Genomic DNA, 72,089 nt, shown 5'->3' on the forward strand with positions numbered 1-72,089 from the left:
TCGATTCGTTCTTTGGCCGGAATGTCCATTTGGATTGAGTCGCTGGGGGTCAGCGGGCAGAAGTGTGTCTTTGTCTTGTTTCGCCCGGCCCCATGAGAAGAATGTGCTGCAGCTCTGCTGGAGGTGGCATTTTCCGTATAGCTCTCTTGCAGGAGGATCAGCCAGGCAAGGCAGGAGCCGTGGACGGAGAAGGGTGAAGGGATGAATGGTATTGAATGTCCAGTGGCATGGGGTAGCAACCCACAGATCCAGCAGTTGGTGGCGTTGGTGGCAAGATTGTGCTGGTGAAGTAGCTGCACGAAAGAGTTGTTCCAAAACTCCTTTCGCCTCTCTCTTAGTTGAGGAGAGAGCGAAATTAGATAATGTTCCTTCGTGGTGGTAGGCTGAGCAGTGGTTAGGAATGTTTCGTGAGCAGGTGCGTGTTCTTCCATAATCCAGAGCGTAGTCATGAGGAGAAAACAGAGGAGGATTACGATGAAGAGTGCAATTGTCTTTGAGCTATGGAGTCTGTCTGTTCTCGGATTTCTGTAGTGGGTATTTCCAGTTGTCTCAGTCGGCTTCTTGTTTGGCGCTTCCATCATCTTCTTATCTGGCGCTTCCATCATCTTCGTCTTCAAGGTGCTCGGTAGTGGGCAGGACCACAGACTCAGTTTTAGCTTCTCTCCAGGTAACCCTTGGTAGTTTGGGTCACCGTTCTGAGATTCTTAAGCTTAGTCCGTGGCCTACTTAGCCGAAGCTCCCTCCTTTCGACGCAGGAAATACCCTTCTCGAGATGGCACAGTGGGGTCAGGATGTTTTGAAAGTTCAAGTGTCTCTGTATCAGGGTAGCAGCTCAACGATGGTCGGTCCCGGTTCAGGAGCTCTTCTTGGGTGTTGACGGTGTCTGTCGTGGCCAGGGCTGGAGAGACCTTTTTGCAGTGATGAGCGTGCAGCCAGTGTTTCTTCCCCTCCACTCGAAGTGCGGTCCGAGTGGTGATCAGCACTTGCCAGGGGCCCGTCCACCGGGGTTCCAAACTCTTTGATCGCTGAAAGTTTCGGATCAGCACGAAGTCCCCCGGCTGGATGGCGTGACCCGGACCCCTGGAAGCATCGGGGATGGCCTGCCGCACCTGCTGATGAAGGACAGACAAAGTTTCAGTCAATTTGTACAGATAATCAGACATTAGGACATCCGGAACGTCATGAATGGACGTTGGTTTCGGGGCAGACCAGACGCTCATGGGTCGACCGAAGACAACTTCATACGGGGTTAAGTGATGTCGGGTGGGGGTAGAGCGCATCGATAGCAATGCCAATGGGAGGGCGTCTGGCCATTTCAGGCCCGTCGTAGCCACTATTTTGGCCAGTTTAAGCTTTAGTGTGGCGTTGTCGTTCGACAAGCCCAGCAGATTGAGGGTGGAAGACTGCGTGGAATTTCTGTCTGATACCCAGCCCATTTAGGATGAGCTGGATAACGTTGGCTACGAAGTGGGGGCCATTATCACTCCATAAAACACGACAGAGGCCATAACGGGGGAAAAACTCCTTTAACAGGACCTTTGCTGTGGCCATAGCGGTGTTGTCGCGGGTTGGATATGCTTCCACCCATTTGCTAAATGCGCATACCACGACAAGTACATATTTCAGGCCTTGGCATCTGTCTAGCTGGATGTAGTCCATCTGCAGGACTTCAAATGGGTGGTTTGGGACCCCAAATCCCCCCCGGGGTACTACAGTTCCCTTCCCGGGGTTGTGTTGCAGGCATATTAAACATTGTTGGACCAGGCGTTTGGCGGAATCTGGGATCTTGTCATTGTGCCAAACCCTGGAGACAAGTTCGATCATGGGGGATGATCCTATGTGGGCTGGGGAGTGTGCCATGGTTAATATGGGAATCAAGTATGAATCAGGTAGCAACCATCTGTTCGTGTCTTTTGTCCGCCAGCAGCCTTCATCGTCTTTCAATCCCACCCGTGCCCATTCAGTCAATTCGTGTTGTGTGCTAGCCATTTGTATGTCTCTAATTGTGTCCTTGGCGTCAGTCCAGTTTTCTGCTTGTGACCTGGTCACGTACATACGTGTTGTCGTTCTATTTTCTGCTGTCGTTCGGGCGGTGATGTCGGCTAGTGCATTTCCCTGTCCAATAATGTCTGTCACCTTCTTGTGTGCCTGGCATTTGATAACGGCAAGTTTGTTGGGGAGGAGGACAGCTTCGATCAAGGCGGAGACTAAATCCCCGTGCAGAATGGGTGTGCCGTGTGAGGTCAAGTATCCTCTCTCCCTCCAGAGGAGCCCAAAATGGTGAACCACCCCGAAGGCATACTGGCTGTCGGTGTAAACGTTCGCCGTGGTTCCTGTTGCCAGGATGCAGGCTCTCGTCAAAGCAATCAGTTCCGCTGCCTGGGCAGATCGCTGGGTGATGCGGGCTGTTTCTACTACAGTTCGAGCCGTGGTGACTGCATAGGCAGCGGAAGTGGTACCATCGGAGAGTTTGATGCAAGAACCGTCCACCCACAACTCCCCGTCGGGGTCAGGGAAAGCTGTGTCTCTGAGATCGACCCTACTCCTGGTCTGTTCGTCCGTAAGAGTCACGCAGTCATGTACGGGGTGCACATTGGGGTCGTTCTCTGGCAGGGGTAACAGAGTTGCTGGGTTCAGTGTGGTGCATCTTTTCAGGGTGATATGGGGGGCAAGCAAGGTTAGTTCGTATCCAGTCAGTCGTGCACTCGTCAGATGTTGCGTCTTGGTTTGGTTCAGGAGGGTGTCGACTGCATGGGGTACCAGTACCGTGAGGGAATTCGAGAGTACAATCCCCTCACTCTGTCGGATAGAGACTGCAGCAGCAGCTACAGCTCGCAGGCAGGCAAGGCTCTGGCGACAGGGTCAAGAGTGGCAGAGAAGTAAGCGCACGGTCGTTGCTTAGGACCGATGGCCTGGGTCAGGACAGATAAAGCGCACCCCTCCCTTTCGTGAGTGTAAAGGGAGAAGGGCTTCCTGTAATCAGGGGTACCCAGGACAGGGGCTGAGCAAAGGGCATCTCGTAGTTCTGTGAAGGAGGTTTGACACTCGGGAGTCCAAGGGAGTGGGAAAGGGACGTCTTTGTTTAGGAGAGAGAGCAGTGGTTTTACAACGAGGCTGAAGTTTGGCAACCATTGTCGGCAGAAGGAGGTGAGGCCTAATAGGGAGCGAACCTGCTTCTGGGTTTTAGGGACAGGGGTGTCTAGAATGGTCTGGATTCGATCAGGGGTGAGTTTCCTTCCATCTTTGGACAGAAGGTGGCCTAGGTAAGTGACCTGGGGTAGGCAGAATTGCAACTTCTTCTTGGAGACCTTGTGGCCATTTTCCGCAAGGAAGTGCAAGAGTTGAATGGTGGCGGTAACCGCTAGAGGGGTGGTGTCGGCTGCCAAAAGGATGTCATCGACATATTGTACCAACACCACCCCGTCGGGTAACCGGACTTGGTCTAGTTGCCTTTTGAGGGCCTGGCTGTAGATGCTAGGGCTCTCCGTGTAGCCTTGAGGGGCTCGGCAAAACCTATATGAGCGGGATTTTAGGGTAAAGCCGAAGAGATATCGGCTGTCTGGGTGGATGGGGATGGAGAAGAATGCGTTCTTGAGGTCGATGACGGAAAAGGTGGTTGCAGTGGATGGAATCAAGGTCAGGATGGTGGTGATGTCTGAGACCACAGGGTACTGGGGTACTACCACTTTGTTGATCTCTCGGAGGTCGATGATGAAACGGTATGCTTTCTCATCTCCCTCTCCCTGCTTCTTGATAATGGGCAAGATAGGGCTGTTGCAAACGTTGCTAACCACTTCCTCTACCACTCCTGCGTCTATCAGTGACTGGATAATCATTACCAATGCCTTCTCGCCTTCTGGCGATATCCGATATTGGGGGAGTTTTGGGAGTGTTGCGTCTGGTCGGACAGTAATGTGCACTGGGTCAATTAACATACGCCCTACGTCCGAATCCGCTTTGGCCCACAGATACGGAGGTAGGGTGTCAAGCAGGGACGCGTCGACGTCGGTGATGGAAAACATGTGTCGGGGGGAACAATGTTTAAGCAGAACGGGGTTGTCGTAAAGAAACACTCGAACTCCATCTTGAGAACACCTAATCGTCGCTCGGAAGTGTTTCAGTAAGTCAAGTCCCATAATGGCGTCAGGGCTATTGGAGGAAAGCAAGAACGTGGTGTCGGTGGTGTTGTTTTCTACGTCAAAGAGAATCGGGGCAGACAAAGGGTTGGTGGAGGGCGTTCCATCGAAACCTGTCGATGTTATGAGTGAGCCAGACAAGGGTGCCCTTGGAATCAGTCGTTTAGATAACGCACTACGTGTTGCGCCAGTGTCTACCAGAAATGGAGACTTGGTACCCAGGACCTTAGCAGTGACATAAGGGCCCTGCTGGTCAACATAGAGCTCGACTGGATCCCTCCCTCGCCCTTGGCTGTCCTATGCAAAGGTGTGAGTGTCGTCATAGTCAGATTGTTGATATTGGTTCTGTCTGGGTCGATCGAACGTATTCGGTCTGCTTGATCTGTCATTAGTCGCGTCATTTGGGGGCCCTCGTTGTGTTCCCTTAGGTCTCGGTCCGTTTGCTACATCCCTGGGGTCTCTGTTCCTGATCATTTCCAGGAGAACTGGGCACTGGGATTTCCAATGGCCAGTCCCTTTGCAGAAAGCGCACTGGTCATCTCTAAGGTCTGTGCGTCCACTGTAGGGAGTCAGAGTGCGGTCCTGGGGAAATGCAGTCTTAGGGGCGTTTGTCTGGTAGTTTCCCCGGTATTGGTCTCGTCCTATAGTCACCCCTTGCAGTTTGGCAATCATCACCCTCTCTTTTAAGTCTTTCTTCTTTTTCTCTGTCGCCCTATCGTTTTCATTTTTCTGATGCTCATAATATTGGGCCATTTGAAGAATCGCGGTAGGTTTGGAGGCTGCCCAACTACTCTCGCTGGCCTGTAGTTTCTGGGAGATGTCCAATGATAGGCCCTTAACATAATTCTGGACAAACAGATGGTGTCCGGTTGCAGTGGTCATGTCCTGGCCGCTGTAATCGGAGAACACCGTTTCAAACCGGGAGAAGTATTCCGATACATCCTCCTGGGGTTTTTGGCGACAGGCTGTTACTATCGACCAGTCCACTTTCTTTTCTGGGATCAGGGTTTTTAATTTCTCTACAATTTTATCTGGGAGGTCTAGAATGGATTTCAATGGCTTTTGTCCTGGTCCCCGTTGTTTATCCAAGTCATCGAGTTGTGGCCAGGTATGTCCGAACAGCTCAAGGTGGTCGACTTTCCGGATTTGCTTCCACACATCAGCTGGTAGACATAACCCGAAGAACAAGTCGATGTCAGCCAGGGTCATGATAGTTGAACCCAGGGCTGTACCCAATTCAGTATAGAAGGCAGTGGGGTTTTTACGTAGGTCGGGTAGAGATTTCCGGAATGTCAGTATCTCTTGCCGGTCCCATGGCTGGTAGACCCAGTTGTATACTACCCTTCCCTTCGCATCTTGGTTGTTTGCGTCATCGTGAGTCCCTGTACCTCGAGGGGGAACCCAGTAAGGGGCAGCCTCACGTATCGGCATCATGGTGTTAGATTGCTCGGTTGGTGGTTCGGTCACTACGGGGGCCGTGGATTTAGCTCCCGGCTTTCGTTCAGTGAGGTGGCGGAAAACCTCAAGCGTACGCGTAAGGAGGTCCGACACATCACACTCGCCCTCATCCCCGATATCGACCTTCCGGTACAGAGTCCTTAGGATCTCGGGACCTTTGTCTCGATATCGGTCCTCGTATGCATTCAAGACATGATAACACAGTCGTACGGTAAAATGTCGTCTGTGACTCCCTGTGTACGAGCTGAACATATCTGTGATGTACTCTTCATCATCCTTCCTTTCTACCAGTGTCCTTGCTATTTTGTCGATCCCCGCTCGCTCATCTTTGTCTAGTCTGTTTGTTCTTGCAAGGCCGGCCCCTCGAGTCTCATGCTCGTCTAACGTTGCCGTTGATGCGGGTTTTAATACCAGGGGTTCGGCTGGCACAGAGGCCATTGGGGCCGACGCTGCGGCGGTACCTTCGCTTGTACCTGGGGGTGGCGCGTGCTGCGCCAAGGGTCGAGAAGGGGCATATGGAGGGGGCATGTAGATGATAGGGGGACCTAACAGCAGGTCCTCATTGGCTTGTCGTTTCGAGGGTAAATCAGGGTAGAGCATGGAGGGGGTTCTAACCGGACACTGGCTTGGCGTTTCCCTTTCTAGTTTCTGTTTAGCTTTCTCTCTTTCCTCTATCTCCTTTTTTAGCTTCTGAGCAGCTAGGTGGGCTGCTTTTTGCAGCTCTTTTTCCAACCTACTCTGTTTTCTTTTTACGCTGTTCAGTTTCTTTTCGCCACATGCCGAAGCTATCAAGCATAGTAGGTGTTGTCTTGTTTTTACCTAGGGCAGTTTCTAGCGTTTTTATTTTGTCATCATCGAAGGATCCTATCAGGGGCCATTGACTTTCTTGACCTTGTTTTGTATATTTATGCCATAGTTTACTATAGGCAATAGCGGTCAATCCATGCTTCATGAACATGTCCTTATTAGGGGTGCCTTCCAGTGGGGCTGGATGGTCCATCTCTAATAAGCGGTCCGGGCTAAACAGGCTACCAATCAATGGGGAGAAGACAGACATGACGGCTCGTAACGAGGGACTAAAAAGTCAGCACTGCCTATCTTATCACTAGGTGCAAAGACTAGACAGAATATTTCTATTCTACGTTGTTTGCAGGCAGTGAATACCTCATGGATCACAATAACCAAAGACCAACAAATAACAATGGGGAGAATGAGTAGGTCCGCAAAGATCTGCGTTACCTACCTTTTTCACTATCTGCAAAAAGGGTGGTCTCTTCCCTGTTTGCAGACAGGGAATCTCCAGGAAACAATAATTTTGCGAACAACAGTTCAGTTTCAAGCAATTATAGGGTGAGGGAGAAAAAAATAAGCACGGCTGCTACCCTACCTATCCTCCACTGCTTGCAAAGAGAGAGACCTTTGTTTCTCCGTTTGCAGACAGTGAATCCCTCATGGATCAAGATAACAAAAGACCGACAAATAGCAATGGGGAGAGTGAGTAGGTCCGCAAAGATTTGCGTTACCTACCTTTTTCACTATCTGCAAAAAGGGTGGTCTCTTCCCTGTTTGCAGACAGGGAATCTCCAGGAAACAATAGTTTGTGAACAACAGCTCAGTTTCAGGTGACTATTGAGTGGGGGAGAAAAATAAGCACGGTTGTCTGCCCTACCTATCCTCCACTGCTTGCAAAGAGAGAGCCTGTTGTTTCTCCGTTTGCAGACAGTGAATCTCCAATTAAACAAAAAAGAGCAATACTAGTATTTAACAATCAAGCAATTTTTTCGCAATTTGTCGTGGTAACACGACCTTACCCGGACCGCATGGACAGTTTCCTGACTTCCGAATCCAGCGCCCGATCGTCCTCTCTTCTTCGTTATCCTCGCGGCACTCCTGATGGTTCCCAGTCAGGACCGTAGATCACTCGAGAGAGGTCTGTTCGGAACCAGTGAAGTTCGGATGATCGGCTGTCAGACGAGGGTCTATCGGACAGACGCGTTCCCGATCGTTGCAGTCGTTCACTTTGTCGTCAGGACCTCTCCCACTGGATCCATGGGTCGCTGATGGGCCCCACGCTTGGGACGCCAATTGTGGAAAAATACAAACTGGGGGGGCACTACCAACCAGAATATAAGATCCTTAATTATTGCCCGGCGATGTCGCCTCTTGAACCCACAAAGAAGTTAAACTATTGAAGAGGCAGGCGCTGGAGACTGGAAGGCAGGAAACAAGGTTTTTATTCGCTCCGGAGGAGAACACAACGAAAACGGACAGAAGGTATCGTTCTGAGGTGCTCTAACTGCATCCCGGAGGCCTGGCCTCTTATACACGAGTTTATCTCTTTATTACATGTAACACATTCTCGTTGATACTTTGATGTACGGAAAGACATCCTCAGAATCCCCCCTTCCCAGCCCGTTCCCATGCAAGGCTACAGTGGAAGTCCCCGCCCCGTTCACAACAGGTGATGATCATTGCGCAGCTGGGTATTCCGCCGATTCACGGAGTGTGCGGGTTTCGATCGGATCTCGTGGGATGGGGGGGGGGCTTTGATCATCTCGGGGGTCCTTTGAGGAAGGAAGCTTCCTATTGTATGGGGAGGGGCAAGAGAATGGTATCGGCAGAGCTAGGTGTCGGCCTGGGAACGGGGAAGACAGACGGGCACACGGGGAAAAGGGGTTTGCATCAAAAGGGCCGGAGGTCATGACGGGGAAGCAGGGAGGTGTCGCGCTGGGAGCGGGAGGAAGGCCTGGGGCAGAGCAGCGCCGAAGAGGGGTTTATGACTCAAGGCAGGTGCAAGCAAGGGGGGGTTGCCAGCGAAGTTAGGAGAGAGAGAGAGAGAGACGCGCTGGCTCTCGGCGAGAGCCGGGAAGCCATGGTGTCCAAAATGGCGGCTGTTTTACGCGCACAAAAGGTTTAAGGAGAGCAAGAGGGCGCCGATAATGTTGACGGTTTTCAGCCTAACTTTTAACACAACTAGAGTGATAACATTCAGAATGTATGGCAAATGTGTGACTCATCTTAATGCCTTCTTGATGGAATCAAAGTAAACAAGCATTGAAAATGCAATAGATCTCGCCCTCGTTTAAGTTAAAGCCATTCTGTTTGTAATGAGGTGGCTTTTTAGTTTTGCTTTTATTAGTGTTTCAAACTTTCATGTAAATAACATGCATATGTATGCATATATGTATGCATGCATTTATATTTGTATTTATATAGATATGCAGATTATATAGGTTTATATATGTATGTATACATATATATATATATATATATATATGCATATATGTGCGTGTAGAGAGGTAGAGACTAGTAGAGGTAGAGAAGTAGAGTGAGTAATGGAGAGTAGAAAGTGAGTAGTAGAAAGCAGTAGAGAGTAGCAGAATGAGTAGTAGAGAGCAGTAGGGAGAGAGAGTATTAAAGAGTAGTGGAGAATATTCCAAAGTTTGGCACAGCATCACTTGCACAAGTCCAATCATATCACTTAGAGTCCTTGAAGCGCTGAATCTTGGTGTATATTCAAATGCTTTTATTTTCCTTAAGTTTATGTACCACAGCCAGCTGACGCGTTTCGTTCTGTACAAAAGAACTTCTTCAGGGCGTTCTTATTTCCTTCAAGCTATGTCTGTATCCTGTTGTCATATAACTAGATATTTCTTCCAAATGTTAGACGAGACGCAAGTACATTCTTATTCAAAGTGACTAGGTATCAATTTTACCCACACAATTCGGGCAGACTTGAGTAATTCATAGCATCCTCAAAGTCAGTCTTTCAAAAATTCCAAAGTATAGGACATGATCCACATCCAAATGTTTCTCAAGAAAAGTCATTTTCAATCGTTCGGAATATTGGCATTTGGGCAGATATGACCCACGGACACGGTTTATGACTTTTCTTGAGAAACATTTGGATTATCGTGTTCTATACTTTGGAATTTTTGAAAGTGACTTTGAGGATGCTATAAATTACTCAAGTCCATGGATGCTGCTGGGAACGCCCCCAGCAACACCCATTGCACATCCCTTTAACGCAGGACACTGCGTTAAAGGGACTGATATTAATCAGCCAGGATTACGCCACAAAAAGTGGCTTAGTCCTGCCTGATAAATATCACTCAGTCTTCTGCGCCACCGGAACGTCACAAAAAGTGCATCATTCATGACGGTCAGTGACATCACTGACCTCTCAAATGACATCACTGATGACATCATCCATGTGACAATCAAATACAGCTCATCACACACTAGTATAATCTTTCATCACTCACTGTAAAATAGAAAGTGCCATATTTGAAACCATTGACACACCAATAGAAATTTCTAAACACCCACTCAGTTATTCATAGAACTATACACACATCTAAACTCTTACCTATAGATTCAGTGTTATATGCAGTGAATAATCAACAGAACACTATCAAATATACTTATACGCCTATTTCAACATTACACACCAGCACACATTGTATTCACTTATAAAGACATTCTTTTGACTTATGCAAACAATTGATTATACTTACATTTACTCACCTACACTTCTACAAACACCACTTCATCTATTTATATAGATAGTAACTCGCACTTAGTGTGTTATAAAATCACTATTACAAGTATACAGCTATCCATATAGTGACTCATACAATCATTAAGTCTTAGACACACTTAATTAGATATAACTCACATACACTGCCTTTTTTTCCAAGTTTAATGGAGATGTACCATTGAGAAATATTTCATCACCACCACACCCATAAACATACACTCACTGAAACAACTGTTATAACATGTAGTCTTAACCTCGTATACCTACTGAATGAACTATTCACACATTTTTTGGCAATCACATACCCCCCACCAAACCACGTAGACCTTCATGTACCCATACAAATACTCAGTTAAGAAACCAATAACAAATATAGTTTTAACATAGCAATTAAGACCAAGCAATAAAGACTTTCACACAGTTTAGTAACTACACATTATATATAGTGAGACTCTACAAATTAGTCAAGGAAACAATCAATGACACTTACTAAATCCACCATCCACACATTTATATTTATATATCCACTAATTCTTCAATGCAAAGTAGTGAAGTTATAATACATATTTAAATATCAAAGCAAACCACATTCACTGGATGATGTCATCAGTGATGTCATTTGAGATGTCATCAGTCCGACCCTGTTCAATATCTATGTGGCCCCCCTTGCAAGGCTAGTAAGATCTCAGGGGATGGAGGTAGTGTCGTATGCCGACGACACGCAGATTATGGTGTCCCTGACCCACTCCGTAAACGTCACCTCGTCCAGCTTTAAAGCCTGTATGCAACTTGTTGCAGAATGGATGGTCTTCAACTCACTAAAGTTGAACGGTGACAAAACGGAGGTCCTGGTCTTCGGCAAAGACCAGGGTATGTGGTCAGGTGAGTGGTGGCCCTCATCGTTAGGCATCTGCCCCACACCCACCGAATCTGCTAGGAACCTAGGCGTCATTTTTGACACTCGGCTCTCCATGGAGCTTCAGGTCAATAGGACAGTGGCCACCTGTTGGGGGGTCATTGGAATTCTGAAAAGAATTGCTCACTATCTGTCCCCACAGGCACGCAAACAGGTTGTGGTTGCCCTTGTTGGCTCAAGGCTTGATTATTGCAACTCTCTCTATGCCGGGGCCAACAAGGGTATTCTACAACGCCTGCAGGTGATTCAAAACGCCGCGGCACGTTTTGTTTTGGCCCTCCCATGGCGGACCTCTGCAACCTTGGCAAGGAAGAGTCTCCACTGGTTGCCCATCCCTTCCAGAGTGTCGTTTAAGCTTCTTTGCCTTACCTACAGCGCCCTGAGGGCAGGCCCGAATGATGCTTTGGGGTCTTTGTTAACTAGGTATGTCCCAAATAGATGCCTCCGCTCTCTCGAGCTTAACCAACTGGTAGTCCCGCGCGCCAGGATGGCGAGATGGGGGAGCAAAGCCTTCTCCATTCTTGCACCACAACTGTGGAATGCTCTCCCCTTAGAGATAAAATCACAGCCTTCACTGGATCTCTTCAGGAAGGCATTGAAAACTTGGTGCTTCATTAAAGCCTACCAGTGAGCTCCTGGTTTCTGTTTGCCGTCAGCTAGTTTTGGAGTTAGGCGCCTTGACGCCCATTGGGCATAGTTGCGCGGAGATAAATAACATTTCATTCATTCATTCATCAGTGATGTCACTGACCATGTCATGAATGATGTAATATGTGACATCAGCAGTGGATTGCTGGCGCGCGAGTTATAGTGAGTACAACTAGCTATAACGGGGGAAGTTCAATGGTGTTGTATGAGTGAAAGGTCCAGCTAACTATTATATATATATATTTATATATACGTGCGCGGACCTTCGCGGGCGTGAGCTGATTGGCTGCCAATGTCTGTCAACACTCCAAAACAGAAATTGTTGGCAGCCATCTTGTGCCTCGGTAGACTGAGGCACAAGAAAGCAGAAAAACAAACGTGTAGAACTCAAAGGGGGCAGGGTATAAGCACCCTGACCCCCTAGGCCTGCTCAGGGGGTCCCACTAGGACCCCCAAAGGCAAAAAAATAAATGCTTTTTTCGAAAAATCGTGGGGTGCGCGCACGGGTTCGCGTATGGTATGCGGACGGTGCGCGTACCTTTCCGAGAAAGCTGCATGCGTATTGGCTGTCAACACTCCAAACCAGGAAGTGTTGGCAGCCATCATGTGCTCATTAGACTGAGGCAAAAGAAAGCAGAAAAACAAATGTGTAGAACACAAAAAGGGGGCAGGGTAGAAACACCCTGACACCCTAGGCCTGCTACGGTGGTCCCACAAGGACCCCCAAGGCCAAATCTTTTTTTTTTTTTATTTTTTTTAACCCGGTATGTATTTTTAAAAATTACCCCATAGCATAGTGATAAAGAAGTGTGGGGGGTGCCCAATCCCCCCGCCCCCATACTGCCCCGGGGACTGCCGCCCTCCGGGGCAAAGCAACACAGCCCCCTGGCACATACTGGAGGCTCCTGGTGGGCTAGTTGACCCCCAGTATGCAAGGGGAATTAGTTCCCCATCTGCAAACGCGCCAGTGGGCTGCGTTGCAGAGAGGTGTAAAAAGGGGCATAGCCTCATTACTCCTCTGCAATGCAGCCCCCTGGCGCATACTGGAGGTTCCAGGTGGGCTAGTTGGCCCCAGGGACCCCCAATATGCAAGGGTAATTAGTTCCCCCTCTTCAAACATGCACGGGGCTGTGTTGCAGAGAGGTGTAAAAAAGGGTGTGGCCTCATTACACCTCTCTGCAATGCAGCCCCCTGGCGCATACTGGAGGATCCTGGTGGGCTAGTTGGCCCCCAGTATGCAAGGGGAATTAGTTCCCCCTCTGCAAACGCGCCAGGGGGCTGCGTTGCAGAGAGGTGTAACAAGGGGCATAGCCTCATTACACCTCTGTGCAATGCATCCCCCTGGCGCATACTGCAGGTTCACAGTGGGCTAGTTTTGCAGCGTGAATCTTTCTGGATTCACTATGCTGTGCATTATTCCGCGGTCTTGTGGTTGGGTCCGGATTCGTAGTCTTTTCTTTTTTTTTTTTTTTTTGTTTTTTTTGTAGCCCAGGTGGGCGTCGGCGTCACACCCCTTGGGTATATTTCCGGTGACGTCGGCATGCTTCCTGCGAAAGCTCCCACTCTTGGGCGCCATCTTCAGATTCTTTTTTTCCGCGGTCGGGTCTGGATCGTTCCCGTTTGGGCTCCAGACATTTTTGGAGAAAGAAGAAAGAAAATACAGAAAAGACGAGAAGTCATCTGAAGACTCCATCGACGAACAGTCAGCAAGGAGAAAGCGTTTTTCATCGATTGCTGTTTGGATTCATATTGTAAACTAAACCTCTGTTGGGAGTAGGGCTGGTTTCTATATTGTGAAGATAATCTCTGCATAAATTGGCCTCTTCCACTGCCACCTCGAAAATACTCAAAGGGGCGTTGGTGCAACGAACCCATAGAACGTGCGATATCCGTCTTGATAGATTGAAGGACATCAACAAAATGTTTATCCCCATCAAAGTGTATATCTAATATCTTTTGCCTGTACGTCTGTTTGAAAGGCTGTGGCTTATTGCCTACCTTGACAATGTTGGACCGCCGCACCAGACATCTATCGGAAAGCTGTTAAAGAGTCATCCATCGCTGTCTATAATTTAAGGAGAAGCTCTCACCTTCCTGAAGAATTTCCTTAGTTTCTTTCCCTATGATGATCAGAGCATTGGATGCCCTGGTAGAAGTGGACACCATAGCTGAAAAGCGCTTGTCAATATTATCTGTCAATGCTCCTTATCTGGAGGAGCTGACCATGGGACTGAAGGGTTTCTGGACTGCCTTTGGGCTGTCTGCATGACAGTCAGGACGTGGATGACCTGTGAAACATGCAAGTGAATTTTCTGGCGCCTTATACTTTATTTCCAGCCGAAACTAGGGTCTTCATGAGATTCAATCCTTTCTCAAAAGTAATCCACAAAATGGAATTGAGTTTCGTGCTTAATCTTTAAAGTTGAACAGGACACATTAATTCTGTTTCACTGGTAAAGGCAAGTCAAAGGATATTTTACGCTCTTAGCAGAAAAAGGTCTGCAATGCTTGCACTCCTTAGATTTATGGTGAGGGTGTAAGCAATAAAGGCAATCCTTATGGGGATCCTCAGAGAATAACCTTGGTTTCCCACAAGATTTGCAAGGCCTGAAAAGCCTGTTCTTAGAGCCCTCTGACATAGTGTTATCCAGGAAACCGAACCCAAAAGTTGTTACCTTTTGAGTTGCCTGAAGATTAAAATATCACTCCTGAGCGAAAGCAAAGGTCAGAAGTTGATACAAACACTGAGACTGAGCAGAGATCAGGAAGTCTCCTTCACACACGATGTGCGGTTAGAAATCTGAGGTGTGCTCTGCAGGGGAAGAGTGCTTCAGGGTCTGGGTTCTGATGTGAATTGGTACCCAATGTCAATTGGTTTCTCTATAGTTTTCTTTTTTGAATGCTTAGACATAGCACTGCTTGTTATTGTTATTATTACCGTGAGACTCCCACTGTGACGATGGGAAAGATTCAGGCAATTGAATCTGTGAAAGATTCAATACTGAAGAACCACAATTATGCGATTGATGTTAACGTATAAGGGAAAGCGCACAATACAAGGGCCAACAGGTTATTTGAAGCAGCTTTTTTGACTGTGGTGTTGGACATCTGATGCTAAGCAATAGTGACTGGTACTGGTGTAGCCACTTCACTCATTTTACCCAGGAGGACATTTCCTATCCTTGCATCCGTAGCGGTTTGTCCTTTCATTTTGCCTGGCAAGTGCTTGTTGGTTGGTAAATAGAATTGTAAACAATCCATCTAGACCACAGCGCTTTAGAAGCTAGAAAATGTGTGCGAATATGCCTGCAAAACATGGAGGCCATATGCTTGCAATAACAAAACTTAGTAGTGGTCATGTAGATAGTCTGTTTTCTTTTTTAATTTCAAGTAAGGCTGCCAAGTTCAGAACCAACTTCGCTTTCCATAATGGTCCTCTAATTTAGAGGAAGTTGCTCTGCAGAATGTGTTTCATTGCAGATAAAACAAGTGGCATGTAAGTGGCCCTTTAGCACTGCATGTATTGACTTAAGAGAAAATTAAAATAGGGTTGCGGAAAGAAATGAAAAGGGAACGCTACAAGAAAAAAAAATTAATCTTTTAGGACTGGCCATCCAGCCATGATAATGACGTACACTCGTTTTCAGGTGGACGTGCTCATGTGATCAGAAAATGTGATTCACAGGGCAAGAGCCCAGTCGACAGGACTGTACATTTGTCATGGATGGAAGCGGAGTGTAACTGATATCCCTGATGCAAATCGGCTCTTAGGGTTTGTCAAGGGGAAGGGGGGGGGGGAGGGTTATCGAACATCAACGTAACAAAATACCTGAATGCAGACTTTAAGACAGTGCAAAAGCAATCCACCCTAAAGGACTATTTGCCTTTACATTTGTTACTTAGTTATCAATTCAGACCTTCTGCCTTTGTTGTACCTTTTAATAATAAACCAATTATTTTAAACTGAGTCGTGAGCCAATTTTTGGTGAGTCTGGAATGTCCAAGCAATAAATAAAAAAAAGATGCTTTTAAGTTCTGTGTTTCTCATCCCATTTGCCAGGCTTCAAAGACCGAGGTCAAATGTGAGGCAATACCTTCTGACAAATTGCTGCTAATTGATTTACCATTAAACACACAAAAAGTGCTGGGAGGATGTTTGCTTTTCATCGAACCACTGGCAATTGCTCTGGGTAGCATTCCAACCCATTGTTCTTTTGCCCACCACGCCACCTCAGTTTGGACCCAGCTACATGCAAATCAGTCTTGACCCTTGTTGGACTTGGCCCTTTTTGCAGGGTCATCCCTGAACTTTTTGCTGCCTTCCTCCTAGTCTTTTTTCTGACATGGTGTTGATGGTTCTAGGACTCTGGGCACTTTAGCACTGCTGTCCAGTCTAAGGTGTGCTCTCTGTGATAAACTTGGTAAGATTGGTCCACACCTGTTGGGCATGCTTAATTTACCTGTGAGTTTCTTTTGAAGTGGTATCTCAGATACCCGGGGCCGGTAAATTAAATGCTACTGGTGGACTTGCAGCGCTGATTGCGCCACCCACCACAGTAGACTATCAAACCTGTCTCAGGCCTCTGCCATTGCAGGGCCTGTGCGCGCAGTGCTACTGCTGCTGTGACGTGGCACCTAAAGTGTGTGCCATGCGTGTGCGCCCCTCTTACTGCATGTCAGTCACCCCCAAGGTAGGTCCTAGCTAACCCTATGGGCAGAGTGCATTGTAGGTAAAAGGTAGGGCATGTACCTTAAGTATGTGACATGTCCTGGTAGTGACAAACAGCCATTTTGTTTTCTCACTACTGTGAGGCTGCCCTCTCATAGGAATGCATTTGGGATTCACTGATAAGTGTTTCAGTGGTAATTCCTGATATGACAGGAGCAGCGTGGTCAAGTTTGGTATGGTTGGAATAGTCATAATAAGTGCTGCGCAATGGTGTGCGCGGATTTATTATCACTATTTTAGAAATGCCACTTTTAGAAGTTGGCATTTCTGTGTGCTACGTGTCTGCCTGATGTGGATTGCATGTCTGGCTCTGGAGTGACAGGGGCTGGTGAGGTGTGTGGCTCAAGGGAGGGCAGGGTGAGTCAGCACTCAGCTGAATAGGGGATCTGCATTTGAAGGAGTAGTCCCCTGACCCTGAATAGGTCTGTGCCTGCCTAGGTGAATGCTGGCTCCGCCCCCTGTGGAGTGTCTGAGGACAGAGCCCAATCTGACAAAGGGGAAGAGGAGCCCTGTAAACAAAGTGCTCCAATTACCCCCCCCCCCCCCGAACCAGTTCAGGCTGGTTCCCCCAGCCCTGTGCCAGGGCAAAATGTTATATATATATATATATATATATATATATGTGAAAAGAACTCCGTTTTAGTCCAAAGAAACCTCGGAACAGAAAAACGAATCCGGACCCAAATGGAAAATTGCTAAATTTATTTATTCATCCAAGTGCAGAAAAACACACACGCCGCCATGACGCGTTTCGGGACCTCGGCCCCTTGATCACATGACATGGTCTGGCAACCCACCAATCAATTTAAAGTGCAAATGCATCGTCTGCTGACCCATCAGCCTGTGGAAATAAAAAACAGACTTCAGCCTGGTTCAAGGAAAAAATACTACAGTATATCGTAAGTTACTTTTTTGTGTGCAAAACAATTGTTGGTCATAGTTCACCTATATTTGAACACAAACATGTATAAATACAATAACCAACATTCGGGAAATTATTATTCTTTCCTGCATATGTTGACTTTAATTCCTCAGATCGTGCCTGTTGTACATTCCCATTGATTAAATTGACTCGAGTAAAATCAATTAAGAAGATAAATTAAAATTATATAATGCATGTTAAAATCATGACTAAAATATATACAATCTTTTATATTCTGTGCAAATTCGCTATATATAAAGTGCAAATATTGCAAATGGGAAAATCACAGGTATTATGATGAAAGAAATCCATGTTGAGGGACCTTTATGATCTTCAAATACAGCCCAAGTGGGCATTTTTGCTCCTATTACCACTGCGTCCACACTGCTGATTTATTATGGGATAGCTTCTATTACACTTTAAACTGCATCAATTTTTTACTTGTATCCAGTGAAAACATGTTTGTAAAAAAAGATTCAAAAATTATATGAAGCAAACCCATCACGATAAAATCTGTCTGTTGAGCAGACATCGAATGTTCTTCATTATTACTTGTCTGTCCTATACAACCAGACCCATTGTCAATCCAGAACCTTGCTACTAATCGCCCCATCCCTTACGAATTCTATTTACATTTCATACAAGCAAGAGTGAAGGTCCTCAGTTTGGTTCAAACCATTAGGGGTCTTTGTGTTGAGCTCTAAGATGTAACGAGTCTCCAATATTCTCAAACGTGCCTCCCTATCTCCCCCTCTTCGAAGGGGTGGCACCATATCTATGGCATAATATTGGAGACACCCAATGTCTCCATCATGGCAAGAGTTTATATGTCTCGCAACTGGGTAGGTCTCATCCTTGTTATTGACTGCCCTCAGATGTTGCAGAATGCGCTTATGGACCTGCAATTTCGTGCTCCCCACGTATCGCAGTCCACAAACGCACTCCAACACGTAGACTACAAAATCAGATTTGCAGGTGATGTTCTTATTGATACTTTTAACCTCTTCACTGAAAGGAGTAGTGTAGGTGGTGCGGCTTTTCCCTATTCTGCACGCTTTGCACACTAGACAAAGACAAAGACCCACCACCACCCCCCGGGACATGCTGCTGGTGAGCCTCAAGAGGAACCGCCACGAGGGATTGCCTCCCTGTGAGCTGGCCTGCCTGGGAACAGCCTTGTGCCCCATAGACTTTGGGACATGAGCACCTTGTGGGCTATACCTTACTCTGCCAGGACGTGAAAGCGCTGGGGCCCCACATTGATGCCTCGGAAGCCCACCCTATGTTTGTGCATCTAAAAGGCGTGAGCCTATCCCGCATTGAGTTCTCCTTGGGAAGTGGGAGCCCACCCCGCGTTTGTGCTCTTGTTGGCCGGAGCCCACCCCGCATTTACGAGCATTACGTAGCGGGAGCCTACCCCGCATTGTGGGTGTGTCTGCAGCAGAGCGGGAGCCCACCCCACACTGCTGCTGCTCATGGAAGCGGGAGCCCATCCCATGTTTCGGTGAGGAGAAGAGGAACAGCCGCGGCCCAACCCCAAAACCAGGCGGATGTGCTTGGTTGTGGGCGTGGCCAGCTGCAAGACGGAAGTCAAAGGAAGCCAGTCCGGGGGTGCTGAGAGGAAGGCGGGCCCCCGTGTGCCGGTGGGAGCTCGGCGTGCGAGAGAAGAATCAGGGCCTTGCGGGCTCCCTCTCAGGGAGGAGAAGCCAGACGGGAGCCTACCGCTCACTGGCGAGCAGCCAAGAAGGTCCCAGTGAGTGTGGACCCACCGAGGCACATTGTCGGTGCCTGAAGCAGGCGCTGGTCTGCCCCGGCGAGTGGGGTTGGTGGTGCATCAGTGTTGGTGCTAAGGGAGTGCACCAGACGGAGCCCGTGAATGGGGCTATCAAGGCACAGTTGGTGCCAGTGCTTGGCCGCCGATTCTGCTACAGCTGCCCCGCACAAGCGCGGGCAGCTGCAACGTTGGGCCATATTGTTTTAAGAGTCCCAGTGGGGGGCAGTGCCTAAGATCGTTTTCTCAGCTGCACCGCAAGAGCACGGGCAGCTGCAATGGAGAGGGGGTCAATTCTCTTGGTGATGAGAATGGAGGGTGAGATACACCCCCTCACCCCCAGTGCATTTTGCACGCTACATTTGCAGCCAGGGGGTCCCTTGGAAGGCTCTACTGTTACGCCCTGACAATTGGAACAAAGGGCATTGGGCCCCAGGGAAAATCCAGTTGGCCTGGGGTCATTTTGGGTGAATTTGGTAGAGCGCAAGGCTCTACAAAGCTGCATAATGTGTTTATGATTGTGATTTGTACATAATGTGTTCTATGCCTAATGCGATATAATGCTGAGGTAAATATTGTACCTGTAGTTACTGGTTGTGATATTTACTACCTCTGCTTCTAATGGTTCTGACCGTGGCTTGATTGGCCTGGTACTGTATATAATCCCCTGTGAATATTGCCTAGTGCCCGTTGGTACAGTGTATATGTGTGGTTATGATCTAATGTGTCTTGGATAAAACAAAGGCTATCTTTATAGAACCTTGTGTGGAGTTTCTTTTAGGGTGTGCCTAGTGTTGTTGCTGTGTGTGTGTGTGTTGCTCAAATGCTTTACACATTGGCTCTGGGATAAGCCTGGCTGCTCGTGCCAAGCTATCAAGGCAGTGATCAGGGATTATCTTCAGCCTGTAACTCCCTTACCCTAACTAGAGTGGTGGTTTCTGCATGGCTTAGGCGCAAGCCCTAGCCAACCAGAAGTCCCATTTCTAACAACCCTAAAATCAGTCTTGACCCTGCTCCAGTAGAAACAGTCAGGCCTAACTGCCAGGCCCTCTCTGAACCGTAACACAAACAACCCAAGACCAGTTTTACCCTGATTAGGGCTATTTGGTTGGGTGCAGCTTGATTGCAGTGGCACAGTGAGCAAGGGACCCACATCTGAGCATACCTTGGTAACATAGGGCGGTACATCAAACACACAAAAGGTGATGGGAGGATGCTTGCAATAAGTCTAATCACTGGCAATCACTTGGGGGTAACATTCCAACCCATCATTCTTGACCCTGCTCCAATAGAAACCGTCAAGGCCAAACTGCCAGTCCAGGTCCTCCCTGAACTGGAACACAAGTAACCCAAGAGCGGTTTCGCTGATATGGCTGGGTTCAGACTGAGGAGGCATGATGATCGAAAAACGATGGACTGGAATGTGCCACAGGCGATTGCTAGTAGCTGAGATTATTTCAAGCATTTCTTTCACCTTTTTGTTGCTATTGTTTTACTAGGGCATTGGAGTTTACTTTTCTTTCACTGACTACTAAGCATGGGCGGATTTTGCGGATCCACGATTCACGGATTTGCGTATTCACGGATCGTGGATCCGCAAAATCCGCGTATTTGCAGATTACCGGATTTGCGGATTTGGGGCGGGGCTTCCATGCAAGTGCACATGCCTCTTGTGTGTATAAAAGGTCAGAGACCGATCAGAGCAGCGGATGTACAAGATACAGAAGCTCCTGGCCATAGGAACAGCACGAGGATTGCGCTCGTGAAAGTCAAGGATGCAAAGGCCTCTGTCCAGCATCACAGCTGATTTTCGATGGTATATTTGGGAAGAGGGCTGCTGCCATGTTTCACAGAATTATAATATGTTAAAATAAAAAAAAATGTATTTTGTATGTTTATTTTGCTTAATTTGCACACTTCAAAAACCTTAATTACGTTGTGGCACAGAGAAATGTAATTTGTTTACCTTGCAAATTTTATTAGATTTGATTAGTGCTATGTTGTTCAGATTTCTTCACAATGAGAGAGGTCTGTGTTGATGAGGCATATACATTGCGCTGATATACTGTATGTGTACTGGTGTGTAACAGCGAGGCTCTTTTGTTTAAATTTTAGCCCTGACCAAGTCATGCATATCACAAAACCCATGTTGGCTAAACCCAAAAGAATAATTGAGGCATCCGGGCCTCACAGAAATTGGTACAGCAGGATTTCCGCACTCGTCATATGTGCCAGGACCATCGTGCCAGAATGAACCCTGCCCTTCATATTTATTCAAGAAGACGCCACCGTTTTGTGCCATACCTCGTGGTCATTTCGACATATGACCTCGTTGGCTAAATGTATAGTGCTTTCACTACACTACACTTGCCTAAAGTGCCAGAGAGTTGTCTACAGCGACCAGGTGTGTGTTACTATGCAATAGCGCCGAAGGGCGCAGGGGTCCCTTGAGTGAGCTATAAAAGCTCCTGGCCACAGGAACAGCACAAGGATTGCACTCGTGAAAGTCAAGGATGCAAAGGCCTCTGTCCAGCATCACAGCCGATTTTCGATGGTATATTTGGGAAGAGGGCACAGCTGCCTGGCCTGTTAACTATTTTACGATGGCGCCGGCAAGCTGCCAGTGCCATCCTAAAATAGTTACTAAATTAGCTTCAACAGGAAGCTCGAATAGATAAAATAAAGCAGATGCACGAGCGCCTGCTTGATTTTATCTATTAGGGCTTCCTGTTGAAGCTAATTTAGTAACTATTTTACGATGGCGCTGGCAGCTTGCCGGCGCCATCGTAAAATAGTTACAACAACAGGCTAGCAAGACTTGAACTTTTGGCCTCGGAATCCGCCGCTCGCGGATTGCGAATTTTCGGTAAATTCGCGAGAGTTCGTGGATTTACCGAAAATTCGCAAAATCCGCGAGCGTAGCGGATTTTGCGCTCATGCTTACTGACTACAAAGGGAGAGGAGTTTTCAAAGTGAATTATGTGACAATCTTGCTGGAGTACAGGAAGTGTGAAAGCAAAGTCTGTAGATTGTTGTTTATTTTATTTTACAACACACAACAAAATGTAATTACCTGTAAATGAACTGTATGCATTCAACAGTTAGGAAGGCAAAAATCAAGCAATTTTGTTTGTAATTTTGAAGTGTGGTGCAAACAAAGTTTTATAGAATCAAAACAAATCAAGACACTTTACTTGGTGATGCAGACATAATACATATTCACAGAAAACCGTTTTCCACACATAATTTGAGTGGTGTATAGTTTTATTAGTAAAACTGTAAGTCTCTGCAAATAGCCATTTTAATAAAAACAAGCTTTTGCAATGCAATCGGTCTTGCCTTTGGGACCCTATATGTATTTAGCTATGCAGCACATTATCCTGGGTGCTGAACATCTACTGTTCTTTAAAATGGAGGGAGAGTAAGCACCAAACTGCGTGACGCGCCAGGTGTGGGAACACATAGAGAGAAATATTGCCTTCCAGCGAGAAATGGTATTGTCCAAAGCTCTGTTTCTAATATAAAATCAGGGCCTTCAGTAGTCATATCACTGAAAATACAAGATTTGAAAAAAATATTTTTGTGTACGGGCGCTTGTGGAAGACAATTTCTATGGACTGGAATATAGAGAATGCTGAAGTGATTCTGGTATTTTACTGACCTCACATGGTCATTTTCTATCAAGACAAATAGAGGCAGTTGAACAGAAAAAAAAAAGTCCTTAAGCGGAAGCAGACAAGTCCTAGGGCTGATCTGAAGAGCCCACATAGGACATACACATATAAGTATATAATAAGTATGTACTAAAGTATATACAAGAGGTCTCGAATGCTCGATGTAAACACACAAAGGGAAAATAAGGAGGATGAGAAAGATGTAAGTACGTCACAAAGGGAGACAGCAGAAACCAACAAGAGGAATAAACGAGCCAAGGGTGTAGTAAGGTACTGGATTAAAGAGGCCTGGGGTAGTTTCAATTCTAGAGAGCCCTGGTATTCGGCCCGCCAAATTTATTTAATAGGGCTTCCGAGCAGAGCTTCGGGCACCGGTACTCATTATTTTACAAATTAAGCACTGACGCATCTGTAAAATACTTTTCCTTTGACGATCAATCAATCAATCAATCAATCATGCCATTTGTATAGCGCACTACTCACCCGGGAGGGTCTCAAGGCGCTTGGGGGGAGGGGTATGCTACTGCTCGAACAGCCAGGTCTTGAGTTGTTTCTTGAAGGCGAGATGGTCCTGGGTCAGCCGAAGGAGGATGGGGAGGGAGTTCCAAGTCTTGGCAGCCAGGTAAGAGAAGGATCTTCCTCCGGCGGTGGCTCTTCGGATGCGTGGTACTGCTGCGAGGGCGAGGCTGGTAGACCGTAGCTGGCGGGTGGGCGTGTAGAAGGTCAGGCGGTCGTTGAGGTACTTGGGGCCCAGGTCGTGGAGAGACTTGTGTGCGTGGGTGAGGAGCCGGAACGTGATCCTCTTGTCGACGAGGAGCCAGTGCAGGTTCCTCAGGTGGCTGGAGATGTGGCTGCGTCGGGGCACATCCAGGATGAGTCGGGCGGATGCGTTCTGGATGCGCTGGAGTCTTTTCTGTAGCTTGGCTGTGGTTCCGGCGTAGAGGGCGTTTCCGTAGTCCAGTCGGCTGGTGACGAGTGCCTGGGTGACAGTCTTCCTGGTCTCGGTCGGGATCCAGCGGAAGATCTTGCGAAGCATACGCAGGGTGTTGAAGCACGATGAGGAGACGGCATTGACTTGTCTGGTCATCGAGAGGGAGGGGTCCAGGATGAAGCCCAGGTTCCGTGCGTGGTCGGTTGGCTTGGGTGCGGTGCCCAGGGCTGGGGGCCACCAGGAGTCATCCCAGGTGAGGGCGAAGATCCCAGGATGAGGACTTCTGTCTTGTCCGAGTTCAGTTTCAGGCGGCTGTCCTTCATCCACTCGGCGACGTCTTTCATCCCTTCGTGTAGGCAGGTTCTGGCGGTGTCGGGGTCTCTGGTGAGGGAGAGGATCAGCTGGGTGTCGTCAGCGTAAGAGATGATGTTGAGGTTGTGCTGGCGTGCGATGGCTGCGAGAGGTTTCATGTAGATGTTGAAGAGGGTGGGGCTGAGTGAAGATCCTTGCGGGACGCCGCAGATGACTTCGGTGGCCTCGGAGCGAAACGGGGGGAGGCGGACTCTTTGTGTTCTTCCGGCGAGGAACAAGATGATCCACTCCAGTGCCTTCTCTTGGATACCGATGTTGCTGAGGCGCTGGACTAGGGTGCGGTGGCAGACCATGTCGAACGCAGCGGAGAGGTCCAGGAGGATGAGGGCCACTGTTTCCCCCTTGTCGAGCAGGGTCCGGATGTCGTCGGAGGCTGCGATGAGGGCGGTCTCGGTGCTGTGGTTGGCTCTGAAGCCGGACTGCGAGGGGTCGAGGGATCCGTTCGTCTCGAGGAAGGCGGTCAGCTGTCTGTTGATGATCTTCTTGATGACTTTAGCAGGAAAAGGGAGGAGCGAGATGGGGCGGACGTTTTTGAGATCGGTGGGGTCCGCTGTAGGTTTCTTCAGGAGGGCGCTGATCTCGGCGTGCTTCCAGCTCTCCGGGAAGGTGGCGGTGTTGAAGGAGGCGTTGATGATGTTCCGGAGTTGGGGTGCGATGGTGGAGTCGGCCTTGTTGAAGACGTGGTGTGGGCAGGGGTCGGTCGGTGATCCGGAGTGGATGGTGTTCATCGTGCGGGCTGTGTCTTCGGTGGTCACCGTGGTCCAGGTGCGAAGGGTGGCGGTGAGGGGCGTTGGTTCGATGGTTGGGTGCGTGGGTGGGGTGCCGAAGCTGTTGTGGATGTCGGCGATCTTGCGGTGGAAGAACGAGGCGAGGGAGTCGCAGAGGTCTTGTGACGGAGTGATGTCGTTGGTGCCGGTGCTGGGGTTGGAGAACTCCTTGACGATAGTGAAGAGCTCTTTGCTGTCGTGGGCGTTGTTGTCCAGTCGTTCCTTCAGGGATTTCTTCTTGGTGGTGCGGATGAGCTGGTGGTGCTTGCGGGTAGCGTGTTTGAGGGCGGTCATGTTGTCGGTGGTCCGGTCAAGGAGCCGGGTTTTCTCGAGGGTGCGGCAGGTCTTCTTGGAGTCCTTGAGGTCGTCGGTGAACCAGGATGCCTTCTTGCTTCTGGGTCTGCTGGGAGGGTTCTTTAGTGGCGCGAGGTCGTCGGCGCAGGCGGTCAGCCACTGTATGAAGTTGCGGGCTGCTTCGTTGGGGTCCGTTGTGTTGGCGGGTGGGCTCTGGCTGAGGGAGGTGGTGAGCTGGTCTGCGGTGATCTTGCTCCAATTCCTGTGAGGTACCTGTTGCGGGTGGTGGTGGGTCGTGGATCTTTTGAAGCTGAAGTGGACGCAGCTGTGGTCGGTCCAGTGGAGTCCGGTGGCGTGGCTGAAGGTGATGTACTTGCTGGAAGAGAAGACGGGATCAAGCGTGTGACCGGCGTAGTGGGTGGGGGTGTTGACCAGTTGCTTGAGTCCGAGGCACACAGCACTCATCCCACTGTGGCGCAGAGCTTTCCTATTCCACTCGCAGGCTCCCGCACCCCGTGCGTGGAGGTACTTCGGGCTCATGCTCTGACCAACTTGCTCCTTTAGTGGACTGTAATGGACGTGAAGTTACTTGTGCGCTGCAGGGCTCGGGGTTTACTGCTCCGGTGTCCCGGTGGGCGAAACACCGAGCGGCTAAAGCACGAGGCAGGAAACGCGGAAATTACCCGAGAGTTGGGAAATGTCTGGGAGCCCCAAGAGATTGTCACATACAGGAGACTGATCGGGCCAGGGGAGGTAGGGGACACGTTTGTACTCAGCAAGGAATGTTCGAGTACCTAAATCACAGATTTTTTTATTAAATCCCAGATGTTTATTTTTCTGTGTAAAAAACACTTAAGCCGCTCCTTTCAACAAATGGAATAACCTTTCCTCTTGAAGCAATATCGTGATCGGAACAAGAGGACAATACACCCTGGGACGCACAATTAAAAATGTCTGAAATCAGTTCTTAGATTGCTGAATTTTACTAAGCCCATGAGAGAGCGCCATTTATAGTGGAAAATTGTAGGGGTGCACCATATGTACAAGTAGCCAGCACCCGTATATATAAAGGACTTTAATCATGTTTTAACGCAATGAAGAATAGAGAACTAGTCGGATTACAAGTACACATTTATTGCTTGAATAGCGACGCTGTTGAAACAAAACCTTTTTTCTTATGCAACGTGTGTTTAACAAACGTAATTGAACTTTTAGAGTTGCTTTACCTGAGAATGTAACAGACTTTATATATTCCCGATAATTAGCTTAAGGTAGAAAATGCATTTGCTGTTTAAGGTTGGGGGCCTAGTGAACTAAGAAGAAGTGCTAATGTAAAGCGTTGGGCCTGTAACAAGCTGAGGCCTAGTTCATAGAAATGGTGCAGGCCTGTTGGAAATTGTCTTGCTTAACATTTTAACTGTAGAAATGTTTTATAAAAGAGCTTTTCAGAAGATGTTGCAACATTTGTAGACTGTGGGCTATTTGTGTGTATTCCTTTGCAGGCGCCTCATCGAGCAGATAGTAGAGTAGAAGGGCCCATTGTGTATGAGCGTTAGGATGCTAGACTCAGACATGGAGGAGTAGACCAGGAAATCAAAGAAGCAACTTGAAAGGATGAAGAGCCTGGGACCCAAGGACGTTTGAACGGACAAGGATGGACCAGCGCCATGCTGGAAATTTCCAGAACCCAACACCTCCTGGAGGGGCGTACCTGAAGGCGTGTCATTCACATTGTGGGGTTTGGTATTAGGGACAGTACCCCGAGGGTGGAGGCAGAGCAGACGAGCTGAGGAGCTAGAGAGAGCGGTCGTTTGGGCAAAGGGTGTAGTTGCAAGTTGAGAACTATAGTCTACAAGAGAATGTGGGCGAACTTCCTTTGGAAGTCACCACGGCTGACACCTTTTGGTTAGGTTGGGATGTTGTTGAGTAGGGATGTCACTTAGCATAGTGTAGGGACAGACTGATCTGAATTTATGTCTGTTATCCTGATGAGTACCAGAACGCAAGTTATAGCAATCCTGTTTAGTCTGATGATCCTGGAGTTGATCCTCGTCCTATTCATTAGCCGTTTGAGACTTTTCCGTAGGATTATGTTTGTATTAGTACCGGTTTATCTTCTGAACCTCTTGCTGAGGTGCCTGTATCTCCAGTTATTTTTGGTTATGTAATAAACCTTTTTAAATTCAGTCTTTAGTAAGTGGTTCTTTGGGGAAAGCAATTGGATATTTGGATAATTGAATTGTTTAGTTGTGACTAGGTTGCCTAATTCACTCCATGACAGGTAAAAAGGTCCAGTCGACCTGTGACGGGATTCTGGAGAATGGTAAGCAGACTCTAGAGGTAAAATCACGCCTTTCCAGTTGGTAGCAGAGTAGGATGGTTTATCTTCTGGAGTAAGGGTAATCTAGAACTAGGTTGCGATTTCCCCGAGGCCCATAGAATTAAAAAATGAAGAGTGTCCAGAAAGCAGCGGACGGATGGCGCTCCATGGAAACTGACGGAGAGTAACAGTGCGGCAGAAAGCAGCAGGTCGGAGGAGAGTGAGTATGAAAAGGGTCATGCGTTGTTAGATTGCGGTTATGTTGTGTTGTTGTGTTGAGATGTCTTGCGGAGTTGAATGCCTGTAGTGTGAAAGGATCAGGTTGTGAGCGCGCGCAACCAGTGAAAATCTTAGGCTCATTTGCAACTTAAGTGGTTTGGGTGTATTGAACACCCAAAGTAATCGTCGACCATTGTGAAAGGGGGTCATGAGGTACCATTGATCGCCCGCAGGACCGAGATAGGGGGAACGAGTGTGTGAGTGCGTGGGTAACGGACGCTGGTCGGAAGTTACCGTGTGTTGTAACCTATCAGTTGAGGCGATTGTCCGGTCGTTCGCGGACAGACATTTGCCAGTTGGTGACAATTACAGTTAGACTGTGGCCGTACAGTCAGGGAAGTGGTTGCTTGGTCGGAAGTAATCATTTTCAGTGTATGATTGGGACGCATGCGAGACCGCGAGAAGAACGGAGAGAGGAGGGGAACTGCTGCGAAACGGAGGCGAGTGACGTCAGAAAGAGCCGCGCTGAGATTGGTCGGTTGGCGTGGAGCCGCGCAGGGATAGGGCGGTTAGTGTGAAGCCGCGCTGAGATTGGTGGATTGTCATCAGGAAGTAAACGAGTGTTGTAAACAAGGAAACGTTGTGGTTTTCATCATGAAATGTTTTAAAGTGTTGCGGAATTGTTTCAAAGGCGAAAAGATGATAGAACCTCGGGGTGGGGAGGAGGCTCCACCCGAGGATACTCCAGCTTATTATATGGCAACGAATGTTGGGTTGCATACCATATTGTGGCTTGATAATTGGTGTAAGATGACAGACGGAAACGAAGAATTGACATTTCCTAAATATGGAACGTTTAGATTAGAAGTGTTATACCAGTTGAAGGCGATTATGGCTGCATTGCAACCTTTGCCCAGACCAAAACAGTTTGAAGTGCTAAATGCATGGATCAGGGCAGCCCATGACAGGAACAGAGATAGGAGACAAGAAAGAGTGAAACGATCGGTAAGGGCGGTCCAAGATGCGAGATGGGATGCCATGGCCAAGAGATGGAGGATACAGACCATTGAAGGGGATAGGTTGTATCAGTTGCTGGAAAGTGCAGGGGATGGGCAGAAGAGTAGTACAGAGGAAGAGGACAGTGAGACAGACGACAGCCTGATAGAGAGGCTGTTGTCAGAAAGGCCACCCCCATACAATCCAGAATCAGAGGGAACACAAACATCAGCAAAGCACTGGGAAGCCCCAGTAGGGGAAGGCGGGGTTCCAATGGGGAACGGATGGGACACCCCAGGGGACAAGTTTACCCCAGAAAAGGGAGAAAAGGCACCCCCACCCTCCCCAGTGACGAGAGTAGTGGGAAGGTTTACAGTACAGAAAGTTCGGGTGGAAGAGGGTGTCCATTCTCAGAAACTGCCAGATGCCCTGACAGTACCTGTTACCAAAGGGTCCCATAGTATCAGTGTATAATCCGGAACAGGGACAAGCTGAGAGTCCACCACAGAAGGGGAGCGAGAGGAGTGCCAGCGAAGGCAGAACTAATGTGGCTGATGGGTGGAAGACATTACCCAGACCCGTAGAACGGAGCACCCCTTTGGTAGCATCGCCAGACTCCTCGGAAGAAAGAGGGGGTTGGAGGGGATCAATGGATCTGAGAGGGCCGAGGTCGATGAGGGAATTAAGGCCAGATTTGCGAACTTGGGAGACGATAGTAGACACTCAGGGTGACAGATCGAGAAATGTGTTTGGGTCTGGGAACGAAGAGAATAGGATGGGTTCTCACTGTGCAGCTAGCGAAAGCAGGCAGGAATGGGAACACGGAGGTGTGGGAAGCAGGGGGGCGTCCCACCACTCCTCCGGAGACAGTCGACAGGAGTGGGACTGCGAGGGTTGCGAAGGTAGAAGGGTTCCTCCTAACACACCTGAAGAGAACAGGAGAGAGAGTCAGGACGGTGGCGGGAGGGACTCTAAGGAAACTTCTAACCAAAGCACATTAAGAGCGGCAATAAAGGCAAGAAGATTAGATGTGCTGAGACTAAAATCAGAAGTAGAGGAGATAGTGGAAGGTACACTGCCACTAGAAAGGATTGAACTGTACGAACCAGATGAGCTGTTGTTTGTGGCAAAGGATGTCACCCTGAAGGCTAGGACGGCTCATGAGAAACTCTCTGAATTGGCAAACAAGTACATGGTAGATTTGACAAAAACTAAAGCCCTACAGGGGGGCCACAGGTTACAGTACTCAGATCAAGACCTAGAAGAAAAGAGGGTGATCGGATTAAAAACCCACATTAGGGAGCTGATTATGGGAATCCGAACATGGTCCCAGTTGGAGAAATGGGAGGAAAGGTGGTCAAAGAAAAAGACGGTTAGGCGGAGTGTTATCGAGACATCCCCGGGAGGAGGGTTGATGCATGCCGAAGCATACCCCTTGCGGGAGGTGGCTCATGGGGGATATGTACATGTACCCTGGAGCAGGGGAGATCTGGCTGCCTTTACAAACACTTTCCCGAAGTTGCGCGAAAGCCCAGTGGAATGGTATAAGCAGGTAGAGAGGTTCGTTAAAATCTCAAAGGTACTGTGGATTGATTTGAACACACTGTTTGACATTGTGGTTCCCGGAGATCTGTGGATAGCATGCAAGGTTAGTGTTGAATGGCCCACGGCAGAGCCAGAACGTGATTCTGCCACGAATGGACCGTCACCTAGGGTGATGGCGAAGTACGAACAGGCCATCACGTGGCTAAAAACAAAAGTACCACCACAAGACATTGATTGGGTAAAGATAGATCGTACCAGGCAGGAACCAAAAGAGACGGTGCATGAGTACTATGAGAGGCTATTGCTGATTTTCAAACAGTACAGCGGATTAGATGTGATGGATCCGAAGGATATGGGACAGTTCGTATCCAAGTTTGTGCTGGGGTTGAGGCCTGATATCTGCCTCATGATACAGCAACATTTGATCTGTTGGTAAAACAAGCCCCAAGATGAGATTCTGAGGTATGCGAGGTACTGCAGTGATGAGATAGACTCGAAGACAAAGAAGCTTAAGGATAAACTGATGTTAGTCCAGATGCAAGCGGGAGGACAGGGTCAGTCAGGCAATGGCACCTTGGGGAGGAAGTCAGGGGGACAGAAAAGGGACAATGAAGAAGGTCCGAGACCTAGGATAGATATAGCGACCCTGAAAAAGACGACCAAGTGCCATCAGTGTCATGAGGTCGGGCATTGGAGACGCGAGTGCCCCCATAATCCTGACAATCAGGTACAGGAGGAGGAGGAAGTTGAGGCCCCTCCGGTACGGAAGGTGACAGTGACCAAGCCCCAAACGACAAAAGGGGGGACGTCAGCCCCTAGGGCTCCGGTTCCCCAGCCACCGAAGATTTCAACCGGGAATAAGGTTTACAAGCAGATGCCCTTCATAGTCGAGGGGGATGAGCACTATTACTTTGATCCAGTGTCAGGACGGTGCCTGAATGGGGAGGAGGACTGTACCCTTGGAGCAGTACTGGAGGTAGATCAGAGGGGACCCTTTATAGAGGCTGACGTAGACGGACACACCACCACCTTCTTGGTTGATACTGGTGCTTCCAGGTCTACTGTGCGGTCCGCAGTAGTCCCCAATTTGCCCCTTTCAGGACAGACTATTCAAGTGGTAGGAGTAGCGAACAGAAGAATGACGAACCCCCTGACTGAGCCAGTCCCGGTAAAGATCGGAAGTTTCAGGGATAGACACCAGTTTGTAGTGTGCGATTCCAGCCCCGTATGCTTGCTGGGAAGAGATCTTTTGTGTAAACTCAATTGCACCATCTACTGTACCCCCAAGGGAGTAGAATTGCAGACTAATGATGACGATGCTGATTTTAAGGTTGCAAACACGCATGTGTGCATTGAATTGTACCCTGCTATAACTGTGGAAGAACTCCCATGGGATTTGAGAGATTCGGTCTCACCGGAGGTGTGGGACTTTACGGGGGAGGAGATCGGACTGATCAAAGGGGTAGAGCCTGTCAGAATTCAAGTGAGACCGAATGTTGAATTCCCAAGAACACCCCAGTACAAGTTGACCCCAGAAACAATTGCAGGTATAAAACCAGTGATTGAGTCCATGATTAGACAGGGAATTCTAAAGGAGATTATGGGCAGTCCCTGTAACTCTCCGATAATGGGGTTGCAGAAGCCAAGTGGGAAGTTTAGGATAGTGCAGGATCTACGAAAGATTAACAACATAGTTATCCCATGTTGTCCCGTGGTGCCGAATCCATCAGTAATACCGTTTCAGATACCGTTCCAAGCTGAATGGTTTTCTGTGATTGATCTGTGTCAAGCTTTCTTTTCCATCCCATTGCACGAGGACAGCCAATTTCTTTTCGCATTCAAAATAGAGAGTCGCGTCTTAACATGGTGCCGTATCCCCCAAGGGTATACAGAGAGCCCATCGATCTTCAATCAATTGTTGAAAAGGAATCTTGAGAGTCTGGTACTGCCGCAGAACTCAGTTCTCGTACAGTACATAGACGACCTCCTTGTTGCGTCAGACACTGAAGATGCTTGTAGGATTGACACCATTGCCTTGCTGAACCATTTGGGAGAGAATGGACACAAGGTGTCCCCCAGCAAGTTACAGTACTGCCTGCAAGAAGTGCAGTATCTGGGTCACAGAATAGAGCAGGGAAAGAGGAAAGTGTCGCCTGACAGGATTGAAACAATCATGAGAATGACCGTGCCCTCGACCCAAAGAGAGGTTAGGATGTTCCTGGGCATGGTTGGCTACTGCCGACAATGGATTGCTAACTTTTCCCTGAAAGCGAAAGCACTGCAGAAACTGACACACAAGGACGCGAGTGATCCGGTACCATGGGACACCGACTGTATGATGGCTTTTCTTGAGTTGAGAGAGGACTTGTGTCGTGCTCCGGCTCTGGGAATGCCCGATTACAACAAATCATTTGCATTGTTCTGCTGTGAGAGAGAGGGATGTGCTTTGGCAGTTCTAGTGCAGGATCATGGAGGAGTCTGTAGACCAGTTGCTTACTTTTCGGCTACCTTAGACCCAGTAGCCGCAGCGTTGCCCGGATGTCTTAAATCCGTTGCTGCAACAGGTGTCAGCATTGAAAGATGTGAAAGTATTGTGATGGGATATCCACTGACAGTGCATGTACCTCATTCTGTGGAATTGTTGATGACCAGGACCAAGACGCAGCACTTGACCAACAATAGACTCACACGCTACGAGCAGGTTATACTTGCTGCGGAGAATGTGACTCTCAAGAGGTGCTCTGTCTTGAATCCTGCTACCTTGTTGCCATTACCGAATGATATAGAAGATGATTGGGAAGATCATGATTGTCTTGATGTAACTGAACTATGCACCAAACCTAGGCCGGATATTGTTGATGTGCCGTTGACAGACCCCGATGAAATTTACTTTGTGGATGGCTCATGCATAAGAGACAATACTGGTCAGTTGAGAGCAGCATTTGCTGTCTGTACTATTTCTGGGATAATTGAAGCAGCCTGCCTGGAAGGAGTACACTCCGCGCAGGTGGCTGAGATAATTGCGTTGACGCGTGCCTGTTTGGCAGCCAACGGGGTTCGGATCACCATCTTCACTGACAGCCAATATGGATTTGGGGTGGTTCATGACTTCGGTCAGTTGTGGTCTCAGCGGGGTTACATGACATCATCAGGCTCCCCAATCAGGAATGGCGAATTTATCCGGTTATTGCTGGAGGCCTTGCAAGGTCCTGCAGCAATAGCAGTGGTAAAATGTACAGCTCATACCAGAGGCACCGATTTTGTGACAATGGGGAATCGTTATGCTGATGAAGTTGCACGCTATTGTGCGGAGCAGGGATACTCCTTTACTGAACAAAACATTGAGGGACCAAGGCAAAGAACCGAACTAAGCATGATGCTTGATGTGGCAGACACATGGGAAGAGTTGAGAGACATGCAAGGACAGGCGTCAGATTATGAGAAAAGGGTGTGGGAATCGGCTGGTTGTGTCAAAGGAGATTTGGACATGTGGGTTTCGGCTGATGGAAGAGCTGTGTTGCCGAATGAGCTGGTGAGTGCGATGGCACGACAGATACATGGTCCTGTGCATCTGGGAAGGGATGCGATGTTGCGTGTGTTCAGGCAAACATGGTACAATCCAAAATTTAGACAGGCTGCGGAAGCAGTATGTCAGAGATGTGTAACGTGTCAACAGATAAATGTTGGGAAAAGAACGCCAGTTACACTGAGTCACATTGGAAGGTCCGGCGGACCTTTTTACAGGATGCAAATAGATTTCATTGAGATGCCGAGGTGCAATCGCCTCAGGTATGTCTTGGTGATTGTGTGTGTGTTCTCTAGATGGGTTGAGGCGTATGCCACTCGTAGGTGCGATACACTCACGGTAGCCAAACTATTGTTGAGGGAATTGGTGCCACGATTCGGGGTTCCGACCTCTTTGGAATCGGACAGAGGAAAGCACTTTAATAGCGAAGTTGTGAAGATGCTCTGCTCTGCCCTGAACATTGATCAAAGACTGCATTGTAGCTACCGTCCAGAGGCTTCTGGCATAGTAGAGCAGATAAACGGAACTCTAAAAGCCCGAATGGCAAAGGTGTGCTCATCCACGTCCCTGAAGTGGCCCGATGCACTGCCGTTGGTACTAATGAGTATGCGTAGTACCCCAGACAGGAGGACAGGGCTCTCACCACATGAAGTACTGATGGGGAGGGCTATGAGACTGCCATCTATTCCTACAACTGATTTGCTGAATATCACAGATGACCTGATTCTTGATTACTGCAGGGGACTTTCTGATGTCATCCGTTCTGTGTCCCTTCAGGTGCAGGCTGCTGAAGTCCCGGCTGCTAGCGACCTTTGTCACGACCTGTGCCCGGGTGATTGGGTCCTGGTGAGGAAACACGTGCAGAAGAGCTGCCTGGATGTACGTTGGAGGGGACCTTTCCAAGTGATTCTAGTCACCACTACTGCTGTGAAGTGTGGCGGATTGCCAAACTGGGTCCACGCTTCTCACACCCGACGAGTCCCAGCACCCTTGGAGGGAACAGCTCCTCTCGTAGATGAAAATAATAACGAAGAAGAAGATCCAGCAGAGGGGACAAGTCAAGCTGTGGGGGTGCCGGTGGAAGTTGGGGACTCCCCTGATCAGGCTGTATATGACCACGACGACAGTGACACGGAATCTGCCTCAGAAGGAGGAAGTGGCGGAGAAGGCGATCTGAGTGCAGAAGAGCCTTACAGTGGGGACGAACAGGGTGTGCAAACGAGGGGCCGACGAGCAAGAGGTGCAGAGGCTCATTGGCCCGAGAGACGGAGGCGAATGAATGTGAGATTGGCTTCCGAGAGTGATCTTGTCCCTGTGTCCGAAGAATCAGACCAGGAAGAGGGAGAACAAGGAGCTGAACAGAGGGGTCCGAGAAGGTCAAGGAGGGTGAGAGTACCTTGCCAAAGATACGCCACTCCAGAGTGGACCTACCCTTTCACAAATGCCAGGAGTACTGAGGTCCGGGAGGGTGAGGTCAGTGGTGGTGACCAGTACGATCCCAAATGTTAAGCTGGAAGTGATGCTGTTGGTACCTGGACTTGAAATCGAAGGCGTACTGACACTCACAATTCCAAATCCCCCTCTCCTAAGCAAGATACGTGATTTACTCCTGGATAGACTGATATTTCCTACCTTTGTTAAGGACATGCCAGCTTATGATGAAGTTGTGCTCCGCATGGAACTTTTAGATTATGTGTTGCAGGCAATCGGATCAAGTATCATCATCGATTATTAGAGACTTGTAAAGACTTTGAAAAGACTTTTGTAAATAGTTGTTGAACTAACATAGGGCCGAGTGGAAGAAGAAGAAATTTAGGGACTTTCCACAGAGGACGGAGAAGGGTTAGGGCTGTCTATTGTTGAAGCAAAGGAAGAACTGAAACGGGGATTTCTGCTGCCAGATGTGGTTCGAGAGACTCAAATAACCAAAGAAGAGACTTTGGGTGCTTTCCGAGAACTAACTACTTTGTGCTGAGACCATGGCGCCTGGAAACCCGAATCGTAGAGCCAAGTGCATAGTAGGCACTCTTTTAGCAGGAGTGATCCTCCTTATAGTTATAGTAGTTTCAGTTTCCTATTTTGCACCACACGAACAAGTAGAGAAGGCTGTGGGGACACTTACACCTACCACCCCTAGCCAGAAGGAAGAAAGAGACAGGAGAGAGAAGGCATTGCTAGCCGCAGAAAGTCGTAGGTTACATACAGATCTGTCTAAAGGAAATTTTGGGCAGAACGCTTATGCAAAGCTGTTGTATGAATACATTGATGCGATGGACGCAAAGGACTGTTATGTGTGTATGCAATTGCCAGCTTCAGTAGATGAGGGTATTAGATACCATCACCTTCCATTGACCTATGGGATTTCATGTAGTTTGTTGATTAGCATATTATATGGGAGGAACCATTTTGAATATTATTTTTCCAATTATGATGCTGTGTTACCAGAAGTCCCAAACTACAAGCACTTGAATAAGTGGGACTATTATAAATCAGAAGATAGACTGGGATATTTTTCATCCCTACACAAGAGCTAGACACCCCGTATGCACACCGACACAATTTGACTTGTTCATTGTCAGATGTAGAAAAGAAGTTCATTGAGCAGGTGGAAGATAGGTACACGAAGCAAAAACAGTTGCGAGATTCAGGACAAGGAAAGGTAGATTGGACGGAAGAAGAGAAGCAGCACAAGTCAAGAGGGAGTTATGGTTCAATAGCTCTAGATGAGGTACAGAAGGGGAAGCTGTGCCTGCACAGACCACAGACATATTATGAGAACGTCTATGTATATCCCAGGGCGCAGGCATTACAACTAGTTCTACTAATAAAACTACTAAAAGTGCTCCCAACACTGATAACGTTATTATAAATAACAAAGCATTGGCTTCAGTGGCCAAACCCCCGCCAGCGACATGCATTGCTAAAACAAATCCTAGGGTGGTAGTCAATAAACCACCTGAAAAGGGTGCAGTGTCACAGTCTAGGAATGGGATGAGTAAATCCGCCAATCCCACTGGTAAAACTAACAGACCCCTTCCACATAAGAAAAATGTTGATCTGCCCCCGGATTCTACGAACTTTGTAATTGTCATGACGGGAGTGCCTCCGGTTGCGGAAGGGGATAGGGAAAACTATGATAGCCTTAAAAACAAAGTCATCTTTTGGCTAAAAACAAATAGGCCCCTTCCTTCACATCTCAATGGGGACATTGTTACAGTCAGAAGATGTCGGTGGGTAGGGGTTCGCCCCAAGGACATAGAGGGGGACATAGTTATTATTAACTTTAGGGATCACAAAGTTGTATCCCATCTCTCTGATTGGTATGTAGGAAGTAACGAGGGTGGGATCTCAACGAGGAATCTTACTTATTTTTACCCTGAGACCCTGATCAATCCATCTGATCACCCTCCTGCTAATAACAGTAAAAACACCAAAAGCCTCCTTAAATGGACTAACTTTACTCCCAATTATCACAGATTTCAGTTCAATCCTGATGCGCAGTATAGCTCCTACATTCAATCTAATTATAATTGTCCCGCTCAGACGCCAGGTTGGGCTAAGATCAATACCCAGACCAAGGGCCTTCCAGTCCTAACTAATTCATTGTTCCCCAATAAGCCCCTGTATCCTCCGGTTCCTATAACACCTGCCCTTATACAGACACAGCAGTACCCAGGTTTCTTCCCACCACACTCATTTCCAAATATGTCTACCCAGCCCAAAGAGCTATGGAAGATCCCCTTGAGAAATCTATATGATCCATTATCATGGTTATCAACTAATGATTGACCAGTACTTTCCTCTAGGGTTGATGTCTCTAACTTGGAGTGCTGGAGGGGGGGAGATGTCCTGGGTATCACTCCCAATGTTGCTGAAAGGCCAGTAGACCAAGACTATCACTCCGTGGAGGGCTGTATTGGTTGTAGAAAAGGGTTAGAGTTAATAACTTCGTTATCTACCCCCTTGTTTACCAATGAAGTTAATTTTCTAGGAGCAAGCAGTGGGCCAACTAGTTTGGATGGGCCATTGCGTTTGATAAAGGATGGTCCGTCCACAGAAGTTGTGGGGTATGTTGAATCCTCTCTCTTGTCTAATGATTCCTGCTCAAATGTTGTTACTAAAATGTGCGATGAACTATGTGGAAAGGGCACCACTTTGGGATGCTGGAATGTTGCAGGAATTGATTCTTGTGTTTGTATTCCTGATTGGGCTGATTTTATACGACAAGGTGACGTCTGGTCGTTCCAGGAGACTTGGGCGACCGAATCTGTTTATTTTCCAGGTTTCCTGAATTTTGATAAACCTGCGGTGAGAGGCCAAAGAGGCAGGGCCATGGGTGGTCTTATTATTTGGGTTCGTCAGGCAGCAGGTGTATCTGTGAAGGAGATCTTTATTGACTGCCCAGATATATTGATAATCAGTATGGAAACAAGTAGTGGGCTGAACATACTGCTTGTCAACGTATATGCAAGAGGCATTGCGGGTGGCCGTGTGTCTTCCACCCTTACATGTTTGGATGACTTCTTGGGTTCCACCCAACTAACGGGTCATGTGGTTGTTATGGGGGATCTTAACACTTGTTTTGAACCCCTAGGCACTGAGGATGGTTTATTAACCGATGATGAGGACCTGACATGGGGGATTCCCCAACTTGAGTTACCCCCGATCCCCAAGTGGTCTCAAGCAGCCACATTTATTAAAGGTCTCTGTTTAAATTGGGGGCTGCGCGCCCTGAATGGACGCGTAAGCTCTGATAGGGTAGGCAATCACACTTTCTTTAATGGCAGACATAGTAGTCGCATTGATTATATCTTAGTTGATATTACAATGTGGCACTTAGTTTTGGATATGTCAGTCAAACCTCGCCCAGAAAGTGATCATGAACCTCTATTAGCGGAATTGAAGGACTTGAGCTTTGCAGGGCCGTTTGTTCGCCAGCCTAATCCCGTACAAGAGGCTGTGGTTTTAACAAATAACATGAGGAGGGTGCGTTGGCCAAAGGTTTCTGTTGATTTGGAAGCACGTGCCAAGATCAGAACCCTGGTATCAAATTCCATAATGGAAATTGACAAATGCGAAAACCAGGAAACGATGATCACAACAATCACAGACATCCACGCTAGCCTGTTCATGTCTCTAAAAACCATGTTTGTCAAAATTGTTGCTAACAAGGGAAGGGGGAAGGCTAAGAAACCAGTTAACTGGTTTAACGATGCCTGCCGTGAGTCCCACTCGTCTCTGTTTAAGGCCTTGAAATTAAAGAACCCGGCCCTAATCAAAACCTGTAGGAAGGCGTACAAAGTAGCCAAACATCAGGCAAAAGCTGCATGGGACGACGAGCGTTGGTGCCTACTTGCTGAGGCCTGTGGCTCCAGGAACTTCCAACGCTTTTGGCATCTCCTTAGGTGGGGTCAGTCTCAGGACGACCGCCCTAGCCCCGCATCCATTGTACAACAAAAATGGGTGTCATATTTTGAGGAACAATTTAGTTGTCATGGCTCTACGCAGGACTCTATTAATTGGCCGATTATTACTGATACACTTGTGTTTTCGGCCAAAGAGGTAGAGTCTGTCCTGAATGCCATCCCTAGGGGCAAAGCGCCAGGTCCGGATTGTATCCCAGCGGACTTATTTCAACAAGACCAGGACTTATGGGTACCATACCTAGTGCGTTTAGTAAATGCGCTGGTTGTGGGCGCCAGGGTCCCTGCCTCCTGGGCAGGCGCTGAAATACTGCCTATCTTCAAGAAGGGGGATCGGTCGGTTCCTTCGAATTACCGGCCGATCAGCCTAATAGACGCAGTTCAGAAGATTACTACTCGCCTTGTTCTGACAAGGGTTCAGGCTTGGATGGAGGAATTTAACATTCTTACTCCTCTCCAAGCTGGGTTTAGACCCCACGTGAGTACCCTGGATCAGGCGTTTCGCTTCATGCTTCTGCACTGGAAGACGGTTACCTTGGGTAAAGGCAATCTATATGCCGCCTTCGTGGATCTTCGGTCTGCGTTCGACCTAGTCCCGAGGGCTGGGCTTTGGAATTGCCTATTGGATATGGGGATGCCTCCCATTTTGGTGCGTCTTATAGTGAATCTCCATGCTCAGACATTTGCATTTGTGCGATGGGGTAGACCGGGTGAGGTGACAGAGCAATTCCCTGTGGCAAAGGGTGTCAGGCAAGGTTGTGTTTTGGCACCGACCTTGTTTTCTCTATATATTAGTAGAGTTATTAAGTATTATGACAACTTTTCCACGGATGCCCCAACTTTGGCTGGCATGAGAATCCCCCTGCTCATGTTCGCTGATGACACTCTCCTGATTTCACGTACCAGGCAGAGTTTGCAGAATGCACTGTCAAGGTTCGAGAGTTTCTGCAGCGAACATGAGCTGGAGGTGAATGTCTCCAAAACCAAATTTATGGTGTTAAGGGGGCGTAAGCAAATAAATGCCAGGGTCACCATGGGGGACATGCCCCTGGAGCAAACAAAATACTTCACCTACCTGGGTGTCACCTTCAGTGATACTCTGAGCTGGACCCACCAGATTGAGCTTATGACCTTGAAACTGAAACAGTTAGGCGGGGCACTGATTAAAGAGCATAAAGGGTCATTCACGAGGCCAATGTCTCCGCTTATCAAGATCTATGGTGGTAAGGTTCTTTCAGCGATCCTTTATGGCGCAGAACTATGGGGTGGCAGTAATCTGGATTCTTTAAAACATGCCCAAAACAAATTTCTAAGACTGTCCATAGGGCTCCCACAGTCGACTCCAATAATTCCCCTCCTTTATGATCTAGGGTGTCACCCGGTGGAAGACCAAGCAAGACTCCGTCCCCTTACCTTCTGGCGCCGTCTATGGACTACGCCAGAACTCCACTACTATGCAGAAGCCTGTTTGGAGGTTAAGAATAGCCCTGGTGCCTCAAATATTGGATGGTTTAGAGACCTTAAGTCTACCTTATTGGCCCTGGGCTATGGTGAGCTGTGGTCCTTGCCTGAGTCAGCCAATTTTCCCTCCAAAAGTGATCTTAAAAAAAGTTATTGGAACTGGGTGACCCACAATATGTACATGAAAACAAACCCGAGCAGCCTTACTGGTTTGTTTACCGTACACAAGGACATACCAAAGCTAGAGGGGTTTTGGGACATTATAACTAAACCCCTGGACCGCAAATTATTTTTCCAATTTAGATGCGGTTCACTCCCCATAGGCGAGTTTACTATAAAATGGGGAACAGACAGGTCTGGCTTTTGTCCCAACTGCCAAGGCACTAGGGAAAGTCTGGAACATTTGTTGTATGTGTGCCCTTTATATTCTGCCCCCAGAGCCAAATGGCTAAAACCTGTGTGTAGGCAGTTAGGAACCAGATTGGCTGCTGAAGCTACTAGATTGCTTAAAACTACCTTGGATCCCCTCATTGTTGTGGGGGTGGCAACATTTCTCGGGTGGGCATGGGTGCTTAGATGCAGGTTCATCAAAAACAATCGAATGATGACTGCCAGTTTACTGTAACTTGTTGATGTATGGCTGTCTATGTGTTCATTTGTACAAAATTGTATATTTGTATAGAAGCTGATTAGCGTATCAATGATTTAATATTTGTTTTAACTGTTTTATATGTATATATTGTATTTTATTGTCTTTTATGATTTGACTAATCGAATAAAGACTTCTTGAACTTGTCTATGTAAGTCATACTACATGTGAACACACTTTCACATTGGAGTATTATACTAAGGATTTCTTGAAGAGCGTAGTGCAGGTGATCCCTACTGTATATTTCGTCTGTGGAAGGAATGCGTATGTGAGATTGCCAGAGAAGTGGTATGGAACATTTTTTCTTAGCAATTATCTTTCCCAAGATTTACCACACTGAGGATTTTGCTCTCTTGGAGGGAGGGTCCCAGAGAAGGGTAAAGTGAGGAGAGAGTGCTGGAGCAATCGTTGGAGATGTGTTTGGAGCAGCGATACCTATGTTGGGAGTCATTTTGAATGACATCAAGATAAGGCGGTTGGCAACTGTGGTGGATGAACTGTCAATGAATACAGCCAAGTGATTAGTGCTGGTCGAGGGTGAGATGTTGTCGATAAGGACAATGGTTTTACAAAACCGTCTTGCCCTAGACGTCATTCTAGCGATAGAGGGCGGGGTCTGTAAACGTTTGAAGATTCAGCAATGCTGCACTTATATACCAGACAACTCTAAGGATCTGGAGACATATATAAGCAACATTACTGCAATCCATTATGAGATTGAGGACTTGACCCAAGAGAATGCGTGGGAGACCGTTGGCAAGGGATTTGGAAAGGTTGGAAACTGGTTTGCCAACCTAGGGAAGGGTTTCCTTGGATTCGTACTGAAACCCCTCATCATAGCAGTGGCATGTGTGATTGCCTTATGGGGTTTAGTGAAGATGTACAAGTGGTATAAGTCGAATAGGTTGGCGAGATCAATGAGAGCGCAAGAGATGCGAATGGAAAGGCTGCAAGACAATCAATACCGCAGCTTGAGAGCATTGGAGATGCTCAAGAGAGGAAAAATGGCCACAAGCTCTGTTTAACTTAGTTCTTACCCTGAGGATGATGTGAGGGTGGTGATGACACGGGTCATCAAAGGGGGGAACTGAGAGAGCGCCATTTATAGTGGAAAATTGTAGGGGTGCACCATATGTACAAGTAGCCAGCACCCGTATATATAAAGGACTTTAATCATGTTTTAACGCAATGAAGAATAGAGTCGGATTACAAGTACACATTTATTGCTTGAATTGCGACGCTGTTGAAACAAAACCTTTTTTCTTATGCAACGTGTGTTTAACAAACGTAATTGAACTTTTAGAGTTGCTTTACCTGAGAATGTAACAGACTTTATATATTCCCGATAATTAGCTTAAGCTAGAAAATGCATTTGCTGTTTAAGGTTGGGGGCCTAGTGAACTAAGAAAAAGTGCTAATGTAAAGCGTTGGGCCTATAACAAGCTGAGGCCTAGTTCATAGAAATGGTGCAGGCCTGTTGGAAATTGTCTTGCTTAACATTTTAACTGTAGAAATGTTTTATAAAAGAGCTTTTCAGAAGATGTTGCAACATTTGTAGACTGTGGGCTATTTGTGTGTATTCCTTTGCAGGCGCCTCATCGAGCAGATAGTAGAGTAGAAGGGCCCATTGTGTATGAGCGTTAGGATGCTAGACTCAGACATGGAGGAGTAGACCAGGAATTCAAAGAAGCAACTTGAAAGGATGAAGAGCCTGGGACCCAAGGACGTTTGAACGGACAAGGATGGACCAGTGCCATGCTGGAAATTTCCAGAACGCAAGACCTCCTGGAGGGGCGTACCTGAAGGCGTGTCATTCACATTGTGGGGTTTGGTATTAGGGACAGTACCCCGAGGGTGGAGGCAGAGCAGACGAGCTGAGGAGCTAGAGAGAGCAGTCGTTTGGGCAAAGAGTGTAGTTGCAAGTTGAGAACTATAGTCTACAAGAGAATGTGGGCGAACTTCCTTTGGAAGTCACCACGGCTGACAGCTTTTGGTTAGGTTGGGATGTTGTTGAGTAGGGATGTCACTTAGCATAGTGTAGGGACAGACTGATCTGAATTTATGTCTATTATCCTGATGAGTACCAGAACGCAAGTTATAGCAATCCTGTTTAGTCTGATGATCCTAGAGTTGATCCTCGTCCTATTCATTAGCCGTTTGAGACTTTTCCGTAGGATTATGTTTGTATTAGTACCGGTTTATCTTCTGAACCTCTTGCTGAGGTGCCTGTATCTCCAGTTATTTTTGGTTATGTAATAAACCTTTTAAATTCAATCAATCAATCAATCAAGGCATTTATAGAGCGCACTACTCACCCGGAGGGTCTCAAGGCGCTTGGGGGGGGGAGTGGGGTTGCGCTACTGCTCGAACAGCCAGGTCTTGAGCTTCTTCCTGAAGGAGAGGTGGTCTTGGGTCAGGCGAAGGTCGGTCGGGAGGGTGTTCCAGGTCTTGGCGGCCAGGTAGGAGAAGGACCTTCCTCCTGTTGTCGCTCTTGGGATGCGGGGGACGGCGGCGAGGGCGTGGTTGGTCGATCGGAGGTGGCGTTTGGGAGCGTAGAAGTTGAGGCGGTTGTTGAGGTAGCTCGGGCCTTGGTCGTGTAGGGCTTTGTGTGCGTGGGTGAGGAGACGGAAGGTGATTCTCTTGTTGACGGGGAGCCAGTGCAGGTCTCTCAGATGTCCGGAGATGTGGCTGCGTCGGGGGATGTCGAGGATGAGTCTGGCTGAGGCGTTCTGGATCCGCTGGAGTCTCTTCTGGAGCTTGGCGGTGGTTCCGGCGTAGAGGGTGTTGCCGTAGTCCAGTCGGCTGGTGACGAGGGCCTGGGTGACTGTCTTCCTGGTCTCGGTGGGGATCCACCGGAAGATCTTCCGTAGCATGCGCAGGATGTTGAAACAGGACGCGGAGACGGCGTTGACTTGTCTGGTCATGGAGAGGGAGGAGTCCAGGATGAAGCCCAGGTTGCGTGCGTGGTCTGTCGGTTTGGGTGCGGAGCCCAGGGCGGGGGGCCACCAGGAGTCGTCCCAGGCGGAGGGCGAGGAGCCTAGGATGAGGACTTCCGTCTTGTCTGAGTTCAGTTTCAGGCGGCTGGTCGTCATCCACTCGGCTACTTCTTTCATCCCTTCGTGGAGGTTGGTTCTGGCGGCGGCGGGGTCGTTGGTCAGGGAGAGGATCAGCTGGGTGTCGTCGGCGTAGGAGATGATGTTGAGGTTGTGTTGGCGTGCGATGGCCGCAAGGGGGCTCATGTAGACGTTGAAGAGGGTGGGGCTGAGCGAGGAGCCCTGAGGAACGCCACAGATGACTTCCGTGGCTGCAGATCTGAACGGTGGCAGGCGTACTCTCTGTGTCCTTCCAGCGAGGAAGGAGATGATCCACTCCAAAGCCTTTTCCTGGATTCCGATGTTGCTGAGGGGCTGCACTAGGGTGCGGTGGCAAACAGTGTCGAACGCCGCGGAGAGGTCTAGGAGGATGAGGGCTGCTGTTTCACCGTTGTCCAGCAGGGCTCGGATGTCATCGGTGGCAGCGATGAGGGCGGTCTCGGTGCTGTGGTTGGCTCGGAAGCCAGACTGTGAGGGGTCGAGGGATCCATTCGTCTCGAGGAAGGCGGCCAGCTGCTTGTTGATGGTCTTCTCGATGACTTTGGCTGGAAACGGGAGGAGCGAGATGGGGCGGTAATTCTTGAGTTCGGTGGGGTCCGCTGTTGGTTTCTTTAGTAGAGCGCTGATTTCGGCGTGCTTCCAGCTCTCAGGGAAGGTGGCGGTGTCGAAGGAGGTGTTGATGATGTCCCGCAGGTGGGGTGCGATGACAGCGTCGGCCTTGTTGAAGACGTGGTGACGGCAGGGGTCTGTCGGAGATCCGGAGTGGATAGAGTTCATCGTGCAGATGGTGTCTTCTGTGTTGATCTGGGTCCAGGCGCTGAGGGTGGTGGTGGGGGGCGTTGGTGCGGTCGTGGGGAGCGTTGTTTGTGGGCTGAAGCTGTTGTGTATGTCAGCGATCTTGTTGTGGAAGTAGGAGGCGAGGGAGTTGCAGAGGTCTTGCGACGGGGTGATGTTGTTGATTCCGGCGTTGGGGTTGGAGAGCTCTTTCACGATGTTGAAGAGTTCCTTGCAGTTGTGTGCGTTGTTGTCCAGCCGGTCCTTGAATGCTGATTTCTTGGTGGCGTGGATCAGTTGATGGTGCTTCCGGGTGGCGAGCTTGAGGGTGGTCATGTTGTCCGGTGTTGGCTCCCTTCTCCAGGCTTTCTCGAGGGCTCGGCAGTTCTTCTTGGAGCTCTTGAGTTCGTCGGTGAACCATGGGGCCTTCTTCAGTCTTTAGTCAGTGGTTCTTTGGGGAAAGCAATTGGATATTTGGATAATTTAATTGTTTAGTTATGACTAGGTTGCCTAATTCACTCTATGACAGGTAAAAAGGTCCAGTCGACCTGTGACGGGATTCTGGAGAATGGTAAGCAGACTCTAGAGGTAAAATCCCGCCTTTCCACCCACATGTATGGAAATGGAGAATTTTCATATTCTCATATTCTGCAGTGTACATTGAAATGATGGTTCTTCAGAGAGATGGACTGTTTGATTGCCTTGCTGTGAAGTCATTTTGTTTGGAGCTCTGCTGCCCTCTTATGGGCTCTGTCGGCACTGACATTGGGGCAGTGCATAAGGGAAAGCTGGAGAGCATACATTTTCTTTAGTCTAATTGCTGAACCACGGAAATGTTCTCATCTACAGGGTAGGTTAGATTAATGTTGTGACCCTAAAGCACTGCGTGAAACAGATGAGAGTAATACCAACAAGCATTGGCAATAGGACTCGCATTTACGCAAGACCTATTGCATTGCAAATATCAATGTGTGCGGGCGACGAGGCATGAGGGGGCGGCAGCGAGAAGGCATCGGACTGTGGGAGGGGGGCACGGGAAGAAAGTAGTCTGTGCTGTGAAGGAAGGGGCCAGTAGCCATGGAAGGACACTAATGACTAACATGGCTGGTATGGGGAGGGACTACAAGCTTAAAACCAATCGGAAGGCAGCATTTAGAACCTAAGCCAATGAAGAAGGTGGGTCGGAGAGTGGGCGGAGCTTCCACAAAGCTTCCACACTATAGTGTATACTGCATGCCTCGCAAAGCGATGGCAGTGCATTTGTACTGCAACGCTAGGCGAGACCTAAAAATGTGCAGTCTGTAAAGGACAATGTGATACCACACAATGCTTTAGTTGCATTTAAAAAGTATCCCATCTCAAGTCCATTAATGGTAGGTGTGTTGCAAAAGTTTGTCACTTTTAAAAGTAGGTCACGCTTCTAAAACGTTTGGGAACCATTGGTTCAGACCCATGGTATAACTTTCAATCAATCATGCCTACATCCATTATTGTGGTCTTGACACCACAACCAACTGGGCCTACTGTACTGAATGTAAGCTTTCCGACAAGGCAACCATAAAATGACAGAAGTATAAAAAATTGCAGTTGGTAAAGCTAAATACGAAGGAGGATTCTCATCTTGCAAATCTTCTAGACACCCTGTGTGTCTGGGTAACAAACACAAAAACCCCAGCCTACTTCGGTAATCTGTAATTCTGTGTAACCATACACACCTGTACCCTTCAATTAAGAGTAAATACAATCCACTCATAAATATTATAACTTCATACTAAATAATGAGTTCTAAGAATTTTCATTGGCTTGTCACTTAATCACCTCTGAGCTACTTACCGTGTGTTGGGCATACATTTTCTGACAAGGCAACCATCATGTATACTGTAATAAAATTATAAATATGCACAAAAATACAGTTGTCTAGGTAATATCAAATTCCTCCTAAGGATTATTGTAGTGGAAATCCTCTATCCCCATGATTTGTTCAGGTGGGTCGCCAACTGCGAAATCCTTGCTTACTAGTGTAATCTCTGAGATTTTGAATAACAAAATACATGCTTACAGGATTTAGCACAGTATAATGACAATTGGCCCTTAAATGTCTGTTGCCATCGTAACACATGCCATTTCCAATAAGTCTGGCTTCCTTGCTTTGCTGTACCATTTCATTACAAACAGATCCCGCCTAAGCATTTCTAAGTGAGCCAAAAAAGGCCTATAGGCTTGACACTGTATGCACACTTCAGTAGGCCTATGTTTGTAAAACTGGCAACCGTCATGCATACATGTATAGAATTACAATTAGAACATTGGAATGTTGAGAGCTCCATTAAAGGCCTGCCGGTACAGCCTACTAGGGCGGGCTATATTATGTACACCATTACAGGTGGCCAAATATATATACTCCCACAATGGTGTCTAACAAGAATAATATCAGTGAAAATCTACTGTCAGGGCCTGTCTGGGTGGACACCAACATTTACCTAAGAAAGCAGAATACCTGTCTAAGCCTGTAACAGTTTGATAACAATCCACTGTTAAAAGCATTACCATATGCTTTTCACAATAAATAAACCAAGCAGCCGCGGTCTGTGCAGGTAACAGCGGTGGAGCCCGGTAAAGGGGGATTTCGAGGGACGATGCCTAGGGAAAATTAAACAAATAGTTAATTTCCCTTTGGCATCGTCCCTCGAAATCCCCCCTTGCCCGGCCCCACCTCTGTTACCTGCACGGACCGTGGCTGAAACCAAGCCTATCGCCTTTGTCACAATTGTTCATAATAAACAATCTGACCTATGGCATCTGGCATAACTCTTCCCAGTGCACCAATCGAGTCTATAGTTATTGTTGGCTTGTCACCACAACCAACTGGGGCCTAATGCTTTGAGCTTAGCTTTTCCACAAGTCAACTATCCGACACACAGTCATAAAATTTCAAAGGAGTACAAACTTGCAGTCAGGGCCGGTCCTAGAACTTCTGGGGCCCCGGGCGAAAGGGAAGGTGTGAGGCCCCTCTAATTTGCATGTAAAATCCAGTCGTGGCTAGCATGACTCGCGGGTGGGAGGTCTCGCAGGGGTTATTTAAAAAATTAAATAAACTTACCTTCCCAGGTCTCGTGTCATCTCTGCTCCTGACCTGCTCTCTTTTTTTCCTGCCTCTGGCCGGAACAGGAAGCAGGCAGCCTCCCTCCCCAATGGCAGCATTGTGATTGGTTGGGACGCCGACCAGCCAGGCGCCTATGGGGAGGCCGTTTTCTCCATGTAGGGTGCATTGGTGCCTACATGGAGAAAGGCCAGAGTGTGCATAACTGGTTAGGTCAGTCCCGGAGGGCTGACCAAACAGACAGGGCCCTTAGCAGGGGGCAAGGCACTCCTCCCCTGCCCTAAAGCAGACCCGCCTGCCCCCAACCAAACACTTCTGCTTTCTCGCAGTGTGAGTAGCAGAAACATAAAATGGTAGTTTTTGCATTTTATATTTCTGCTTCTCGCTCTGCGAGAAAGCAGTGGGGTGACGCTCCTCCGCCTAGTGGAGTCACTGAAGCATGCCCGAGCAGATGACATTTGCGCCGGAAGTCGCTGCGGCCACAAGGTGCCCCATGCTGAATTGCCGCTCCTCTCCTTTCACAAAGTGAGCAAGTGCCTGCTGTTAAAGTAATTCAAGAATAGGTGTGTAGTAATGCCTTGAAATAGCGAAGCGACGCCCTTCAGATGTACACTAAGCAGACAAGAGTCACTGCCTGCATGCGCCACAGTCGGACTCCGTACTGACTCAGACTCATCTACGGCCGTGGCCCAAGACCGTAAGTACCAGGCACTGTGAGCCTGTGTGTGTTTGTAATAGACAGTGATGGTGCCAGTGCAGCGCACAATCACATCAGGTAGCTGCAGTTGTTCCTGCCGGTGTTACTTTAAAGTTGTTACTCTGTAGAGTGACATAGGTGGATTGATCCGATCGAATGTATACCTGTTCATGTTGTTGGGCCCTCTCTGACATAGATCCGTCCCCGTTCCCAGTTGGCCCAGGTCACTCACGTGATGTCAGAGGCCCCGAGTTTGCCAGCGGGGAGGGGAGCCTACCACATAGGCTGGCAATCTGTATTTTGTTTTTCTGATGGCCCGCCCGCCCGGCAACAGTAGTGTTGTTTGTTAGGGCTGTGTCCCACGTGGCAGAGAGGCCCTTGATAGACTGATGCTCTAAACAACAGCATCATTAATTTCAAGGGTGGAGCCAGGGGACCCAGTACGAGTCGCCAAAGGCTGGAAGGCAGGATTCTGCCGGCCTGCCCATCAACACAGATGTCCAGGCAGGTCCATGATGTTTTCGTGCCTCAGTTGGGTCTTCACACACCCTGTTTGGGCTGGGTCCCACGTTATTTTATATGTTTTCCACGGCATCGTTGCTTGATTTTGCGTACTAGAAAGGGTCACTCATGGTCATTGAAATGTCACTCATAATGACACTGAATTATGAAAATTTCACACATAGCAATTTGAAACCTTGGCAGCTAAGATGGACGCTAAGGTGTCAATTGCCCATAGCCAAAAACCTGCTCCCTCAGTGACGGCCCGGCATACTCCCACCTGCCCCCACCCACCATTGCCTGGCAGGGGAGCGGTCTGGGGCAAGACACTTCTTTGCGGCCCCAATGGGGGGCTGAGGGAGAATGACACAACACTTAGAGAAACACCTGGCCACAATTAAGGCAGATTGCCACACTTAACACCTTCGCCCCGCACACAAAAGCCAGAAGTGTGATGGCCTGGGAGGCAGGAATGAAGTTGAGGCCCTTTAACAACCGGCCCACATGTCACACCTTTCAGCACCGGCCCATCGGCCAATGCTCGACTGCTTGCCTTCGCAATCCGACACTGTCCCCAATTACAGGTCAAAGCTGCAAATGCAGATGGGCCTCGCACTACATGTGGGCTGCACAGCCCTGGGGAAAAGGGGCCTCCTCCCTGGGGTTAACAGCCATTAACCAGTGCTGCGAGGCACAGGGGAGGGGGCATCTTCTCCTATTCTTACACATGCTTGCGAAGCCCAGAGGAGAGGCAGCCCTTCCCTGGGCCACGCAGTGCTCACCACAGGCGCGAGGCTGGTAGGGAAACACTTTTGAGCGGGCCCCTGTTGATGGGCTGAGCTCGGGGCCCTGGGCAGCCGCCCATGCTGCCCATGCCTAGCGCCGGCCCTGCTTGCAGTTGGGTAAGATAAATACTGTACCTCCTAAGAGGGCGTAACATGGATTCTCATAAGTCTACATCCACACTTTGATTGGGTTGCAACCCCACCCACGTGGGGGTCTCTCTGGGCACAGGTAGTGGAATGTTGGGAGGAGCGTCAACCTACACGAAACCGGTAAGCGAGCACACACGGGAGCAGGTAACACACGAACACATGTGAGAAAAGTTGTTTTCTAGCGTGAAAGGAACCTCTTTTAACTTAACATCGTACGTGGAGGCGCTAGGGGGCGCACAGCGGAATGGCTGCCTAGACGTGCAGCTCCGCCGGGCGGATCACAAAATCGCCGAAAATGTGTGGAAATTTGTGATGGAAAGGAGCGCAAAACGTCTCGGACTGTAGGTGGATGACCGGAGCCCTGGTGGATGTGAAGGGGGCAATAATAGCAGCGCAGGCACTTTGATGTGGACGTTTGCTCTGCGGTGATCGGAAACGGGCAAGATGGCGACTGGAGACCGGCGGAAAACGACAGCGGTGAGTCTGCTGAGCAGAGACTACCGGCGCTAGTGGTGGCAAAAACATTGGGACCTAAAGGCTCGGCAGAGCGGCGGGCCATGACCCCTTACTTGTTGGCAATGCATAGCCACACATAGCGCTGGACCCTTCCTAGACAGCAACGACGTGCGTTGTCGGAGTGGGGGAAGGGTGACCCTGAGCATTACGAGCTGCCGCGCAAAGGTAAAATTGCGGGACTGGCTGCCAAGCGGTGATCGCGGGGGATGTTGCACGCCAGGGCGATATAGGAGACCAAATGGGGAGCACATAAAGGAAGGGCTCAGGCTAAACGGAAGAATTGGGCTGGCATACCGCATTGGACACAGCAACCAAAATGGCGGCGCCCAACTACGTGATAAAAATCCATGCAACACACGACAGTGGAGTGCTTCCGTGATAATTAACTGCGACCTAAGTGGATCCTATCAGAGACTCATGCCTGCACCTGCGCAATGGGCCACGTTAGATGAACTCGCCATCCCATTCTGGATGTAACAGCAGAGTGGCGGGGAAACAGCGGCAGGAGAGCGGGAACGCAGGGTGCCTCACAAAGCGGAGGTACGCTTCCATGGAGCACTAGCGACAACCACTAACGAGGACGGTGGGATCAGTGGCGAGGCCCAAGATCGGAACTCGCGCTTCCACAAGGGCTTGACACCGGGACTGGCGCATCCATCGTGCTAGAAGGGAAACACCGAGACCCCTAACAACGTGTATGCACTCTGGCGATCTGGGGTGCGGGACATAACGCACTGACGCAGCACGGGTTGGGTCAGATCTGTTGCCACCGTGATCACGATGCTGATGCAATGACTCATTACTACTTGTACCACCACTAACTACATCTAACTGTCGAGGCGTACACTGAAGATCATCTCCATACTGCACGTCAAGCGGGCACTCCTCCCTGATACCGCATTGTAAATCCACGGCGCTGCAAAATGGGGAAGCTGGACAGGCAGCAACCCAAACTCACGTTTGAAGCCAAAAAAACGTCTAAGGGCCACGCTGAACCAGTCGACGAGGAGCAAGACACGGACTCCGCGGCGACCAATGCTATGGACAACATTCTAAAGGCGATACAGGAGTCCAGACAAGAAATTAATGCTAAACTTGATCTTCTGACGGGCAGGGTGGATAGCCTAGCATCGAATATAGACAAACATGGCGAGCGGTTAGACACAGCTGAAAACAGGATCTCAACGGTTGAAGATGAATCGCGAGCCACATCAGCCAAATGTACAGGGATGGAGAAAGTCATGGACGTGATAAAGGCAAGGTCGGAGGAGTTGGAAGCGAGGTCAAGAAGGAACAACATACGTATAGCGGGCCTGCCAGAATCCACCAATACGGGACGCATGGAACCATACGTTGAAAACCTCTGCAAAGAATTGTTTGGCGCCGAAAACCTGTCGGCCATTTTCATAGTGGAGCGTGCTCACCGCTCATTAGCTCCACAACCAAAACCAGGGGCCCCTCCCAGACCAATAATTGCGAGAGTCCTCAATTATCGTGACAGAGACACTGTGTTAAGAATGGCGAGAGAAAAAGGGGTGATCCAACATCAAGGTAATAAGCTGGAGTTTTACCCGGACTTCACGGTGGCGGTGCAGCAAGCACGTAAGGAATTTAACGCTGTTAAGGCCAAACTGCGAGACCTGCAAGTACCGTACGCCATGTTGTATCCGGCACGGTTGAGGGTCATCTGGGATGATAAACCGGTGTTCTTGACGACGCCCAAAGCTGCCATGGACTTCATCAAATCGACGGTTGGTAAAGGTACAAGATCTAATCGTAGAGACCACCTGCAAGAAGCGGAATGAAGGTAAGACTGCCCAATGATGTGGGTGGGAATTCGGACCACATGACTGCCTCGCAGGATCTAACGACAAAAAGTGTGGTCCAGCGGTGACTGATCGGCCAAAGTCCACGTAAGATGTCAGGTAACAGGCTAGAAATCCACAAATTGTACCTCCCCGATATGCACGAACTATGAACATGGGCACAGAGGGTCCCTCTCGGCGATGGCAGGGAGGTGTTTGAAGTGGGGATGTTGTGGTACCTACGCAGCGCCCCAGGCAGACATTGAACTTTGCTGGACGCTGTGGATGACACTTCGACACCCACTTAGGCAGATGGCGATAGCGTGATCGCCGCGATTAACACTGTTGCTGGCCTGAGGTACACACTGACTGTGCATTGGCGTAGCGACGCTGGCCCCCCACTGGGCTCACAGGTCACTCACTGAACATGGATCAATGCTTGCTCTAGACCTCAAAGGGACGCTGATGATAGGCTTTGACGATATATTCTGTTTACAGGTTAATGATCCGCCCCCATCCTCTAATCGGGATGGTGAGTTGCGCCCTCGGCGGACCTCTACTAGGGTGGTCCCCAAACAGTTCTAGTACTTAGAGAAGTTATGAGGGTAGAATGGCTTCGGCAAAATTGGGATGCTGGAGTGGGAGGGATAGGGGAAAGTTGGGGTTTGTTGTTGTTATTTTCTGAGCCAAAGGAGCAATCAAGTTACACTGCCGAATACCATATTGTACTGTATGATAACCGAACAGCATTTCACAGGATACGTATTTGCGATAATGTGCTGTGTTCAAGGGGATGGAAGGCCACTGTCGGGTACACTGCTGCAGGACTCACAGTCAGATGGGTTATCAAATTGAGGACTAAGGGTGATTTGTCTGGAGGTGACACACGGGGACGTTGGATAGAGGTAGCAACCGCAGCACAAAATAAGAGAGGTGTGGGAAAATGGTAAATGCTAGTGACCTAAATCTGATAACATGGAATGTGAGAGGATTTACCAATCCTAAGAAAATTAGACAGGTTTTCACTGCGCTTAACAGACACCACATAGATATTGCATTGATCCAAGAAACACATATAGACCCCAAGACACATAGAGCTATTGGCACACGCTGGGCAGAATCCACATATGCAGTAAACTACTCTTCCTACTCGAGGGGGGTCATGATTTTGGTGAAGAAGGGAACCAATTATAAGATCACCAGTACCATTACTGATAACAATGGAAGATATGTAATTGTGTCCGGGGTTTTGCGGGGTCAAAAGGTAACAATAGTAAACGTCTATGGTCCGAATGTGGATGCGCCGGATTTCTTTCAGGAATTGTGGGATCGTGTGCTGGAATTCAGTGACACTACTATGATATGGGGAGGTGATTTTAATATAGGGTTGTGTAACGAAATAGATCGATCCACTTCTTCAATAGAACCACACAAGAAGGCCAGGGAAAAACTCAGTGATATGATGGAGGAAATGTCGTTGTCAGACATATGGAGGATACGACATCCGACAACACCTGGCCGCAACACACGTAAATTTGGCACATGGAAGTTGGTCGAGAATAGACTATTGGTTGGGAACTGATAACATGGTTCTATGGACTGCAAATATTAGTACACTACCACGCACCCTGTCTGACCATAGCCCAGTGGCACTTACGCTACAAATACCCCATTACACACCACCACCATTCAGTTGACGTTTCAATGCACAAGCACTACTAGACACGCTATATCTCACAACCATCACCACCGCCATTCAAGATTACTTCCAATTAAACACTGATTCGGTAGACGATCCCTGTATGGTATGGGAGGCGTTCAAGGCAACACTAAGAGGAGTTTGCATAAGCATGACTGCAGGGATACTTAAAGACATAAGGGCACAGATTACCAGACTGGAGAGAGACATGTCCTCCCTAGAGCAGGAGTATGCCCGCACTGGAAATGTGAAGCTACTGGGGGAACTCAAGATAAAAATTGTGGACCATCAACAATTCACAGAGGATGAACAGAAATATATCACCAAACGACCACTGGCCAGACAATTTGGCGAAGGGGGTAGACCTGGAAGGGTGCTAGCGCGGAAAATATGTAAAGGGAGAGGCCCTCAGGTGGTGACTCAAATTAGGGACAAGGATGGGACGCTACACTCCCACAATGGCGAGATACTTCGCAGTTTTGTTGATAATTATGCAGAACTATATACTTCTCAAGACCCAGCTCCGCCTCAAGAAACACTTAAATATTTAGAAGACATAGCCATAGCGTGGTTGTCGGATAGTCAGCGAGAATATCTGGCACAACCAATAACAGTAGAGGAGGTTACCGCGATTATACACGCACTCCCCAACGGAAAGGCACCGGGACCTGATGGATTCTCATGCGAATTCTATAAAAAATTCGCTGATCTACTTGCCCCACATCTGGTTGAAATGTACGGCACCGCATTTGACCAGCGGATACTGCCACCGACGCTGAGGGAGGCGGTGATTATCACCCTATTAAAACCAGGAAAGGATCCAGAGCTATGTGAATCTTATCGACCATTGTCACTCCTGAATGTGGATTCAAAAATTTTAGCCAAGCTCTTGGCGGAACGGTTGCAGCCTTTGCTGACAAACCTGATACTACCTGACCAGGCAGGCTTTATTCCTGCGAGATCCACATCACACAACACAAGAACGTTGTTTGCACTCTCCCACTACCTCACACCCCAAACTAAAGCTGTTGCGGTAATGTTGGACGCTGCAAAGGCATTCGACTCTATTGAATGGTCTTACATTAGCACAATTTTGCAGAGAATGGGCTTCCCTCCGCGATTCATAACATGGATTGCATTACTCTACACAAAACCTGTGGCAAGAGTAAGAGTAAACGGGTACATATCTAGCCCTTTTGACATCGCGAGGGGAACGAGGCAAGGATGCCCGCTCTCGCCTCTGATTTTCGCTCTTACATTAGAGCCGCTAGCATGTATAGTCAGGCAGACCCACAAACATTCCGCCCTGCAGTTTCCTGGGAGACCTCTGCATATCTCGCTTTACGCAGATGACATGCTGCTATATGTACGGGACCCGGTACAGAACCTGAGTCCATTACTCCGTCACTATGTACGATTTGGACGGCACTCCGGGTTGCAAATCAACTGGGAGAAATCATTAATCATCCCACTTACCGACTCAACAGAACAATATGTCCCAGATTTCCCACTAGACTGGCAGACGGAACCGACTCGATACCTAGGAGTGTGGTACAGTCGAGACCCAGAAGAGGTTATTAGGACAAACTATGGTAGGGTACTCGCAGAATTGGAGGGGCACGTAGCCAGATGGATACAGCTACCACTGTCACTGGCAGACCGAATCGCGATAGTAAAGATGAATATCCTACCCAAACTCCTGTACCTGTTCAATAATATACCCATAACACCACCCAAAGCCGTTTTCACTAACATAAAGTCGCTAGTATTAAAACTGATCTGGGCAGGCAAACAAGCTCGCATTGACCTGCATACACTCACACTACCCTATGAGAGAGGGGGATTCTGTGTGCCGGACTTTAAACTCTACTACCTATGTGCACAGGCACAATATGCATCGCATTGGTACCACCCCACGACATACCTGACGCACACTGCGGTTGAGGAGGGTGACGCCTCGCCAATCCCATTGACAGCGATAGTGACACACAAAAGGCCTCCGCTACACTCTAGAGATATTAACACGATAGATACTACGGCACGAGCATGGCGGACACTAGGGAGAATGGCCCATAAGCTACCTCTCTATGCACCAGCACTCCCACTCCACTTCCACCAGGAGGTGTCGGTAACAAATGAAAAAGTAGGCATGGACATATTGCGGAATATAGGGATAGAAAAATTTGGAGATTTATATCATGAGGGAACTTTCTGCAAAACAGCAGATTTAACATATATTAGCAACCCAACATTACTCTTTAGATTCACGCACTATAAAGTGCAGAGGGCCATACAGGATCTATATCCAGACTTCCCACAGGAACCGCCAACCCTGCAAGCGCTGCAATTCATTATAACGTCATCCAAAACAGCACACCTGGTGTCTAGATTGTACAAGATAGCCCAAAGTGAAATCCCACATGCTTCTGAGAAAGCGATGCAGAGATGGAATGATGTTCTGCCAGAGGCACTACAAGAGAATGAATGGTTGACTGCATGCACGCTGCTTAAACTACTCACTCCAAATGGAAATCTGCGTATCACGCATCTGAAGTATCTACATCAAACGTATCACACGCCAAAAAGATTGTATAAATACGGGTTGCGAGAAAATGCCAGATGTAAAAGATGTGGATGCGATGAGGCGGATTTTGTGCACCTAGCATGGCACTGCCAGAAGATTCAGGAGTATTGGGTGGGGGTTACGGGCATGCTGGGCAAAATGGTCGGCACTGAGGTGGACTGCGACATGAGGGTGTGTTTGTTGGGCCTTCTATCAGGTGTTAAGGCGGGGAAGAGAAAGTTCTGTGCGGTGGCTTTATTGATTGCTAAGAGGCAGATATCAAAATGCTGGGAAGGTAGAAATGTACCTAAAATCAAGACTTGGCTAACAGATATGACATACTGCAGAGATAAGTTAGTCACTTATGAAGAGGATCTGCCAAATAGATCACGCCCGAAGGACTTTTGGTGCTACTTGTCGGATTATCTATTAAAGGGGGAAAGTGATGGGGAATCAGAATAAACATCCAAGAGGTACTGAAGTGGCATGTGCTAAAATGTGGCAGGGGATATCCGGCACATTCATGAACAGTTGCGATTATGCTGTTATATCTAAATGTAATGATGCATACAAGTGGCGTCGGAGTGTGGAATTGACCGAGGCTCTTTAAGTTTACTGTTTACAATAGTTATGCCCAAGCACTCTGAATCTGGGCAAAAATTTAAAACCAAAGTTCATGTCATAGCAAGAAAAAGGGGTACCAGGATAGAATGATTTATCTTGCAGTAAACATTAACATGACGCCGCTGGACCCCCGGGTTATCAGCTGAATGGCTGTGTACTACAGACTATTGTGATACTGCTATTTGCGGCCGGCCTCCGGGTTGTAGGCCACTGGCGGTTAAAATTGTGTCGCACTGGCAAGCCAATAAAGATTTTGTTGAACTCCCAAAAAAAAAAAAAACTTAACATCGTACGTTCTATTGAGGTTTACAATGAAGGTCAGATTCGTGCATGCCTCACGCCCAGGGTTGAATTGGGATTAAAAATCGGCCAGGGCAAACATTAAAAAATGGCCCACATTTGCTTAATGCCTTCCCTCAAATCACTGTTTAGCGTAATTTTACATAAAAGTGGTGGTGGTGGGGGGGGGGGGGGGTTTAAAAAAAAATATGCACGCATCAGTTTACACTAGTGAACCACACCTGAAAACAAGTGAGGCCACTTCTGCTCAGGCCCCCTGTCCCGCTCAGTATGCACACATTAATGGGAGGCCCAGCGAGAGAAAAGGGGTGACACCTCTACCTGTTGCTGCTATACGGGAGGTAATGAGTGCCCATCTCCCTCCAGAAAGGCTACTTAGACACCCAACGGGCCGCTGGCGGTATAGTCGAACAACAGAGACAGCGCCCAAATCGGCCCCCAGCTCAAAAGCAGCCCTCAGGTGGAACTCGGACCCCGGCCCCTCGGGCATTGCCCGGATGTCCCCGTTACCAATCCGACGCTGCTCGTAAAATAATCTAAGTGCACCTTCATTTTCAGTTTTAGTAAGAGTTTCCACCCGTGATTCACAGCCACATGAATGTAGTAGCAACTTTGAGCACATATTCACTTTTTTTTAACACAATCACTGATCATCACGGTGGTGGAGAATCCCCATGACTAAAAAGGCATTATTCTCGTTTGTTTCAGACATTCCCCTGATGAAGGCTTAATGCCGAAATGCATAGGGAGAAGGTTTCATTGAAATAACCCAGTATGCAGAAATGATGCATTGTGGAACATGAGGTTTTACCTCGGACATTGTTGAAAATATATGTGAAACGGACAGATTTGAATACAAAAGAAATACAGAAGAATAACTTTGTGAAGAGTGTTTATTTCAGTTTGGCTGTAGTTACAGCATTCCACTACCTGCGCCCAGAGAGACACCCCACGTGGGTGGGGCTGCAACCCAATCATTGAATATTCACGCTCCCGGGCGGGGAGTGATTCTCAGGAGCACGGTCAACCATCAAACTACGTTAAAATCTCGTGATGCACGATCCAATATCCATTAGTACATCCACACTTTGGGGCATATTATCAAGGGGGTTTATCTCCACTTTTTTGGCTTTAAAAGCCAAGAAAGCAGAGATAAAATTATCTCCCTATTACCTAGCTGTCGCTAGCACCAGTTAGCGACAGCTAGTAGGAGATAGCGACCATCTTGGGTCCCGCTTTGCATGTCAGAGATATTTATCACTAATGACATGCAAAGTGGGCATGCCAAGATGTTAGCGACTGGAAACAGTCGCTAACATCGCTATCTCCTATTACCAACTTTTGGAGATATTCGCGCTAAGCGCGAATATCTCCAAAAGCTAACACCTGCCCTGGGCAGTTCTTAGCCATGTTATCCAATGGGAGGTGGATAACATGGCTAAGAGCATTAGCTCGGTAATGCATGAATATCGCTGACTTTTCAGCGATATTCATGCATTGCGGCCGTTTTTTATCGCATTTGCGATAAACCTTGGTAATACCAAGGTTTATCTGCGATAAAAATCGCCGCAGCTCAGCGGTAAATTTTAGTCTCTAACCAAGCAATAGCGATAATTATCGCTATTGCTTGGCAATATGCCCCTTTGTCACAAAAGGCAACCAACACCAAAACCTTTGCCCATTACAGTAACCTGTAATGTTCCTTCTCTGCACAGTATTAACAATCTACCCTTTAATCAATTAGTTTTAACATATGCTTTTCACAATAAATATGTCAGGCCTACCGCCTTTATTGTAAAATGTCATAGCAAATGGATCAAGCCTGTTTCCTTGATCATTTCTTTGCCACCATAATCACCCACGTCGTGCTGTATTGAGCTTAAGCTTTAACACAAGCTAAAATGTGCAACACAAGCATCCTTTTTCAGTGGAAGCATACACACTTCAGCCCAGTACAGGCCTTCCTAACCCTCTCTCAGCAGAACTCTGAAAGCTCTTTCTTTGTTGATCACATAAGGTCTGGGTGCAATTGCCCTGTCCAGCCAGACCTCAAAAGGGGCTCAGCACTAGGCCAGTAAAAGCCTCCGAGCTTAAGGGTGGAAGGCTTTATGAGACTGGGAATGTCTAGCTTAAGCAGAGCATAGTTGAACATTATCTACATAGAATAGACCATGTTCTTGCCTGCACACCTTGTAATGTTTCTACATGTAAATTGAAGAGCAGGGGGCAAGGCTGGAGGCCTGGTGTCCTCTACAAGACACCTTGACAGGTCTGGAAAAAGGAATTTCTTATTTTGAATTGTGTTTTCTCAAAGCTGGGCTCCAAACCATTCTAGCCCTGCTCCTTCAAAACTCATTCTGGATTTATTTATTTTTTACTTAGAGGAGGGTATGGTGTAATTGACTGTATCAAATGCTGCTGATAAATAAAGGAAACTCAAGAGGCAGGAATTTTCTTACTGGATCGAGGTGCAGAGTTGCTCACGATCCTGGGGGGGGGGGGGGGGGGGTGGGAGGAGGGGGTTGTTTTGTGCTTTGACCGGCCCGGTAACCATATTGGACTTCACCTAGGTGATCGTTAGTGCTGTCATCTAGCTGGTTGCTTTGTAAATGAGAGACCTCCAATGGGCCTATGGTTTTCAGCACATTTATTAGTCTTCAGTGGGCAAACGTCCTCTATACGAGGGAATATACAGAGCTCTTCAGAGTGATGGTTGTCTAGAGGAGGGGATTTGCAAGAGGTTGGCGTTGGAGATTGCCTTTTTTAGCTTATTTGGGCTAAGGGGTGAAGTCACTCATTATTGTCAATGTTCTGGGCCTATGCCATGAAGAGTTTAGCCTCTTGCTTCTTGATGGTCTCGATGATCTTGCGGCCACACTTCTTGCATAACTTGGAGCCATGCTTGAGGTCCAGGAAGCACAAGCAGAGCTCATGTGAATGAAAGAGTAACAACCTTCCCGTATCGTGGGTCGTGGTGTGGGGTTTGTTTCTCTGCTCAGAAGGCCAATAGGATCTCTGCGCTTGAGGTGTATTATGATCTCGTGGGCATAAAAAGATGTGCCGCCTATAAACACATCCTGTATGGTGTGGACCATTGTATCTTTATTGCTCCTTTGGTCGATTTGACGGACTCCTAACTCCGTCACTATTCGAGCTTGGCCTTAACTTGGTACGGCTGTATACACTAGCGGTACCATCATATTTAGATGTAGTTTCTCAATTACATTTTCTTCTTGGATTAACGTTATACATATAAAGGCTCGGTACTGTTCAGCCTGGAGAAATTACTTGCATAAGAGATTACCGAACTGCACCCATGTACAGATATTGTTGAGACAGGTTGATATGGAGCCTGGCTTCTGCCGGAGACCAGAGTCCTGTGATCTCCACCTCCTCCAGATGGCCACCCCATCCCAGAAGGGACGCATCCATCACTACTGTGAGATCTAGATGGGTAAGCGAGAGGGGTCTTCCTCTGACCCAAACCCCAGTTTGTTAGCCACAACTGCAGGTCTTTTGTAGTGCCTTCCGAGATCTGAACCAGGTCAGTGAGATTTCCTTGATACTGTGCCCATTGCAACTTCAGGTCACATCGCAGAGCCTGCATGCCCCACCCTGCAAGGTACACCAGCAGGTTGCTGGAGGCCATGAGGCCCAACAGCCACAGAGTCATTCTCACCGAAATCCAGGATAGAGGCAGAAAAATTGGTATTATAGTCTGAATATCCTGTACTCGCCGTTCTGGAGCAAAGCCCCAAACTGCACCGTCTCCAGAACTGCCCCCTAAAAGGGATTGTCTGAGAGGGAGTCAGGTGTGACTTCTGCACATTGATAGTGAAACCCATCAAATGCAGGAGGTTCGCCGTAGTCTGGAGGAGGGAGACAACTGCTTGGGATGAGCCCGCCTTAAATAACGAGTCGTCAAGATAGGGGAAGATTGGAACCCCTGATCTCTGCAGATGGGCTGCGACCACTGCCATCGCCTTTGTGAACACGCAAAGGGCACTGGTGAGGCCGAAGGAGAGCCCCACAAATTGAAAGTGCTCATGGCCCACCATAAACCGCAGGTAGCCACAATGACCAGGCAGGATGGGATATTAAAATGGGCATGCTGCACGTCCAGCGCACCCATCATTTCTACCGGGTTTCTGGCAGACAGGACCTGAGGTAGGGTGAACATCTTGAACCTCACCTTTTTGTGAAAGTAGCTGAGGGCTCTGAGGTCGAGGATAGGACGAAGGCCTCCACCCTTCAGTAAAATAGCAGGAATAACAACCACAGCTTATTTCTGGCCCGGGAACCCTCTCTATATCTCCCTTGGCCACAAGAGTTTTACTTCCTCGTGGAGTAGAGCAAGGTGATCCTCTATCAGCCGATCATACACTGGAGACTTAGATGTAGGGGTAGTCTTGAAGGGGAGGGAGTAGCCCCTTCAGACTATTTGCAACACCCACCTGTCCAAGGTGATGTTTTGCTAGTGGCGGAGATTATGGCCACAGACTGTCTGTGAATTATCCTGGGGAAGTTAACTAGGAGGGGTTTGTGGTGAAGGAGGGGATTGTGGCTTGGCTCAACTTCTGGCCGCCCGACCCACGGGGTCGGGTGAACCACATTCACGGCCCCACAGAGGCTGCTGAACTTGTGGGGCCCTCTGGCTGGAATTGGGTTGGCATGGTTGATAGCCCCTTCCGTAGCAGCGAAAGGAGCGAAAAGCAGATGCAGGCCGGGACATTGTGGCGAGGCCCAAGGACTTGGCCGTAGCCTGCGAATCCCTGAAACACTCAAGGGCAGCATCTGCTTTGTCTCCAAAGAGAAGAGAGGCAACATAAGGCATGTCCATAAGGTTAGATTGGACATGCCCCAAAGAACCAGCCAGGCGTGGCGACATACAGCCAGTATCGTGGAAATCGCTCTGTCAAGCGAGTCTGTAGTGTCCAATCTACACAGGATGGTGAATTTTGTTGCATCTTTCCCATCTGACATGGCTTGGGAGAGTAGGATCTGGTCTTCCTCTGAGACCCTGGGCAGCACCTGCGAAACCATGTCCCATATCCAATGGGAATAAAGTCCCAAAAGGCATGTGGTGTTCACCAACTGCAATGGCAAACTGGCAGAAAAAAACGTTTTCTTTCCAAAGCTTTCCAGTCTCTTGGATTCCCTGTCAGCATGTGCTGAAGGGAATGCGCCACGGGAAGTGGAAGCTTGATCAATGAAACTTTGTGGGGTGGGATGGGAAGTGAGGAAAACTGGGTTGCCCGTTGCAGGGCAATGGCAGCTGGCAATCGTCCTATTCACAGCAGCCCCTGTGCTGGGCTTGAAACAGGTGTCGATAAGGACGTCTATTAAGGCTTTATTGAAAGGCAGCAATGGTTCCGAGCTGGAGACACCAGGATGCAGGATTTCTGTTAAGATGTTAGTTGACCTCCACAGGAGGAAGCTGGAAGTCCAAGACCTCCGCAATCCTACGCACTGCCAAAGCAAATGATGCCCCCTTCTCTATAGCCAGGCAAGGTGGAGACAGCATGCCGGTATCTGGGAAGGTGTCCAGACCACTGGCATCATCCAGTTCCTCATACCAGTCCATGTATTGTGGTTGCAGGATTTATAAGGTATGCTGCTCCCCTGCCCTATTCTCCTCATCAATTCCTAAACCTTCATCATAGGGCAGGTGAACGGCATGGAGCCTTACCACTCTATCGGTGCCGTTCTGGGTGTCGGAAGACGCCCAACTGGCTCTGTGTCATCAGAAATGAGGATAGGGGAGGAGCCGCTGGTGGGCTCTGGCACCACCTAGGACCTTGGCAGTGGAAGCGGTGCCAGGTAATGTCACTGTGAAGTTCGAGGTCGTGGCGCCAGGTCTGGAGCCGAAGGCATGGAACCCACGGGTAGTCCTCCATCATCTGAGCCTGTGGGGTCTGAAGGCGTGCCGGCAGGGACAAGCTGCCAAAATATGGCTCACATGGCATCATAAAACTCCTTATGCTGGTGCGGAAGAGGACGCTCCCGGACCCTGGAAGGCAGGGAAACGCGGAGCTGACCCAGGCACCCTCTTTGCGGAAAAGGGCCTTGAACGCCGAGGGCACTCTGCTTCGTTGCTAGACGGGCGGGGTGAAGTCAAAGCACACTTTGACTTCTTGTGTTTCTCTTACCTGACTTTGACGACTTCAACACAGAAGACTTTGATTCACCGGAACAGTGCTCGGACCTTCCTCTCAACGAGACGTGGACTGGGAACGAGATCGACAAGGCGACCTCCCTGGTGCTAGACACCAGGCCGCGATCAGCTTTAGGGATGCTTCCTCAAAGCCTTCAGCGCCTTGGCCCAGCAATCAGAGTACAACTTCACATTCCAGACACCAGAGACACACCAAGTAGGGGGCCGTGACCGATATGGCGTGGTGACAGGCTGTGCTTGGTTTAAAGCCCAATGTCTTCTTACTAGACATCCTACACACCAAAAGAAGTTGTGAAAAGTCAGTCAAAAAATTATAGGGGGTAGCTTTCTCTGATAAACCTGTGCTGGCTGGCACAGAAAGAAAAGAAATGACGTCAGCACACTGGAGTGTCAGACACGGATGTCACAGCAACAATGAACATGACGCCAACTACGTCACGCAGAGTCAACTGATGCCACCTTACGGCATGCATGGGTACTGCTAAGAAAAATCTTCCACATGCAGAGGATACAGATCTAATATAGGCAGATGGAGGGCACGCTAAAGGGGCTTTGAGGTTGCGACTACTGGGCAGCACACTGGGACTTGCTGCCATGACCTCTTTGGGCTCCGCAACCCCATTCACAAGGACTGGGCATAGTATAAATGCTACTGTGGGTGCCCAAAATTGCCCCTTCCATGTCTGCGGTAGGAGCAAAAGGACTGCTGTGAGCCAATAAAGAAATCCCAAGGAATCTGGCAGTGCTCTCATGAAAGTGCTCGAGCGCTGCATTGGCCTTTCACCAAATAAGCAGGAGCCATTGAAGAGCATGTCGATCAGTGATGACTGGACATTCTCTGAGAACCCAGTGGACCGTAACCAGTCATAGCAACGCAGCGCCACTGTAGAAGCCATGGCTCTACCCAGCGAGTCTTTGGTGTCCAACCCACACTGTCTGGCAAACTTCGCCACATCCCTGCTGCCCACCAAAGCTTGATTGAGGATACCACAGCCCTCCTCATGCAGCATAGAAAGCAGCTGTGCAACCAAGACCCATGATGCATCGGAATATCGGCCCAAAAGTCAGGCTGTGTTCACTGACCTAAAGGCAAGGCTAGTGGAAGAGAATATGTGCTTCCATAAGGTGCCCAGCCTCTTGAATTTCCTATCCTGTGGAGTGGTAGGAAACGTGCTTGAGATGATATTCGCCTGAGAGACCTGCATCTCTAGGCTCTTAGGGGACAAGTGCTGGGAGAGGACGCTAGGTCTCTCGGGCAGGACAAATCTGATGAGCAATCACTCCGTGCACAGAAGCCCCTGTGCAAGGTTTCGTACAGGAGCACATAGGTGAGAGCTTCATTAAGTGGAGCATTGGTGCAGGGGAGCCCACCCCATGAAGAAGCACCTCTAACAAGATATTGAACTTGACCTCACCAGGAGGCAGCTAGAGAACGATGACCTCTGCAGCTCTGTGAGTCACAGTGACAAAAGATGCATCTTTCTCCAAAACCTGGGCCAGAGGGGAAAGCATTCCAGACTCTACGGAGGTAACTAAACCACTGGCATCCACCCGAGTCCTCTTACCAGCTTTGCTCTTAAGTGGTCCCCTCAAAGGGAGGTAGGGCCTGTCGATGGGTGGCAAAACCAACGGATGGTAAGGTCCCGGCGGCACCAGAAATTACAACTGGCTCATTGTCGAATGGCCCCGGGGGTGGCGCTAGATGACTCCGGACGCTAGAGCAGATCCAGAGGGCTCAGCTGGTCTCGAGGATGCACCCATGACTAACCCAGCTGGGGTACCTCATGGCTCCAAGTGGCCAGAAGGCGATCCAGATTGAGTCGACCCAAAGATGGCATGCATGGCGTCACAGAATTCCTTACGTTGGGTGGGCTTTGCTCCAGCACAGGGAAATTCTGGGTAGCACAGAGTGGTACCTGACTCCAGTTCTGCAGGTGAAGTGTGGGAGCAGGTTCTAGAAGCACAAGGTCAAGAGGATAAATCCAAAGAATGCTTTCTTGTGCCTCTTTGGTTTGCCTGACTTTAATGAGGAGGTCTTGGAGTGGGAAGACGATCATCTGTGGGAGCGGCCTGAGGTCTTCCATGGGACCAGGAATAGAACCAGGACCAGCTTGGAGCCTTCTTGTGATGCGCCCAAGGAGCTTCATCGCCCACTCGCAAATCACCTTCGGGTCCAGCAACGCGCACTAAGCGTAATCCTTGGGGTCACATCCTGTCCCGAGGCACACAATACAGACCAAGTGGGGATCGGACTCAGACATATGCCTGTGACAATCCCAGCAAAGCTTAAATTCTGAAGGTTTAGTGGGCACATATCTCTAGCACATTGGGAGCATAAGTTCAGAAATGTTGACAAAGTCAAAAATAGTTGGGGGAAAAATGCCAGCAATTGCTGCCTAGATCTGCACTTATATGGGCACCGCAGCGTCCCTTCCGACACCAACAATGCTGACGTGGAGTAGATCAACACCACCTACTGGTGCACAGAGTAACTGCTCAAGATTTTCATAATCCTGTCTGACTCTTGGGAAATAGTCTAGGGTAAGGAATCTGCAGTTGGAAGTATCTATCAGAACTTGTAGTTACACTAACTGCTTATGATACAGAACTGGAGTGGCACAAATGTCAGGAGTAACTAAGCTTCTTGTGCCTTCTCCAATCCATGTATATCTCTCTAAAGGTAGAGAACTGGGTCATAGTGATTGGATTTCCTTCCACAACTGCTCTCACAGTCTTTCTGCAAGATCCTATTCCTTTGCCTCCCATCATTTTTGGAAAAAGATCATCCCTTGTCATTGTCTGTACATGTACTCAGTTGGACTTCTTAAGATAAATGGGACCTGGAACAGTCTGCGCCATGTTTTTGTTAATATATACGCAAGTTTTGCAGTTAATAATGTACACAAGTTTTGGTTTATCCAAACCATTTTTGTCTCTGATATGTATATGAAGGGCTACTGCCCAGACTGTACCATGGAAATTCAACAAAATGTGTTATATAAAAAAAAAGAATGAAGATCACGCTCACTCCATGTGTCATCAGCAGCCTTTTCTTCATAAAAAGGCCAATTTGGAGAGAAGATATGACAGCAGATCTATGTTGAATAAATGCTTCAAAAAATCTGTAAAGATATAGGAAAAATATCATAAAAAATACATTGATGTTGACAATTTCAAGTTAAACCACTTTGGCTGGCAATGCACCAATGCACACACCCTTGCACCATCGTGCAAGGGTGTGCACCTTTTTAAAGCATAGTTTTTTTTAATGGCAAGACTTCCAGTACAAAACCTATCCTTTAAAAATGTTCCCAAATTGTATATGTTCACTACAATGCAGCACAAATGCCAAGTTCGTACAATAAGGAGAAGTTCAAACATTTGTCCTCATTACTCCTACCTTGAGGAGGCATAAGGCCTTGGTGCAGATCCCTGTCTACGAATGTTAGCAGATGGAAATTTACACCAAAACCCATGGATGCTCATGTACCACCAATGGAATGCACCCTTGACGCAAAGTAGTGAATAGTGCTATATTGCCTTAGTTTTGGGGAACTTTCCAATGCAAGATCTGGTTTGCGTTAGATAGCCCCATGGCTTTTGTGCAGCAAAACTAGCACAAAGCTTTAGTGTTAGAAATGGGGGTCTCTAGTTGGCAATGGTTTACACCTTTACCCAACTAGGGACCCTTCTTCCTAGTCAGGATATGGGGGATACACTACTGAAATAACCCCTGCTCACCCCCTTAGTAGCTTGGCACAAGCTTAACTCAGAGTACTTGCACATAACCTACAGTAACACAGTGAAAACACTACAAAAGGACACCACACCAGTTTAGAAAAATATCCAATACTTTATATATTCAAAACAAGGCCAAAAAGATACAAATCCAACATACAGTACTTAAAAATATACACTTTGCAGGGATAACCTTAAAATGCAGTTCCTTGAATTTGGTTGCTCAGGTGCTACCGCTGTGCTGAAACAACAGAATTCAACAGTTCCGTCTGACCACGTCGGTTGGGGTGTCGGCAGACTGATAAACAGTACCTTTTCGTGGCGGCCGATCACATTGGTGCCGGCCAGTTGTGGCAATTGTTGTGGTTGCAAGGTGAAGCACAGCTTTAAGGTGTGCAGTGCCCTCAAGTTGCGGTGCAGGCAGTGGCTTGGTGACGGTCGTCAAACGGCGTCATTGAGACCAGGGCTGTGGTGTGGAGTGAATGCTGTGCTTGTCGCGGTGCTGACAGCTCACGGTGCAGGCAACAGAGCTGGTTGCGGAGGGAGCTGGCGTCAGTCAGTCAGGACTGCATTGTGGGACAGGGCGGTGCTTTGTGTGACTTACAAGTGGTGCCCCCAAGCCACACTGTGGTTACAGGTGTCGATGTCAGAGGGCAGAGATTGCGTCAGCGAGACCAGGGCGGCAAGCGAGGTGGTGCGGAGAGCGGTGCCTACAGTCACGGTGCAAGCAGCGGCTCGTGGCGGCAGTCATCGGCATCTGTGAGACAAGGGTTGCTGTGCGAGATGCGACAGTGTCCCCCTGCAGTGTCTTCAGGACACGGAGCCAGTGATGGAGTTGTTTGCTTTCCCCCTTCTGTGGCAACTGAAACCACGGTTCCAGAGGCGGTACCCAGAGGTCGGTGAAGTCATTGCAGTTCCTCAGACTTCAGAACAGGAGGCAAGCTCTACTACTCAAGCCCTTGGAAATACTCAGCAAAAGTAAAGAAAGTTCAGTCCAGTACTTTCACTGCACAAGGCAGAAGCAGCAACTGCAGGCCAACCCAACAAAGCAACAGCACAACAGAGGGGCAGTACTCCTCACGGCAGTTCTACCAGCTCTTCTTCTTGCCAGGTTTCTTGAACCAAGCGAGGTCTAATGTTCTGGGGTTTGGGCCCCAATATTTATACTGCATTACTCTGGGTTCTCTTGGGCAGAGAGTGTCTGTGCCCAGCCCAAACCTGTTCTGTCCTCTCTGGCCCTGCTTCCTAGCTGGAGGTGGAGTCAGCATTGTCCAAGTCAGACCAGACCAATTCAGGAGCAAGGTAATCTCTATTCAGCCCAGCCCTGACTCATTCAGGAAAGGCAGGACACACCTCAACCTGCCCCCTCCCCCTACAGTGGCTGTCTGAAGAGACTGCACATCCCCAGCCCCTGTCACTCCATAGCCAGTCAATCCACAAACCCAGGAGAAGCTCACAGGATGGCTAAGTAAGAAAATACCTACTTTCTAAAAGTGGTATTTTCTTAACCCAGAACACAAAAATCATCTTCACTAAACGATGCATTTGTATATTCTGAGTTCAGGTATACTAAAACCAATTTGACTATCTTGTCCCAATAAGAAGATATGCTTATAAGATGTTATAAGTAAGCGCCCATTCTATCCTATTAGACAGATAGCCTTTCCATAGTGAAAAACAAAATATACTGTAATTCACTACCCGGACATGTCACACACACCTGAACATGTCCTACCTTTAATAAACACAGCACCCTGCCCGCAGGGGTACCTTGGGCCTACCTTAGGGGTGACTTACATGTAAGAAAAGGGACGATTAGGGCCTGGCAAGTGGGTGCACTTACCCGGTTGACATGGCAGTTACAAACTTTGTGCAGACACTGCAGAGTCAGGTCTGAGAACCCTTTACAGGGCTGCTTGTGTGGGTGGCACAACCATTGCTGCAGGTCCTGGAACTCTCAGTGCACTTTACTAGGGACTTACTATTAAATTAAATATGCCAATCTTGGAAACACCAATCCCTAATGCAATTTACAATAGGAGCACTTGCATTTTAACACTGAACAGCAGTGAGAAAGTGCGCAGAGACACGAAACCAGAAAAAACAGGTTAAAACTTGGAGGCCAGAAAGCAAAAAGATAGGAGAAAAACGCCAAAGGATGCTAGGCCTAATAATGAGTAAATCGGGCCTATTTATGTTGTGTCAGAAATGGGTAAAAAGAAACATAGCTGTGTTCTGGGAGAACCGGTAGAAATAGCCAAGGCTCTGGAACAACTGTCAGTAGAAGCCCTAATGGAATAAGGAAGCTGCTAGCCTTTGAGGCAGTAGTATCCTGCTTTCATGGCTACTTTACATTTAAGTGCATTTCCACATATTTTCTACAAGTTTTCCTATTTAGCCAGCAAGATTAGGGCTTATGTTTTTATGTGTTTTTTATTTTAAACTACTAATATTTGGGCATATATTTTAAAATAAACCATACAAAAGTTGCAAAATGTAACTTTAGATATGCAGAGGTATTTTTTCTGCATGTAAAAATGTCAGCTTGTTACCATTCGAATATATAGTTTACATGGGGAGTTTCAGATTTACTGACATTTGGCACAATGCATCTAAGACACCTTGCAGCACTGTGTCAAATCGAGAGAGGAGTAATGTGCCATATTTATTTTTGTAAAGCATTTTTTTGATTTAGCAAATCTTACAAAACACAATATGTTAAACCATCCTTCCCCTTCCCCTCTTGTGCCCCCTTCCTCCCATCCCATATTCCAAGGTCGCCGCAAATCAAATTATTTATTCGTCGCATGTACATCCTTTCCCTACTTTCTCAAATTTATTAGGGCACCCTCCTCCTTTATATGTTGTTTTTTCCTGTATATAACTCAAATCCATTTCCATTTCCTAGTCTTTTATCTTCGGGGTCCCGGTAGATCCCCATCTACATGCTATTTCCCTTTTAGCCAGCAGGAACCCCAGATTGATCAGTATTACTTGGTGCAAAGTGGTATCTGAGTCATTCCAGACCCCTGTAAGTTCAATGGTGCAGACATCTCTATCCCAGCTCCAGTGACCGCCTCTATCTTGCGGTGTACCTTCTCCCAGAACCCCTTCAGTACCGGACATGGAGGAAAGTCTATGGTTGTCCACATTGTCGCAAACAAGAGTTTTGAGGTATTTCCCCCATGATTTGTAGGTGTGTTGTAGTTTAGTATACTCTGTTAAAATGTAAACTGTATTAACTCATAACGGGCTTTAATCGCTACATTTGTGAGGAATTGTAGTACTTCTAGCCAGTCTTCATCCTCCATCACACCAATATCAATCTGCCATTAATTTATCAGCGTTACTAGGTCTTTCTGAGTATTTCTCAAAAGATTCTGGTAGGTAAGCAAGATCATTTTTTTTCTAAGAGTCCATCCAGTAACCAATATTCAAGCAGGAGGGCTCCAAATTTTCACCCCAGCTGTGATCTTTGCTATCAGGGCATGACGCAGCTGTAGATATCTAAATATTTGAGAGGATTGCATCTGAAATTCTGTTTGGAAATGTGAGAATGGTGCCACTCCATTGGCGTCCCAGACATCGGCCAAAGTACTTATTCCATATGAGCTTCCATTGTCTAAAACCTTTCAGTTTTGTGGTGTCTTGCAACCTCATGTCCACCCATAGTGGGGCTACTGAAGTAAGTCTGCCTTTCCAACCAATCGCTCCATGAAGCACTTGCCATAACTCCACTGGCAGGCTCACTGGGGGATCGATCATCCGTCCTCAACTTCCCACCATAGAGAACATGTAGGTATCCTTTCCCTCCCATCATTTTCCAATCCATTCAGAACGTTGGGTGGGGAAAATGTTTAGGTATCCTATAGGGGATATTTTGTAATATATAAGTTAATCTGGGGGGGGGGGGGGCACTTTTTAAATACTGTCGCCTTTCCCATCAAGAAAAGGGGCAAGCCTCCCCAGTGTTTGACATCGCTTTCAAGATTTTGTAACACAGGTGTAAGATTATCTTCATAATGTATGGTGGCAGACCTAGATATCCAAAGTCCCAGGTATGTACAGTGTGTCTTTTCAATCTACAGCGGCAGCAGTCGGGCATCACTTGCTTTCCAACATACCCACTCAGAAAATCAGGGATTTATCCCAATTAATTTGGAGTCCAGAGCATTCTCCGAAGGGCTCAAATATTTCTCTAATTCTGTCTAGGGTTTTGTCCAGGTTTGCAAAATACAGCAGCACGCCATCAGTGGACAGTGATATACACTCT

This window comes from Lissotriton helveticus, chromosome 6, assembly GCF_964261635.1.
Source record: "Lissotriton helveticus chromosome 6, aLisHel1.1, whole genome shotgun sequence".
Taxonomy (NCBI): Eukaryota; Metazoa; Chordata; class Amphibia; order Caudata; family Salamandridae; genus Lissotriton; species Lissotriton helveticus.